At 45.5% G+C, this 71,772-nt stretch overlaps 3 protein-coding genes across 3 annotated transcripts; 2 read left to right on the forward strand and 1 right to left on the reverse strand.

Annotated features, from left to right (window-relative positions):
* The first annotated feature begins 1,890 nt into the window (after nucleotides 1-1,890).
* On the forward strand, nucleotides 1,891-2,345 carry LOC124651210 (centromere protein V-like). Its single transcript, XM_047190336.1, has one exon. The coding sequence runs from the start codon at nucleotides 1,891-1,893 to the stop codon at nucleotides 2,314-2,316; it is 426 nt and encodes a 141-aa protein (XP_047046292.1). The 3' UTR covers nucleotides 2,317-2,345.
* Nucleotides 2,346-24,703: 22,358 nt separating this feature from the next.
* LOC124653978 (protein trichome birefringence-like 14) lies at nucleotides 24,704-27,280 on the forward strand. The gene is made up of 4 exons (XM_047193025.1): nucleotides 24,704-24,883; nucleotides 25,369-25,485; nucleotides 25,656-25,851; nucleotides 25,919-27,280. Exons 1-4 carry the CDS (start codon nucleotides 24,754-24,756, stop codon nucleotides 26,745-26,747), a joined length of 1,272 nt encoding a protein of 423 aa, XP_047048981.1. The 5' UTR covers nucleotides 24,704-24,753; the 3' UTR covers nucleotides 26,748-27,280.
* A 3,234-nt stretch (nucleotides 27,281-30,514) lies between these two features.
* On the reverse strand, nucleotides 30,515-34,087 carry LOC124652069 (alpha,alpha-trehalose-phosphate synthase [UDP-forming] 6-like). The gene is made up of 3 exons (XM_047191087.1): nucleotides 31,692-34,087; nucleotides 31,292-31,565; nucleotides 30,515-31,180 (listed from the first exon to the last, which is right to left on the reverse strand). The coding sequence occupies exons 1-3, from the start codon at nucleotides 33,719-33,721 to the stop codon at nucleotides 30,848-30,850; spliced, it is 2,637 nt and encodes an 878-aa protein (XP_047047043.1). The 5' UTR covers nucleotides 33,722-34,087; the 3' UTR covers nucleotides 30,515-30,847.
* Between the last annotated feature and the right edge of the window lie 37,685 nt (nucleotides 34,088-71,772).

Here is a 71,772-nt window from a genome sequence, read left to right on the forward strand (position 1 = left end):
AATTTTGTACAAACTATCGCCAATCTATCTACGAGTAGTTTTTTAATCAAATTCAAATTTTAAAAATTCTTTTATGGAGGGCACTGCTGAGAGTCAACCTCCCCCATTTTCATTCTGGAGCTGGCGCCCCCATACGAACTAAAATACGGCTGGGCCGTAGGACGTATGGAAGCCCCAGTGAAGATGCTTTAATGATATGGTTAATGTTATCTATATTGTATGGGGATGGGTGGATATTTCTTCCATGCTTTTGAGGTTGAAACTTATGCGGGCGGGAAGCGGCGAGAGAAAATATGACATTGGCATTACAATGAGCAATTTTCTTGTTCTTCTTTATTCTGACTGTGAAGCTTTGGTTAACTCTCTAAAGGTGATCGCCCTAAGAAAAATGTTTATGCTAAACGAAAGAAAACTCCTATTACTAAGAGGAGAATATAATTGTATATAATAATCGATCTCGTAACAGCGTGGGTCATGATACGGTTCTTCTCGGTTTTGACGTGGTGGCATCGGTAGACGTGCTCAACGACTCCTTATCCTTTTTTTTTACTAGTAGACTCCTTATCCTTTATACGTGATTTGGTTGTCTTCGGTCCCGGTCCTCGGTGTTTGTAGGCAGGATCGACCCTCCACCATTAGGAGCTATAGGGTAAGCGGTCCTTTCCGGCGATAGTTTGGTGGGTCTATGGAGACGAAGTTCGATAGTTTCACAAGGAGTCATTGGTACACCTTTAGTCGAGTGTCTTTGGTGTGTTGTGAAGGGCGTGGTCTCTCCTGTTTTTGTAATCTTGTATCTTTGATATGCTTTGTAAGAGGTTTGCTTCGTCACCTTTTATCGGTTCTGACGTGTGGATTTATTTATAAAGCGACATGAAAACCTGTTTCTAGACCATATCATGACATAGCAAATTTAGCTAGAGTGTTATAATAGTTAATGCCTGATAGAATGCAACCATCCCACTGACCAGTAAATCTTTTCTCCCTGAAAAAACAAGGCGGGTGGAGCGGGTGCTGTTTTATGCTTCACATTTTAGGCCTTTTTGGTTCACATGATCCTTGAAACACGAAAATAAAACATGTAAATAGGAAAGACACAGGTTAGAGTGGCATGTTTCTTCGCATCCTATGAGGTTAATTAATTTTAGGAATTGCGGTAAAAAATTGAAACCACGAGAAAAAAAAATGACGAGAAGTTTCTGGATTATAGGAAATTGATAAAATCTTTGGATATTTTCCTATACATTGCCTTTGGATAAAAGGAATGGTGATATTTAGGTTCCTATGGATTGCCTTCGTATGTCTCAGTTTCATGGATTTTGAACATCCACTCCAACCTCTTTTTAAGTCACAATCGTCTATGTCTTTATTTTTTATGTAGACTACTCATGCAAATTATTTCTTTTGTTTTGCAATTCTCTGTTTTGTACTGGCAATTTTGTAAGTTTCATGCGTTTTTCTTATTCTGCATTTTCCAGTCCTCTGATCCAATTTCTAAAAAGATGCTTTCACTCCTGTGAATCAAACGACTAACTCAGTAAAAAATCATGAGGAACCAAATCCTCCAATTCATATGAAAATTATATATGCTCCGTATTTTGAATCAAATGAGCCCTGTATTCATCAGCATCCAAATTTAGCAAAAATAGATTGCCGAACGCGATCGCTCCCCGTTTTCTCCAGTCGTTTCCGTCGTCGTCACCGCTGACGAGTGTTTCGCTTTGTGAGGAGAGCGTGGCATCAGCCGAACGCGACAGCGCAGCTAAACACTCAGACGAGCGACAAGTTTCTACGCTTGTTCAGCATATCTTCCTCCTTCCGCAAAGCCGAGACAAATCATCTCCCATCGAGCACCCGAGCCGGAGTGGAGCAAGAAGCTAGTGAAATCGCACGATGACCTCGGACGTCGTCCACAACGGCGGGTGCCACTGCCGGCGCGTGCGGTGGCAGGTGGAGGCGCCGGCGAGCGTGGTGGCGTGGATCTGCAACTGCTCCGACTGCTCCATGCGGGGGAACACCCACTTCGTCGTGCCCGCCGACAAGTTCGCGCTCCAGCCCGGCGCCGACGATTCCCTCACCACCTACACCTTCGGCACCCACACGGCCAAGCACAAGTTCTGCAAGGTCTGCGGCATCACCTCGTTCTACATCCCGAGGTCCAACCCCGACGGCATCGCCGTCACCGCGGCCTGCGTCGACCCGGGCACCCTGGCGCACGTCGAGTACAGGAAAGCCGACGGGAAGAACTGGGAGAAGTGGTTCGAGAAGAGCGACATCTCCGAGTTCTCCAAGCCGGCTGCGGCCTCCGCCGCCGAGTAGGACCTGATCGGTGTTCACTTCAGGATTCATTTCAGGTCAGTTGGTTGGTGCCTTGGTGGTCGCTGGCTGAATTCCTCTCCTTGTTAATGAAAACCATGTGAAAATAAATGAATAATCGATACTTCGATGTGTATTTGCGTTCGGTTGGATGTTTAGACTCAATGTTTAATTCAATAGCTGCGCTTTGTCTAAAAAGGCAGAGATATGATACTGGTTTACCTGTAGTCCTGTCCTAATGAAGTGCTACTGAAATCTTGATTCAGAACTCAAGCCCTGCACTAGAAGCAGAGTTGTTCATTTGACTGAAAACAATCACACTAATAAGCTTCATATGCTGAACACACAAAGGGAAGAAAATGAGCATACAACAACTACTAGTTTAACTGTAAGCATCACTTTCCAACACAGAAATTTACATGAATAGACCAATTCAGGAGATGTTGTAGTATCTGTAACCGATCCACGGAGTCATGCGAAGACTCTGCCAAAGATGCTAGGTTGCCCTACGAGCTTGAGGCTTTTCAGCACGGTGTTCTGGCTATCATCCACGGCTTCTCCAACGAAAGATTTGACAGCAGCCGACGACCAAGAAGAAGGCCATGGCTAATGTATCCTAAGCTTAACTGCTACGAGGCTGGCTCTCGATGGTGATACCACAAGACATAATGGTATAATAGATCAGCGTGAGATTGAAAGGAAGCGTTAGTCTTTTTGTAGGCTTGCTGAATGGGATCTCCTTAGCATATTCTTTGAGCACAAACTTGTTGAGTCCTTTTGGGCTTTACCCCCTTTATGGTCCTGTCGTTTATGCTTCACAAAGCAAATGGTGATCTTGTGCAAGTTTTCTTGGTGTCCCTCAGTGTAGAACTTGTGGGTGACTGAAAAAGGAACTAATCTCCATTTCTTTAAGCAAAGTTAATGGCACTTGGTTCATAAGGCCCCCTATGTAGTTGATCCCAGTCATCAAAACACACTGTGTGGTTGTGCAAATACTAAGCATGTGGTCTACCGAGAAATAACATTTGACAAATTATTGATTCCAATAACAAAGAGTGATACTAGAGGCAGAAAATATTGAAGATTTTGTATAGCTTTTTTTCTTGCATAGTTTATTTCATGAATGATCAGAAGATCTCAGATGGCATGATAGTCTGGAATATGTCCAAGAACTGCATGGGATTCTGAATCTAAGCCTGAGAAATATTTTGTAGGTGAACCATGACAGGTTTCACTTGTTGCAAATGTTTTCCCATTTGTTCAGTCAAAAACGTTTTCCTGGTTGTCATGACTACCCGATTTTTTTCCATCATTAAGTTGATTAGTCTCGTATGAAATGATTGTAAAGCTAAATGCCTAACTCACAATGTGAAGATCGAGATTTTTTGTGGATAATCACTGTAAAGCTATCTTGACATAAACAAAATTCAGTTCAATCGTTAGTACAGTGGAAGCTTCTATAGTTTCAGTTCTTTGAACGGAACAGTTCTTTTTCAAGTGACCAGCGGCTAAATTTGTGTGGGATGCTATAAGCTTGAGCCTCTGTGTATCACTATCAACAAGTGTATTTTGTTTGGGCTGGTCAAATTCTGCGTCTGCATTATCTGGGGGCTATCTAGAAAACGATAACTACAATGCGTCCCAAGCCGCTGAGATTCCTAGATTCATAGTTGGGCTCCTGAAATTCTGATGATTTTCTACTTTCAGTCGTTTTCTGGAAGAAGCAAAAAGGTACAGGTTACACAGTTTTCCAACAGCCATCAAGTAAATCACCACTCCGGCTAAAGTGGACTTGCATGTTGCATTTCTAAATCACGAACACTGCAGCAGTTGATGCCATTTGATACTTAAAATTGAAAAACAGTTGATGCCACTTGCGACCTGAAGTTTCTCATGTCGGCTGCAATGATGCAACATCACGGTTAGTCGACAATAATGCAACATCCACTTTTTTCTAGAACCTGACACGAGGGGAGGGTGAGCCACCGATGACTGGCTAGTGATTGCTCATGATTTGGTTTGATCGAGCAATGAAGCAACAAAATCGAGCGAGTTGCTACTTCGGGAGCAGCACATATGACTTCGTTTTGATGGTGCTTTCTCGAGCACACGCTCTTGAGCTCCGGGATTAAAATCCTACTAGATGGACCCTGCGCACTTTGTTGCGCCCGTCTTTTGTTGTTGTTGGCATCCCTTTTTTATCTCCTCCTGTCCATGTGCCTCAAAGTTGGTCCTCAACTGAATAAGATGTAGAACAGGAGAGAACCAAGAGCTAGCTTGGTGGCGTGTTGAGCCAGCCCACCCAGGTTCGGTTCGAGTCGTAGCCAATGCCCCCTCGAACTAAACATGGTGTTATCTATGTGAAAACTTGCTGGAGAAGCCTCATATATCTAAACAACCTATAGCCTAACGGAGGGATCCTTTCCCTGATGGTCAACACTTCTAAGATGTAGAACAAAAAAGACATATAGGGGTAGCAAAAGAAAGCCTCACATTGGTCCTAAACTAAATAAGATGTAGAACAAAAAAAAGGCATCAAGGGCATCGAAAAAATCTCCACAACAATTATCAAAATCAACTCATTGAGGAGGCCGTAACAATCGCATGAGGTGCATCCAAAACCCTAGGTTAACCATCCACTGATGACTCGACTACCACAATCAAAACAAAAAAGGATGCCATGTTGCAGGCGCATGCAACCTAGAACACGAAGAATAACCTATGCAATGACATGTACACTACCATTGCATTTGCGACCACTACCTCAAGACCCCTAAACAAACGAAAAAATCACTTGAGCAGATGCACATGAAGAGAAAAAATGGAGTTTAGCACCGAAACTCAGCCCAAGCACAACCGGACAACAACAATACAGTAACAACCTTAGACTACCAATTAATAACAATAATCTCATGATAATAACAAAAAAACTGTCATTATCTCCAATCATAGAACATTATGTAGCAATGATTTTGACAAATGACTGTACGAGACTAAGGTAGAACCAACATCTGGAGGGTAGAAGATTGTGCATCACAATGAAGGGATAAATAAATAAATTATATACATGTAATATTCAGTAAAGTATTTCATTCAATAGTAGTACTTCCTGTGCATATTACAAAGTTCAATCTCAGAAGATAAACAAAAAGTTGGATAGAAGAAGCAATTTGTCTTCCAATTTCAGTTAAATGACTAAGATGAAGCTAAACAACAGTAATTCAAACACCTAACAAGAGAACAATCGCATGAACAATTGCACCTAAAATGTTCGTAGAAGCACCATTTAACACAGGATCATCATATCACAAATACAAAGACAGACGGTGTAAGGCCATCACAGAAATCACAATCGAGAATACCGAGGATCATACATAATGCCCATTTGAGTTCCATACATAAAATTTCATGGCAACAACCTGTGGGGAGAAACAAGTCTGAACCTTAGACCTTTTTAACTGAGAGGGAAAGCCAACATTGGGCTTGAGCTGAATCAAACATTCCACGCTGAAACATCAGATGAAACAAGTAGAGATATAAATTGAACTTTGTCTTCACATAAATAATGGGAATCAAATAGTGTCACCATTATAAATGTGACAGTCTGTGTACAAACATCAGTGAAATTAACCACTCAAATAGCACCGAGACTAGTGCATACAAATGCACATAGTATATGCAACATGGTGTTGTCCAACTTCATGTATTAATATGGAAGTTTAGGGGAATTAGAACTTGTATAAGGAAAAATTTATTCCAAATGGTAACTATACATCAAGAGAGGAAAATAAAATATAATGAAGCAAGTAATTGAATATATTTCAGGGCACACAAAACCGTTTGACTTAATGAGTTCACCTGTAGTTGGGTAAACCTGCTGAGATCCACAACAATTGTACCACAAGAGCATAAAATGTTTGCGCAGATTTACATATCACAATTCCTGGACCATCTAGTTTCACTGTTGGCTCGAGAAGACAATTTTTCATACCAGACTGGAGAATTTTCCAAAGCTATCTATTATACTTAACAGTGTATATAAATTGCAAAAAGGTTTGATAATTTTTCATATCCCAAGAACCATCAAGTCAACAACTCTAGTCATAAAAAAAAAAGGATAATTCATCCTTGCATGTATATCTGGTGAGTAACCATGCAAGATTTCCTGGCAGCTGTTCATGTATTCACCTTAAAAAACTTAGAAATTTGCAACAAAAATCCCTGGAACTGCAAGGCAGAAGCAAACTGTTGGTACTTTGTCTTATTATGACAACACTCACAAGTCACAACACAGAATAGAACGCACTGAACGTCTTAGAAAAAATAGATGCACATGATGAATCACATAAAATTACTACATTAAAGAAATATAAGCAAACTTTGGTAGATAAAGTAAGTCACATAAGAATCTTTTTCAACTCAGCTTTCAGAAGATGCAACATGCTCTTCCTAAGACGTTTAATTTCGGCATCCTAGTTCTTGTGAGTAATTAGTTAATACGTCTAACCAAATATACAAACTAAGTGTTTTACATGATAAATATTATAAAAGAAGTTGTCAACTTGAGCAATTCCTGAAAAAACTTTATTCAAGTTTCTTGGCATGGATTTTCCCTTCAAGCTTTTCTAAGAACTGATAAAAGGCACAACTATGCATGTTTAGTACAATGACATAAAAGCACGCGGATATATTAATTTACGCAATACGCCTCTATGCTTCTCAACACCCTCCAACTATAAATTAAAACCCTATGCAGTAGTACTCTTGCAGTGAGAACAGGTACCCTGCGCCACAACACCAAACGATAAAATTGGTCTGTATTTACACCATAGGACAACATGTAAAAACACAATAGGATAAAATATGTGAGCGACAATGAAATTGAAAATAATTTGGTGAATTGCAGATCATCCTCCATTTTCGCTAGAAGTAACTGCCTGAAAGGTTTAGTTTTATTATTCGCATTTGAACTGTTCAGCGATACAACCAATTTCAGTATGCAAACAACAGTTCCTGGAATATTTTATTTTATTTATTTGGAAGCAAAGCCTCAGGTTAGCTCGAAGGAGTGCATGGCCACCAGTGGAACAACTATGGGTATTTTTAATACGCTACGAAAGCCCTGAAGCGGCGATTGATATTTGTGGAAAATGTAATGTGTCGGGGTTTATTCCTCGGGCTCCATGGCTAGAAAGTGGAAAATAAAGCCATATTTTGCCCATAGCATATTTTTTCACATGAAGATATATAGCTGTTATATGAAACATAATGCAGACTTTGAGTTATACAGTCAGGAATAACAAGACATTTCATTGCAAGAACATAGCAGGAACATGTGCTCTTTTTACCATCCTAAATACTCTCGCTCAAATCTATAGCAGCCAGAACCTACCCATTAACCTTCTAGCCTGGGAGCCATCTTCAAACAATTCAAATTACCAGTCATCATTTTAGACATGTACTGTTATTGTTTGCTTAGCTCAATGGCTTGTAATACTACTATATCAGAACATTTTCTAGCAGCGTATGGCGTGAATTTGGATAAGGGAAACTATCAGTCTTGGTTGGACCCTTTCCCAGTTAATGTAAAATACTTGGTTACCACAAAAGCATATCATTCTCTCCTTGAAGGATCTTGTCTATAATGCCTGAAAAAAATAAAGTCGGAGATCAATTAGCACATCTCTGTTGGAAAACCATAGAGAAATAAGGAATGCGATGAATGTGACACCAGAAAACAGGATGTATATTCAGGCATGTTATAAGCAATACATAGTGAACATCACAAAGAGAATTCAAAAATATACCTGAAACAGTTTGACGCACATCTAAACCTTGTCAATAGTGTCACTGCACTACAGCTTAACATACCGTCACGGTTTGGTCGTTGTTGCTCCTAGCAGTATGTAGATTGTTGGTCTGCTCCCACTCAATAAGAGCTTCCTCAGTGTTCAAGTGCACGTCCTCACTATCCTTTCTCCACTCAAACTTGCCATCTTTAATATGTTTCTCGATTTGACCAAGACCCTCCAAGTTGATTTCCCTATCACCACTCATTATTGGACCTGCATTGCAAATGATTGAGAACTTACACTCGAATATGGTGACCGTTGGTTCAAATCTAACCAAGCACTTACAGGAAGGTGCACATTTGGCCAAAATAAACTTGAGCGAACCTAACCCACTAATGGCTGAGAGATCAAACCCTCAATCCTTCAATTTGACACTTCATATGAAGATAGACATTCTTTATCAGCCCAGGGTCACAATAAAGCGGTACATCTAAGCTACAAATTTCATCGAACACATTGTGAAACATCAGCAATGGGTTAAGCCCTCATTGACAGAGGACCCAAACTTGCCCCACCTGGCATCGACACACTGGCAGAAGAGGGCATCAACGCTCTCGTAGCCAACCCAGCTTACAGTTTAGATATATTTTTGGTTGGACAATGCAGCTTGTTTAAATGTTTTAAAAAAATACTAAACATAATACATCTACAAAGAAGATCCTGGTAGCAATTAGATTATTAAGTTGTGCCTAAGTGAAGACCGAAGATCACAGTTTTTTAACTAAACAAACTTGTGTTCGCCTTGCAAACTATAAGGTTATTATTGAGCCTCATTTAACGCAATTCAATCTTGTGTAACCTAAAAGGAATTTGAATCTAAATGTATGACTTCCGCAAAGAGAGGAAGCACGCCCGTTCATTTTCAGCTTGGGAACACCAAAAGAAAACCTGAGCTCATGAATCTACTGCTAATAGCGGTTCATACGATCATTTGTATATTCAGCATAATAGATAAATAGAAAATTTCAGCTATAAATAATAGTGCCATTTAAATAGATAATAATAACAGCTGCAGATGGACGACCATTATGTCAAATTAGCACTTCATATAACTGCAGATCAATAACCAGAGCAAATGAGAAGGCATGAAACGATTTCCCATTTATCCATCACAAGCTTCCCATAACGAAAACGCATAAAAGGATCAAGTTGTCCTATACTGACAAGTATGAATGAAGCGTTGCCAGGAAATGTACACTGAATAAGAGCACACAAACCTCACACAAGAGGGGCTCTCCGACCTGGCAGGGACCTCCATGATATATATTGTCAGCAAGAGAATCTCCACAAAGAGCCCATTCAGGCTGGACGCCGTTATCTGCAGTAGCGCACCCAATGGTCAGCTGATAGAGGAATTATATTCAGGGTATATACACTGATTGTTCAATACGGAGGAAAACGCAGCAATGGGAAACAAGTAGGTGGCACAGAAAAAATTGAAAACAAGCAGAGTTAGAAATCACTAATCAACAAATCAAGGAAGCCCATCTCTCCCCTATTGGAATAATCACGGATCAAGGAAGAACTCGCTCTGTCCGTATTCATGGAAGAAACCGCCCGAAATCTGAAATAGGTAAGCCGTTTTCCCGAACCAGTTCAGGCCCAAACCAAGAACCGGACGGACACAGCCGTGGAGACTGAAGGCAGACCCACCTCGTTATGCATGTGCTTCCACTGCCTAATTGACCTTGCTGCTCGCCTCGGTCTGCTTGCCGATTTGCCAGGGAGCCGTGGAGCCTGCCGCACCTCCCTATATGCAGATGATAAAGTTGTTTTCTTCAAACCAACACAACCTGACTGCGAAACAGTTAATGAACTTCTTCGCATCTTTGGGAAAGCCACTGGCCTTCACACAAATATCCTGAAGAGTGCTGCCACTCCCATAAGGTGTGGAGATAATGACAGGCAAATTGTGGCTGACCACCTTGTGTGGCCAATCAAGGAGTTCCCTATCAGGTACCTTGGTGTGCCACTATCCATCTTCAAGCTTCGTGCTCAAGGCAGCCCCTCATCGACAATTTGCACCACAAACTCTCAGGTTGGCATGCCAACTTGCTGTCAAAAGGAGACCGGCTAGTTCTTGTGAAAGTTGTGCTTGCTGCTGTCCCGATTCACGCCATGCTTGCAACTGAAATCTCCAAGCCTATCAGCGAGGCAATAATTAAATGCCAACAAAATTTCTTCTGGTCTTCTGGTCGTCATGATGGAGGTGGAAGCTGTGCCATTGCCTGGCGTGATGTCTGTCGTCCCATTGAGATGGGTGGCCTGGGTGTTCTTGATCTCAAACGCATGAGCTGGGCTTTCCGTGCACGTTGGTCCTGGCTTCAGCGTGTCGATCCTGGAAAACCTTAGACAATGTTCCCCATTAAGGTTAACCGCCACATCAACGCCCTGATCCATGCAGTCACTAGTATCAAGCTGGGAGATGGCACCAGGATTTACTTCTGGACTGATAGGTGGCTTGCTGGTCAGAGTATCTCTAGCCTTGCGCCGGCTGTGTTCGCTGCTGTCAGTGCACGTATCGCCAATGCCCGCACTGTCGCGGCTGGTGTTCATGAAAATTCTTGGATTAAAGATATCTCTGACCCCCTTTCGGTTGACGGCATAATGCAGTTTTTGCACCTGGTCGAAATTATTGACGCCCAAGAACTTTCCCCTGACAATGCGGATGAGCTTTCCTGGAACCTCACCAACTCGGGTTCCTACTCAAGTAAATCTGCATATAATGCCTTGTTTGAGGGTATGACTTTTTCTCCGCATTGCAAGGCTATCTGGGACTGTTGTGCTCCTCTCAAATGCAAGGTTTTTGCATGGCTAGCAGCTGCTGATCGCTGTTGGACTGCTGAGTGACGCATGTGACATGGTCTTGCTGATGATGACACTTGTGCTGTTTGTGACCAAGGCAGCGAGAGCATCACCCATCTTCTGCTGCAATGCCCCTTTGCCAAACAAATCTGGTTTGATACCCTCTCCAATGTTGCCTCTCAATCTCACTCACAGCTCGTGCTCGCAAGCTCAAGATGAAAAACAATGGAGGATGATCACAGAGAGAAGACGCTGAGATTTTGGTGCGGGTTCAACTGACCGCTTTTTTGTTTCTTCTTCTCCTTTTATTCAGCTCGCTAGGGAGCGATCGTGGTGACCAAGCCCACTTACCAGGTCGTGCCATCCCACGTCCAGGAACTGGTCCACGATGAGCTACAATCTAGGATCAACACCGCCTACGCACGGGATCAATCCGTTTACAGAAAACTGAAAGCAAAAAACGGCTAAGTGTCTAACTGACGAAACTGAAAGAGAAACACCTAACAGCTAGATGCAGGGTTTATTCCAACAAACTCCCCCTAATCCCTGCATCCCTATGCAATCTTGATGACACCGATCTTGCTGCGCATCTCCTGGAACTTGACTCGACCAAGAGACTTCGTCAGAATATCGGCGAGTTGCGTATCCGAACTTGTGAATTCGACATGGATCTTCCTGTCCTCCACGCACTCGCGAATGAAGTGGAAGCGGAGGTCGATGTGTTTGCTCCTGTCGTGGTCCACAGGATTCTTCATGAGCGATATGGCAGATTTGTTGTCCACCTTTAGCATCGCCGTCTTCGTCCCTTCCCCAACGAGATCGCCGAGCAGCCGTGCCAGCCACACGCCCTGGCATGCTGCAGTAGTGGCTGCGATGTACTCCGCTTCGCAGGAAGAGAGAGCCACCACCTTCTGCTTCTGGGACTGCCAGCTAACACGGCTGTCGCCGAGAAAGAAGATCACTCCACTTGTTCTCTTCCTTGTGTCGACGTCTCCAGCCATGTCGCTGTCGCTGAACCCGTTGAGCCCAGGCCGCTCACTAGCTCCCCGCTTGAGGAAGCATCCGTGATCGAGGGTGCCTGCGACGTAGCGGAGGATGTGCTTGACGGCGTTCCAGTGTTCCTCCGTGGGCTGCTCCATGAACCTGCTCACGTAGCCCACGGCGTAAGTGATGTCAGGACGCGTGTGCACGAGATACCGCAAGCTTCCCACGATGCTCCGGTAGAACGTGGCGTCGACGGGCGGTGCCGTACTCGCCTTGCTCAGCTTCAGTCTGGCCTCCATCGGTACATGACAGGCATTGCAACCTTTCATGCCTGCCTTCTCCAGGATCGACGAGGCATACGCGCCTTGTGCGATCGTGGTGCCGCTGCTTCCCTGGCGCACTTCGATTCCCAGGTAGTAGCTGAGCAACCCCAGGTCACTCATGCGAAAGGTGCCCTTCATCTCCTCCTTGAAGTGCTTGATGTCGTCGTCGATGGAGCCAGTGATCACGAGATCGTCGACGTACACACCGACGAGGAGCTTGCCGCGGACGTACACTGCGTGCTCCGAGCTACTCCGCTTGAACCCGAGCCCTGACATGGTCGAGTCCAACTTGGCGTTCCAGGCGCGTGGGGCTTGACGCAGGCCATACAGTGCCTTGCGGAGGCGCAGCACCTTGGACTCCTTCCCGGCGATGACGAATCCCGGTGGCTGGGCCGCGTACACCTCCTCCTCCAGCTCTCCGTTCAGAAAGGCGGATTTGACGTCCATATGATGAACATCCCATCCTTCCTGAGCAGCGAGAGCGAGCAGAAGCCGCACTAACTCGACACGAGCGACAGGCGCGAACACCTCCTCGAAATCGATTCCTGGCTTCTGCACGTAGCCCTTTGCCACGATGCGCGCCTTGTGCTTGACGATGGCGCCATGCTCGTCCCGCTTCACCTTGAAGACCCACTTTAGCCCGATGGCTTTGTGGCCGCGAGGAAGATCAGCGAGTTCCCACGTCGCGTTGTCCTCGATGGAGGTCATCTCCTCAAGCATCGCCGCGCGCCAGCACGGTTCACGCTCTGCCTCACCTACGTTTGCAGGTTCTTCAGAGGAGGTGAGGAAGAGGTGCTGCTTGCGCGTGGCGTCTGCCTCATCAGGGTCGAGCAGGTCCGTCATGCGACGGTAACGGTGAGTCGCCCCTGCATCGTCGTTGACGTCGAAGAGGTCAGGGTTGACCTCGCTTGGTGGCGTGGCGAACTCCACCTGCCCTGTGACAGGTGATGCAGCTGCTCCAGCTGCTGACGCTGCTGCAGACTCAGGTGCAGCAGGTTCTGGCGTCCTTGGCGAGGGAGTGTTGGGCGCGCGTGCGTGAGCGTCGGTGACCGGGGTGACGAAGTACTCCACGGTGAAGCTCTCGCCGTCCGATCCGGCCGTAGCAGCGGCCCCCTCCTCCCAGTTCCACGTCGTGCCCTCGTCGAACACGGCGTCGCGCGTGACATGAGCGCGCTTGTCGACAGGGTCGTAGACGCGGTAGTTGACGCCGTTCTCCTCGTAGCCGATGAACACCATCGGCTTAGAGCGATCTTCGAGCTTGCGCTGGTTCGGCTTGACGATCTTCACGTGAGCGAGGCAGCCGAAGGTGCGGAAGAAGTGCACGGGCGGCTTCTTACCGTGCCACGCCTCGTATGGGGTCTTGCCCGCGACAGCGCGTGTTGGAGCCCTGTTAAGGATGAAGACAGCTGTGGTGACAGCCTCCCCCCAAAACCGACCTGGCATACCTGCACTCTTCATCATGCTCCTCGCCATTGCCACCACAGTCTGGTTCCGGCGCTCCACCACCCCGTTCTGTTGCGGAGAGTATGGGGCGGTGAGCTACCGCTGCACGCCTTGCTCGGCGCAGTACTCGCCAAACTCAATGGAGGTGAACTCTCCTCCGCGATCTGTGCGGAGGGCACGGAGCTTGCGCCCAGTCTCCACCTCGACCCGTGCTTGGAAGCGCACGATCTCTTCTGCAACCTCGTCCTTGGAGCGCAGCAGCCTGATCCACATGTACCGCGACATGTCGTCGACGAGGAGGAGGAAGTAGCGGCGTCCTCCCGGCGTCGCCGGCGAGATCGGACCACAGAGGTCTCCGTGAACCAGGTCGAGGACGCTAGTTGCGCGGTACTTGGCCTCCGCCGGGAACGGGTGGCGGCGCTGCTTGCCCAGCAGACACCCGTCACAGAGTTGATCGACGTGATCGACGAGGGGCAGGCCGGTGACCATCTGCGTTGCACCCAACTTCCGCAACGCCTGGAAGTTCAGGTGTCCATATCTGGCGTGCCACCGCCACGCGTCGTCCGAGGCGCACCGTGCGGCAAGACACACCGGCTGCGCCAGCCTCAGCTCGTACGGGTACAGGCGATTGCTGGCGCGCTTGACCTTGGCGATGACGCGTTGTCGGCGATCGCTGAGGATGAAGAAGCCGCCCTTGATCCTGGACTCGCAGCCGTGCTCGTCCAGCTGCCCGACGCTGATGATGGAGCTCTTGAGGCGTGGGATGAAATAGACGCCATTGAGGACGCGGTGGCCGCCGTCCTGGTCGAGGAAGATCACTTGGCCGCGCCCGTGGATGTCGACGACGGAGTTGTCGCTGAACTTCACCGTACCGCCAACGCGCCGATCCAGGTTGGTGAAGCAGCCCTCGATGCCGCTCATGTGGTTGCTGGCGCCCGTGTCAAGGAACCAGAGCGAGTCGTGGTCTCCGTCGACACGGTTCAGGTGCGCCTCGGCCCGTTCCTCCACGAGCTCGACGTGGACGTATCCATCGTCGACAGGTGCGGTGACCTCACATACGCGCGCCATGAGCATGTGTGGGTCATCGTCGGCACCGGCGTCTGCCTGCGCGAGGTTCGCGCGGCCTTCCTCATCTCGCTTCTTCTTACGGCATTCTCGGGCCCAATGGCCCTTTTTACCGCAGTACCTGCAGCGCTCACGATCGGTCTCGTCTGCGCCACGCCCACCGTTCACCTTCTGCTTGCCGCCGCCCTTGTCATGTCGTGGCGGTCCCTTTGCGGTGGGCGCGCCGCTGCCAGACGCGCCGCCGCCACCGAAGCGCGGCTGCTTACGACGCTCCTCCCATTCCTCTTCTGTGAGGAGGAGCTTGTTGACGCCGCCCACGGCGCCGTCGAGGTCGTAGCCCTCCTCAGCGATCATGAGACGTCCGCAGAGGTCCTCGATCGATAGCTGTTTCAAGTCAACAGTTTGTTCGATAGCCATGACCATTGGTCTGTACTTACGAGGGACGACGCGCAGGAACTTCAGTACCGCCTTGTACTCATCCACAGGATCTCCGAGGAGCTCGAGGTCGCTGAGGATGTTCGTGAGGCGGATGGAGAAGTCCTCGATCGACTCACCGGAGCGGAACGCGAGGTTCTCGTACTCACGGTGCCGATTCTGCGCCTTCGCCTCGCGGATCCGTTCGCACCCCAGATGCATGGTCTTCAGGGTCTCCCACGCCGCTTGGGCGCTGTCCTTCGCCGCCAGGGTCCGCACCAACTCCGGTGGGACGGCGCGGAGAAGTGCGGCGAGTGCGGATCGATCGTCGCTCCCCTCGTCCGGGCCGAGCTCGATCGCATCCCACAGGTGTGCCGCCTGCAACTGGATGCGCATCACAGTTGCCCACTCCGCGTAGTTGGACCGCGTGAGGATCGGGTATTGGGCAGAGCCTGTGCTCTCCCTCACGACACGCTCACGGATCACCATCTCGCCGCCGCCGCGCCTCACAAGGCTGCGGCCTCGCTAGCGAGCAGGGGATACCGAGGTCCGCTTGGGCAGCGATTCATCGCCTGCCGCTGCGTCAGCCTTCATGTTGTCCGCCTTTTCCTTCCCAGGTGCCTTCGACATCGCTCTGATACCACGTGTTGCCTCTCAATCTCACTCACAGCTCGTGCTCGCAAGCTCAAGATGAAAAACAATGGAGGATGATCACAGAGAGAAGACGCTGAGATTTTGGTGCGGGTTCAACTGACCGCTTTTCTGTTTCTTCTTCTCCTTTTATTCAGCTCGCTAGGGAGCGATCGTGGTGACCAAGCCCACTTACCAGGTCGTGCCATCCCACGTCCAGGAACTGGTCCACGATGAGCTACAATCTAGGATCAACACCGCCTACGCACGGGATCAATCCGTTTACAGAAAACTGAAAGCAAAAAACGGCTAAGTGTCTAACTGACGAAACTGAAAGAGAAACACCTAACAGCTAGATGCAGGGTTTATTCCAACATCCAAGCTTGGCCTCCAAGCATGTATCCCAGGGCCTGATGAGGAATTCGACTCTTGGTTCGAATCTGCTGCCATGAGAGCTGCCTCGCATCTCCAGAAAGCCTCAAGATCTATCATCATCATCTTACTTTGGAGACTCTGGAAATCACGCAACGATGTCGTCTTCAACAACACCACACCCAACCACCTTGACTTATCGCTCTCCATTCTTGATGAAGCCGGGTTGTGGCTGTTGGCTGGGGCCAATGAGCTTAGTCGTCTACCTCTCCATGCTCGGCCTCCAGATGCTACCTGAGCAATCTTTGCAGGCTAACAGAATGTTAGCCTTGTATATATTTTGTTTTGTTCTCTCTTGTTTCTTTGTTTTTTTTCTTTTGCCTTCTTCTGTAGCCTTCTACCAACACTGTATCTTTCCCGTCATCTTGACGGTCTTCTTCTAATATACAAAGACACATGTGTTGGCGTGTGTTCGAGAAAAGAAAAGGTAACGCTTGTGGGAGAGGAGAGGTTGTCCCCGTACTCTCCCTCTACCGGATCCCTACTGCCGCCACCACCGCTACCGGGGGATAAGGCAGGCGACGACATTGCGGCCCCCTCGCTGCTGCCACCCCACTATCCGCGCAGCACATCGACGCGAGGTGGTGCTGGGATGGGATTGGATGGGAGACGGGGGAGCTGGGGAAGAGTCGAAGGGGAAGTGAGGAGGGGTGAATCATTTTGTTAGCGAGCTCTCCTATTGCACCTACTGGGCTGGGGTTGGGCTGCCACTACTGGGCTTGGGCTACGGGAAGAGATGGTGGCAGAGACTACAAGTATCGACAGGTTGGGATACAAACAGGCTGGCTTGGAACGGAATGGCTTCGGCCTCCTTTGCTTTATGTCTTCTCTTTCCTCCTGTATTCCTCTTCCTTCCTCTAATGGCTAGAACCTGCTAAAATCCATGGCTGTAACCTCCAATTAACGAGTGATAGACATCTAAACTAGTGTGGTGTTAACATTTGGTATTCAGAGCCAATTGATTTCTCCCACGCAAAATCCCCAAAATTCCACCCAATTCCCCCCCCCACAAATTTCAACTTCGATCTGTTGAGAGGATCAGCTTGGGCTGCCCGCCAAGATCGTGCGTTGGCGTTGATTGAGGAATCCCAGTAGGGCCTTGTTTTTTTTTTGAGATTAGCAACGCCTTGTTGACTGGGAGGAAAAGAGGGCACGACGTCGCGCCGAGTTTGCTGCCCGCATTCCGGTCATAGCGGCGGAGGTGGCGGCGGAGGTGAAGGCGGCAGTTATAGTGGCGGTAACGACGGAGGTAACAGCAACCATAACATCAGCGCTAGACGCTGCATTTGAGAGGCGCCAGGAGGCCATCCGGGAAGCGCTCGCCAACGCCTTGGCTCGTCCACGGGCTTCATTGGCGATGACTCCGGCCTCCTCGACATCCGATCTCCATGCCCCTGTTCAGGATGCGTAAACCTCATATAGTGACAAACAGAGAATAATAAATGGAGTGCACTTGTGTAAACCTCATATGCATCTCATGTCTATGTTTGTGCATTTATGTTTTGTAATTGTGCTTATGGTGCAATGTCGGATTGTAGATTGTGATTGTGCTGCTTGCAACGGTTGTACTTGTGAAGATTGTACCAACTCTCCACCTTATCCAGGCAAGTGACACACACCAAAAATTCCAGTTTTTATCTATGCACAGTAGAGATTTTTGTAGTATACATATGTAGGGTCTTATGCTTTCTATGCAATCCCAGTAGTCATTAAATTTAGTTGGTGCTCAGCTATGCTATGAAATGATTTTGTTAGTGAGTTATGGAAAAAAAACAAGTAATTTTAATGAACTACCCGGGTGGAATTGGTATTGCTTGGTTTATGTTGAGTGGTTACACCGGAGTCATGTCTATGGCGGTCGTGTGTATCGTGGACGGCCACCCAGGAACAAAGAGATTGTAGACAACTTTTCTCATTAGCTACCGTACAGCCACATGCTAATATGGGCTCTGACTTGATGGAGTATGTTGTGAGAACCCGGATCCTACGTGACAGATGATGTAGGAGGTTGTAGGTTGGTACGGGTCCGTAGAAAATGGTATGTGGGATTACTTCGGAAAAGTCTTGTCCTAGTCAACATCTGTCCATTTAAACAAAATGTGCATTATGGAAGAAGAGCAGACTAGGTCATGTGGGTAAATTTGTACAAGCTCTGCAGAGTATTAAAACCAAGTACTTACCGCATCCCCGATTACGGACAATTTGAGCGAACTGACAAGGATCCTGTTCGAAGATCTCCTCATTCCAATTTCTGAAATAAAACTTGATGGGTGAACAGGGAATATGACAATTGGTGCAAGTGACTATCGGCTAGCAGGTCCCGTGCCATGTCTATGGTCTGTGTCTGCAGGAGTAGGTCGCCCAAACCAAGTTGATCATATGCAATAGGAAGGCTCAGTGATGTCTATCGCTGGTGTCTAGGTTCATTGATGTCCATCAATGGTACCGCTTAATTAGTATGAAAGAAAATTGATTTGTCAAATGAAAGGATAAAATTGACTTTATGCAAATATTTCTGAGCTCTACCAGCCAAATGATCACGTATGTGTTAGGTTGTCACGTGTGTCCACCATACTGTCATCTTACCAATACGATTCCAAATGTTGACCTTCAGGCTGTAACGTTTTATGTTGCATGCTACTTCTCTAGCTGAAGATTTATTGTTTAGGTTCACGAGTCCTTGCCCAACATGTCTGCCTGTGGTTTCATGAAAGAAGATAGCTCCATGCTTTATGATTTCCTTGCTGCTTTAAACTCTGAAATTGTGCTAGCATGAGAGCTATGCAACATGTATCAAACCATTTTACTTCCGCTGGATCTTAAGTTGTAATGAAGATCTTTGCTACTTGGTATTTTATCTTAATCTGTGTTGCACAGAGACTCTCACTTTTCAGGTGAGGTCACTACATTCCGGTCGTGTCGGGCGGAAGTTCCGGTGAGAGCAGTTGTGCTTCTTCAGCGTTTCCTTCAGTCCAGGGAGGCATCTGGGTGGAAGTTCTAGCTGGAGCGCTGTTGCATCTTCTTCCTCTTCTTCTTCTCTTTCTCCACTGGCTTGGTCATCGCGGCTTGTATCTTGTTCGATGTACCTGATTAAACACAAGGTATTCGCATGAAGTAGCATGCCATCCAATGAGGTATCAAATGTATACGTGGAAAGGAGCGAATTGACCTCTTGGTGTATGGCTTTGGCCCGAGCTCGTGTCCTTGGGTCACAAGGAGGGCTTGTTGGTTTTAAGGAGGAGGTGTCCAAAAGCCGCCCCGTATCATATAGGGAACACTGACAGTGCATCATCTATTTGGGGACGCTGTTTCCACATCGGTGCCTCCCAAATAGTCACCTGCAAGGTCGCCGACACTGCTTTATAGGGGATGCCGGCAGTGCATCCCCTATTTGGGGACGCTGTTCCCACACCGGCGCCTCCCATACGGCGGCCCCCAAAACTTTTTTTTCTTTTTACAATATTTTGAAACAACATATCAATCACATTTTATTCATACTATATTCAATTATTCATACAATCACACAAATAGTACTTAATTATTCATACAATCAAACAAATAGTACTTAAATTATTCGTACAATTAAACAAATGGAAAATTATTCATACAATCAAACAAATAGAAATAAAATCATGCATTGTTGGCGGCTCCTCTCCTCGCCCACAAATGCGCAGCTAGATCCGCCTAAAGTTGAGCATTGATACCTGCATCTCGAATTTCATTATGCATGTGAAAAAAGCGGCAAATTCTTGGGGTACATGCTTTACCTCAATAAGATGCCCTTGATAATCAAATGGTTGATCATCATGCACAAGTTCGTTGCGCTCGCTCTAAATGATCATGTTGTGTATGATCACAAAGATGTTCATCACCTCCCACATTTGAGACTCAGACCAAGTGAGAGCAGGGTACCTGACAACGGCGAAACGCTGCTGAAGCACCCCAAAAACACGCTCAACATCCTTGCGTGTTGCTTCATGGCATGTTGCAAAATAAGCGTCCATCTCCGAAGATGGAGTCGGAATTGTCTTCACAAATGTAGCATACGTCAGGTAGATACCATCAGCTAGATAGTACCCCTTGTTGTATGCGTGGCCGTTTACCTCAAAGTTTACGGCAAGAGCTTGTCCCTCAGCTAGCCTAGAAAACACCGGAGAGCGCTGCAGCACGTTGATATCATTGTTTGTTTCTGCCATGCCAAAAAATGCATGCCAACTCCAAAGGTCATGGTCTGCCACCACCTCAAGAATGACACTGTACTCACCAGTATGCCCCTTGTAGATTCCATGCCAAGCAAAAGGGCAAATTTTTAGCCCCAATGCATACAATCAATGTTCCTAGTATCCCACGAAACCCTCTTGATGCATTTTTTTCTAGGATCCGAGTTGTATCATCTGTCCTTGGTGCTCTCAAATATTCTTTAGCAAACACCGCTATGACGGCTCAGCAAAATCTGCAGAGTCTCTGTAAGATGTCTACTCCGTCATCCGTAGGTAGTTATTGGTTGTATCTGGAGGAGCTTTGTATGCAAGATAACGCATTGCAGCAGTGCACTTCTGAATTGAGGTGAAACCCCACAAATCTGTGCAATCTTGCTTAGCCATGAAGTAAGTAGTCGTTGTACTCCCTAACGCCATAGATTCTACGAAGAGGCCGGCACGGGGTTGCCGACGATTCTATTGAGCTCGAAAATTAGCCGACGCATTTTGAGACGCACCGGTGCGAGCTCAAAATCCACGCCGACCCCAAAACTCTATCGGGGAGCGGCCCGTGGAGATGCTCTATTAGAAACTGCATTAGAAAATGTAAATGAAACTCTCATAAGATTAACGCCGACCCCAAAACTCTATCGGGGAGCGGCCCGTGGAGATGCTCTATTAGAAACTGCATTAGAAAATGTAAATGAAACTCTCATAAGATTACTCAGGCACCTGCATTTTAGCGACTCGATTTCAAAATTCTGCTCAACTTTTTGACACGTTCGATTAAAAAACCTGTCGCTAAACAGGACCGAATTAATCGCCCGATCGATCCTGTGCCGTGCTCCCCCTTTCCCCTCCTCACCCACCGGCTCTCGATCTCGCCGGCCACCGGAACCGCTGTATTCCTCACCCTTCGCCGCATCTCGGCGCCACCGTTTCCTCATCGCCGCCGCCATCTCCTCTTCGCCTCACCCTCGGCCCACGCACACTCCTCGCCCCAAGGCGCCGCGGCCTCCCCGCTCTACCACGCCGCCTCTGCGGCCATATATCTCGTGGGAAAAGGGGGGCAGGGAAGGGGCGGGCGGACTGGCTTCGCCGGCTTCACATCTGACGTGTTCTGCTGCTTCTGCGCTGCTGGTACCTCGTCGCCGAACCAGTGGTAAGCAGTTTGTTTCAATTTTTTGCTGGCGCTGGATTTGAGCTCGGAGAATTTCTGGTTATTCTAGGCGTTTTAGGTTCTGGATGCTAAACTTAGTCGTGGGCTAACTATCAAGGTACTAGACGTTTAAAGGTTGACGAAAGGGGGACGGATCCCTCCCTTGGCCGTCCGTTGTTAGGTAGAAGATGAGACCTCTCCAGCGGCGGTTTAATACGCGCTAGATAGCACCCCGTTTAATTCAGTCGCACCTGCGACTTGAACCTGGTGGGCGAGCTCACCACCGTGAGCTCAAGCCAATACTAGATGTTTGTATAGTGATTGTCTATCAGATTGTAATGAAATTCCCTGCAGGTGTTGATGTTGTAGGAAGCTGCAGAGAACTTTAATTCCACACTTATGGATTGGAACTAAGTCACTAACAGATTAATAAACAATACTTTCATTTCTTAAATTACTCTATGTATGCTATACTGAAAGTATCCAGAGAATCCTGATTGTGAACTAAACTTTATCCGCTTGGTGTGTTTCTCTTTCTGAGGACAAATATAGTTGAGGTCAGAATATTTGGCTGACAAAAACCAGTGTGTTGGTATGTTGAAAAATAAGAACTGATATGTGGCCCGTATTCAGATGCAAGCAACTTGCCATCTGTCTTCTTTTAGATATTGATGTATTTTGCTTGACTATTTGTCCTCACTAAAGTTGTTCCTAAAGAAAACTGGGGTATTCTCTTAGGAAAGAGCAAAAAATATGATTTCTTGTTCTTAGTAGGTGACAGTTTTAAGTATGTAAACATTCCTTCTTAGGTTTCTCCCATCAATAAGGTGTATGGATTTAGGCTGGATCAGAAAAAAAATAAGGTCTTATTTTGCAGATGCATCAGTATGTTTGGTTGTGAGCTGAGATTTTTATTTCATCAACTTGGATCTGAACTATGTACTAACCTATGCTTCTCAAGTTCTCAACTCGTTTTTGTTAGCTAGGATGTGATGTGGGACTTATATAGTTATATGTGCCTGTCCATGCATTCTACTCCATATAGGAGATACTCCCTCTGTTCTTAATTAATTGACGCGGGGTCACGCCAGAAGTAAACAATGGCTAGGCACAGTGCGCGTCGATTAATTCAGACCAGAGGTAGTATATGTTTGTATATACGTGAAGACTAGTTAAATTTATAGATAAATGTCTAGGTAGAATTAGAAAATGAGCAAGGTGAACAGATGTTAGGGCTAGGATCAAACAGTCCTCTCGCAACATTTTAACTGTGATCATTCTCTGGCTTCTCCAACCATGAATCCATGATGCATGCAACAAATAGGCCACAATGATAATTTGTTAGTATTGATCAACAACAACAACAACATCATCAAAGCCTTTTTCCCAAGCAAGTTAGTATTGATCACTTAACATATTAATTAAGATCTTTCTATACACGACTCCAAGATACAATCCACTGGGATGATTGTATCTACATATCTACTTTTGGTTTCCTTTCAAGCACATTTCTTTCCCCCATGATGTAATTTTTAGTCTTTACCCTTCTGGGTTGTATAGTGTCTCCATTTTAATACAAAATCTACTTAATCCAGCTAGAAAATATAACTTAAGATACAATACATAAAGAATGCCCTTCCAGAACACGCTCTGCTGCTGGCGACCTGGCGTTACATGGAACCAACACTCTCACCTTTCTTCACAATGGCATCTTACCCTGCAGACGTCCTGATCATTACCTGTGTGTGTGTGTGTGTCTCTCTCTCTCTACTGAGCCGCTTTGTCACACTGGCTTCTTTCAGTCAAGTGGACTCCCTATTTCTCCATCTATCTCCGTCCTCGTGAGTGGAAACTGCCTTGTTGGACCGTCTCCTTGACGAGCAGGTGACGAGTCAGGCACCATGCGGAACTTGTAACATTGTTTTATCATGTGCTCGATCTTTTTCCATTTTTTGGGGAAGAGCTAGCAGTTTGGTTCAGATTTTTGTTAGTATTGATCACTTAACATATTAAATAAGATCTTTGTACACGACTCCAAGATACAATCTACTGGGATAATTTATCTACATATCTACTGAATCCAGCTAGAAAATATACTTAAGATACAATGCATAGAGGGTGCCCTTGCAGAACACTCTGCTGCTGGCGACCTGGCGTTACATGGAACCGACTCTCATATTTCTTCTCAATGACATCTTACCCTGCAGATGTCGTGATCATTGTCTCTCTCTTTCTCTAATGAGCAGCTTTGTTACACGTGCTTCTTTCAGTCACACGCACTCCCTATCTCTCCATCTATCCTGCGTTGCATCTATCTGCTTCCTCGTGAGTGGCAACTGCCTGTTAGACCGGCTCCTCAACGAGCAGGTGATGAGTCAGGCACCATGCGGAACTTGTGACTTTGTTTTATCATGTGCTCGATCTTTTCCAGTTTTGGGGGAAGAGTTAGCAGGTAAGTTCAGAATTTTTGTTTGCTGGCAAGGTCTGGGGATATCCTGGTGGACTCTGCCCTTCTCCCTTCTTGGTTGTGGCACTAGATCTCCTTGATTGTGCAGGAAACTGGGATTTTTAGATCCAACAGAAGCGACTAGACACATGCACCATTTATATAGAGCAAAAGTTAGTACTGCACTTTGATTGGTGGTGCAGTTAGGGGCTAACTTCTGTTTGGCGAAATTAGAAAGATTTGATTGATCCTCGTGTTACAATTGCTCACTGTCCAATTTTTTTTATTAACAGAAGTGGTTGTCCTGTCTAGTTTCAGTACTCCAAATTGGTCGTGGAAGTTAATTTCAGTACTCGAAGTAGTTTCTAGCTCAGTCCTAACTCCTTATCTTGGTCGTCCTCGTCTTGTTTCATGTGTCTTACATAGCCCATCATCTATGATGCAGTGTAGAAATTGACATCAGCATTTGTGTGCTGCAATCTGATTATTTATGCTAGTATTGATCACCAGTTACTGCTTAAATTGGTTTGCCTCATACTGTTATCATGAATTGGACACAGCCAATCATGTATTAAATGTTTTGAGTAGCAGACCTGCCTGACCGTTCTCATTTGCAGGGTATGTTCTGGTCTGGACGATTTTGAGCAATATCTGAGTCCCGAGGAGCCTCGTATGCTGCCTTCCTGGGATGAAAGGCGGTGTTCTACATAGGCTTCTGGTCAACAAGCTATGCCTCGTCCTTTTGGTTCTCCTCATTGTGCCGATTATTCTTTTGTTACTGGGCACAACGTCAGAGCAACTGAAAGTTTTTTCCCAAGGTATATACCCTATTAAATATATTGTTGCTACTTTGCTTGTTTACTCCCTCCGTCCCCAAACAGGTGGCGTATAAATTGACTTAAAATTTCAATGTTTGCTAAGTTTGATCAAGTATATATACAAAAACATGAAAATTTACAATACCAACTCAAATGTAAATAGACCCAACATAAGATAGACTTCATAATATGTTTATTCAATATTGTAGTTGTCGATATTTTCTTCTATATATTTGGTCAAACTTAGAAATGATTGACTTTTTTACTCCCTCTGTCCATAAATAGATGTTTTAGATTTGTCTAAATTCGGATGTATCCGTACACTAAATAGTGTCTATGTACATCCAAATTTTAAAAAATCGAAGACATCTAAATTTATACGCCACCTGTTTGGGGATGGAGGGAGTATTACTTTGATTGTCGATTCAGAATCTACTCTATTGTTCTTTTGCTGAATTTTGTCTGAATCCTCCTTCTGCCATTAGGTTTCCTACAGCAGCAGGGACTGGCACATCTTGGTGATAATGTATCAGCTCTAGTTGGGCCTGCAACTCCAGCTTATAACAACCACAATCACACAAGTATAACCAGACGGAACAAAGGTAATCTTATGTGATATGCTACTTTGTGCTTGTTTGTTCACCTAGACCATTGGAAGGCTGTTTCTGATGAGTTGTTTCGAAGCATGGAATTAATCATCCATAAATGTTCAAAGCTTGAAGTCTGAAAATTATTTTCTTGTGCCTAATTTAATGTTGCTGTTACTTTGTAGACTGTAATTATGCTAAGGGAAAGTGGGTAGCAGATGAAACACGGCCACTCTATTCCGGTAACGAGTGCAAGCAATGGCTGTCAAAAATGTGGGCTTGTCGAATGATGCAACGCACAGATTTCTTCTATGAGAGTTACCGGTGGCAGCCACATGGCTGTGAGATGCCTGAATTTTCAGGGCCAAACTTTTTGAAAAGGTATTGTGCTATTTTTAACTGTGCATCACCTTTCATGCTGGACTTCTTCTAATGTATTCGCCTACAGGATGAGGCATAGAACTCTTGCTTTTGTGGGTGATTCACTCGGTAGACAGCAATTCCAGTCCATGATGTGTATGGCGACAGGTGGTAAATACAGCCCTGAGGTCGAAGATGTTGGATGGAAATACGGCCTTGTCAAAGCTCCAGGTGCTTTAAGACCTGATGGGTGGGCTTATCGATTTCCAGGGACAAACACCACTATCCTTTACTACTGGTCTGCTACTCTATCTGAACTGGAACCTCTGAACACAACAAATCCGGCGACTAGCTATGCATTGCATCTTGACCGGCCAGTAACATTCCTGAAGAAGTATCTCCCCAGTTTTGACGTTCTAGTACTGAACACAGGCCATCACTGGAACAGAGGGAAATTCAATGGAAACCACTGGGAGATGTATGCTGATGGGAAGCCTGTAGGGGAAGGCAGACTTGCAGACCTCAACCGCGCGAAGAATCTCACGCTGCACAGCATTGCCAGATGGGTGGATTCAGAGCTCGCAAGCCTTCCTCACCTGAAGGCGTTCCTGAGGACGATGTCGCCGAGGCATTTTGTAAATGGCGACTGGAACACTGGGGGCAGTTGTGGTAATGCTATCCCCTTTTCTAATGGAAGCGAGGTCTTGCAGGACCATTCGAGCGACTTGCCTGCGGAGCGTGCTGTAAACGGAACTCGTGTTAAGCTTCTGGATATTACTGCCATCTCGCAGCTACGGGACGAGGGGCATATGTCGAATCGTACCCTGAGAGCTCCGACGGGCATTAATGACTGCTTGCACTGGTGCCTTCCTGGCATACCAGATATGTGGAATGAGGTCCTGTTTGCACAGATTTAGCACATATACTGCACTTCAGTAATGGCAAGGGCATATTTTTTTTCTCAAAGAAAGGGTAAGGGCAATTTTCTTCCAGAGCCCCCAAGGATCTGTTCTGTTCCTGCTGGTGGTCTGTACAGGGTGAAGTGCTTTGTACCAGTATATTACGGATTTTGGTCAAGCCAAGCCTAGGCGTTTTGACAGTGCCAGGATGATAGCCTTATTTCCAGAGTCTGAATTGCAGCTTCGTTTGAGGCCAGACACGGAGTTAGCTGCTGCTGCAGAGCCATTCCCCAGGCACGTCGATTCTTTTTCATTTTCTTTACTGTAAAATGCTACTCCATATATACTCCCCAGTTTACCCGTGTGCAGAAGCATATATTCCGTAGAGATGTTCATACAAGTAGAACAAAGCGCCATATGCTCTTTTAGATTAAAAAAAAAGCGCAACTTTTGGTTGATGTCTGTATCTTACTAAAAACTATTATATCTGTGTAACATTTCAGTTTGGGATAGCTAATATTATATGAAAGTGTAACTGACATTTTGACCACCGTGAACATTTTCAAAAAGGACGTCTCCGGCCATTCCTGCTTTATTATTTAGTTGGTAGTTTGGCACAATGCTATATACAAAGTACACCGAGCCTTGTGTGCTGGATTTTTCGTTCCATTTTCTGCAACTAGTAGTACTGGAAGAATTTAACCTAGCGCCATGATGAGGATTAGCAGGCAAAAGGCTAGCCAGAGGTTTTGCTGTACTACCCATCGCTGTTATCTTAATAGACAAATTATTGGTGTCCCGGTTGATGGCATCCGTCCCGCAAAGAAGGGGTCAACCCGTCAACCGGACGGACGCGCGAGCTGATCTCGCGCTTATCCACTCATCATCATTCATCATCATCCGAACAAGCAAGAAGGATAGATTTGGACAAGCAGCTGACGTGCTCGCGGCAGCATCACGCAGCTGTAGGCGAACAGCGACAAGCCGCGGTTCCTCGGAAACGCCGGCCTGCCTGATCCGTGTTCCATCCACGGCCACCTGGAAACGCCAGGTCGTCGGCGTCCGTCATCGACCTCGCCGGACGAGATCTTTATCTATCCCCAAGCAGCCTGCCGGGGCGGCGACTTGTCTGCAGGCGATGTGGTGGAAACCACCGGCCGCCCACTAGTCCTGACGTGCCGTCGCCGTCGCCGAGGATGGAGACCAGACGATCCAAAATTTGATGATGATATTTGTCAAAATAATTTTGATGTCTCTACGTTAGAAGAGTTGCTACTGAGCGCTAAAATAGGTGCATAAGAGCATCTCCAGTCGCGTCCACAAGCCAGCTCACGAGGGATTTGGGGCGCGCGGACGAGAAAATGCGTTCCAGCCGCGTCCTCCAAGCCCTTTTTTGTCCGGCGCGCCCTATACGGTGTCCGGCGCCCGAGCCCGTCCCCGTCCCACGGGGGACGCTCCGGGGACGCCGGACACAACGACAAGCGAGGCGGGGAGTGGCGGGGCCAACCCGTCGGCGGCACAATTAATTTAAACCTAACCGTCGCCTACCTCGCGACGGAAGTTGGTGGCGCGCGGCGACGGTGCAGTTCCCGCGGAGGGCGCGGCGGCGCGCGTCCCGTCGCGCCTAGTTCTGCGTGCCGGCGTTAATGAGCGCCACCGCTCCTCCGCCTCCCTCCGGCCTATAAAAGGGGCGCCTCTCATCGTCCCTCTCACACACAAACCCTAGCGCCTCTCTCCCCAAACCCTAGCCGCCACCATCTCTCAACAAGACTCGACGCTATGTCCGGTAGAGGCGGAGGCCGACCTCGCGGCCGCGGCCGTGGTCGTGGTCGTGGTCGTGGCCGCGGCATAGGCTGAACGCTCGCCGTCGCCTCCCACGCCGTCGTCTTCATCGTCGGAGATGGACGTGGAGCCGGACGTCTGTTCGAGTTCGTCCACGTCCTCAAGGGCGACCCGCGCGGCATCCGAGAGGCTGCCGGACTCCTTCGCCGAGTACGTCGGCGGCGTACGCCCGCGCACGATGCATCTGCGGGAGCATTCGTGCGGCTACTGCCGGTGGATCGTCAAGGCGATCTACGACGCGCGCGGCAAGATGTACCTCAACATCGGGCCGGGAGAAGTTCGCGCACCACCACGGCCTCGAAGCCGGCTTCATCCTCGTGTTCTCCTACTTCGGCAACGGGGACATGAGCGTCAAGGTCTTCGACGAGAGGCGCTGCCTCCGGGACTACCACGTCGACGGGGACTCCCACGACGACGGCACCGACGAGGAGGACGGCCGAATGAGTGTTGTTTCTTCGCAGCGAATACGTGCACGGAGGTTTACGCTGTTCGCCTCATCGGTAGAACCAACAAGGGCACCATCCTCCCGCTGGATTTTCCGAGTTTAGGTGACTGGGTGTGCCCTCGAGTGTTCTTTCTTAGCGGCGAACACACGAAACCTTCGATGCACGGCCTAGTTAGGTTTAGTTTCTTTGCAATATTTTATATTTGTGTCCACCATGGTTCAAACTATGTATTAGTTTGTGGAAAACCATGTTCCAAACTATGTCTTCGTGTAAACCACGTTCCCAATTATGTATTAGTTTGTGAAAATTGAAATAAAAATGCCAGAAAAATTATTTTAAATGTTTGGGGGCGGCGTTTGGGGGACGCGGCTGGGGAGCGACGTCCCCCAAACGCGGCACGAACGAAACACGTCCCACAAACGCTCAATCCGGCGCGGTTTGGGGGACGGTTTGGGGGACGCGACTGGAGATGCTCTAAAGGATGCTGAGTGAGCATTTAGTGTGCTTGAGTCTTGATTTGCATTTGTTCGGTAGCCGGCTTTTACCGAGATTTGCATTTGTTCGATACCTTGCTTTTACTTGGTCTCAAGACCAAATATTGGAGGTGGTGCATGCTTATGTGACCGTAAAACTGGAACTAGGCATTTTTTATCCCTATGAGTGTGAGGACTATCTTGCGGACGTCGATCACCGCCTATAGATTTTGCAGATTTTGCTAATTACATCGTTATGCATATAGAAAAAATCCGTGACTCAGATGTTAATGCTCAACTACAAAATACTTCCGTAGAGCATATGTGGAGGGTTAAAGACGAATCATCAATTATCAATTCTGCCTCAATCTAGTTGAAGTTCTGTTTGTTTGGTTTGTTGTTCATTCTGTTTCCATTTGAAGTAATATTGTAAAATATATTTATTCGTGTTTCGCGTGTTTAAATTAGTTACGTGTTTAAATATTGAAATTTTCAAAAAATAAAACTGAGGAACGCAGCTAGCAACGGATACATCAAAGAGGCGGGAACACGCGGCGATGTCCTCCAAACACTCAATCCGGTAAAAGGAGGTGACTTGAGAGCTTTGATTTAATCCAAGCATATAGAATAGAGAGGATTTCTTGCCACTTGTAGTGCTAAACATAGCAATACTATCAGGCTCGTTTGATCACTAGCTAGTAGCTAGCGAGGACGATGATTATCCCTGGAGTGTAGTGGAGGCTTTGTTATTACCCCATATGGCATCAGACCATAAGCCCGGCCAACCACATCTCACACCCCACCATTCTCATTTGTCATCCATCATTCGGCCGCAACGCTACAACACTATCCAAAGACCTAATCGACTTATCTGAAACCCCACACAAGCGGCAGCACTATGGATGGACGCACGGCGCACAGTAGAGCACGAGCCGAAACGGAAGAGGAAATGTGAGGTGAAATTATTGGCGCCACCACTACCACCAGCCCGGCGGCGTCAAAGGTAAGGAAGACCCACCAGACATGAAACACGAAATGCAGATTGAAAAGCAGCGGCTCCAAAGATGGCCGTGTTTTCACTCTTGGCGATCTTTGAAGGAGCGGCCGGCGGTGGTGGCGAAATTCCATCCAGAAAAGCAAGTTCGACAGGGTCTATGTACACATCGGCTACTGAAAGACAAGTCACAAGCCATGCGATGGTGCGGTCCAGCGCTCCTAGACCTAGAGAATGTACACCCGGGGACGATGCTGCAGGCGACGATGACGATCCTCCTCCTTGTTCATCTTCTTCCTCTTCCCGAGATGCTTGTCTTATTGATGCCGGAGCTGGGACAGCCATGGCTGGCTTTGCCTTGCTTCAGCTCAACGCGGTATCTATGTCCGCAGACGAGGATGAGGAGGGGGGAGCGCCCTGCGACTGGTCGGAGACGTTGGCGAGGGCCTGGATCAGCCGCACGATGTCGGCGGGGTCGTCCAGGTAGTACTTGGCCTTGCTGGGCTTGCGCCCGACCGTGCAGGCGAAGACGGTCGCCTCAGGGCTCAGGCACGGCCCGTCCACCGCCGTGGTGATCACCTCGAACATGTCCTCGTCCGACCGGTCGTCCCCGATGCAGAGGACGAAGTCGGGCAGGGCGCCCCTCTCCTGCATCGCCGACAGCAGCCGCTTCGCCACCAGGCCCTTGTTCACGCCCTGCAATGCAAGATCAGTGTTTCAGTACGCAGGTGCAAAGGTGCAGTGACAGTGTGACAAACACTAACTAGCAAGGAAAACAAAGATGCTGTTCTGTGTCAGCTGACTCACCTGCGGCTTCACCTCGACATGGTTCACGTCTGCTTTGACCGAGACTGGCTCGTTCGAAAGGACGCTCTCCAGGTGGTCATGGAGCTCCTTGGCTTGGCACGACCCAAAATCAGGGTCGGCGTCCTCGTAGCACCAAACGATCGCGGTCTCCTTGTCCTCGATGGTTGACCCGTCGGTTGTCTCCGTGTAGGTTCTCATCACAGGCTCCACAATCTGCTTCCAGCTAGAGTCGGGTGCAGGAGCGCACGTCTCCCACTCTGCATCTCCTCTCATCCTACAGCAAAAACACACACATTACTTAGATGTTCAGCACACAAAATTCACAGCATTTTTTCATGATGAAACTAGAATGCGTTTCATTGCTTCACAGTTCTCAGAAAAAGAACAATTGGGATTTTACCTGAGGAAGTAGCCATGCTCAGCAGCCAGCCCAAGGTTCTCACATGGCGAGAACCATTCGCTTAAGGTCGCCCGAGTCTTCGTGCTGGCGAGCAGGACCATGTTGTTCTTGTCGCGGCAGAGGCTGTTCAGCATGTCTATTGTTTTGGAGCTCGGGTTCTTGCCGAACGACGTCTGAGGCATCAGCGTGCCATCATAGTCCAGGAGAATGGCGCGCGTGGTCGTCCTCCGGTAGGCCGAGACAAGCTGCTCAACCGCGAGCTTCTTGAAGCTCGTATCAAGGGCCACAACCCTGAACCTGAGCCCAAACCCTATGCCCCAGCAGCGCCTCTTGTTATGATCCTGGCAGGTCCTCTCCAGATCCTGTAGGAAGCTGTTTGCCCAGTATCCAACATCATGCGTGCTCACAAATTTGTGATGCTTCTCATGTCTCAGCACCTTCTCGCCTTCAGGTATCTCCAGGGCAGAGTCCATAGCGTCAGCCACTGAATCAATGTTCCAAGGGTTCACCCGGATGGCGCCGCTGAGGGAGGGTGAGCAGCCGATGAACTCCGACACAACAAGCATGCTCTTCTTCCTGGTGGAAGGGCTGAGGCCCAGGATCCTGTCAATGTTCTCGTTCCCTTGCCTCGCGATTATGTATTCGTACGGTATGAGGTTCATGCCATCCCTCACCGCTGTCACCAGGCAGCACTCGGCTACGACATAGTACGCCATCCTCTCGTAGAACTGCAGCGGCCTGTCGATCAGTATAACTGGCTCGTAATCTGGCTGCCCGAACGCGTCGTTGATGCGCTTCACCATCGCATAGCTCTCATCCTGCACCTCCTGCACATCCTTCCCCCGCCCCCTCGCCGGATTGGCGATCTGGACCAGCACCACTTTTCCCCGCCACTCCGGATGCTGTATCAAGAGCTGCTCAAACGCCAGAAGCTTCAAGCTGATACCTTTGAAGATGTCCATATCATCCACGCCGAGCATGAGGATCCGGTCCCGATAGCAGAACTGCTTGAGAAGCTCGGCAACCTTGACCCCGGTCTCCGGGAGGTTGAGCACCGACTGCAGCTGCACCAGATGCACTCCCACCGGCAATATCTTGATGGTAACAGTCCGGCCGTAGTACTCCAGCGCAATGTATCCCCTCTGCGACTCGTATTTGAGGCCGAGCATCCTGCTGCAGCAGGACAGGAAATGCCTTGCGTAGTCGAAGGTGTGGAACCCGATCAAGTCGGCGTTGAGCAACGCCCGGAGCAGCTCCTCGCGGACCGGCAGCGTCTTGTAGATCTCCGAGGACGGGAAGGGGCTGTGGAGGAAGAAGCCGAGCCTGACCCGGTTGAAGCGCTTGCGGAGGAAGGTGGGCAGCACCATGAGGTGGTAGTCGTGCACCCACACGAAGTCCTCGTCCGGGTTGATGACCTCGAGGATCTTGTCGGCGAAGATCTTGTTGGCGGAGACGTAGGCCTGCCAGAGCGCGCGGTCGAAGCGGCCGCCGAGGTCCGGCGACAGGGGGAGCATGTAATGGAACAGTGGCCAGAGCTGCTGCTTGCAGAAGCCGTGGTAGAAGCGGGAGCGCAGGTCGGGCGGCAGGAAGGTGGGCACGCAGCGGAAGCCCTCGAAGAGGTCGTGCGCCACCCTGTCCTGGTCGGCGGGCGGGACGTCGTCGCGGAGGCCGCCCACGTAGACGAAGTCCATGTCGGCGCGGCCGTGGTGCGCGCGCAGGCTCTCCTTGAGCTGCCGCAGCAGGCTGTCCTCGTCCCACGAGAACTCCCAGCCGCCGCCCGCCAGGTGGGTGGCGCGCACGGGCAGCTGGTTCGCCACGATGATGGTGCGCTCCCTCGGCGCGTGCGGGGAGTGGTCGGACGCGGCCGAGGCGGCGTCGTCGTCGGAGCAGTCGAGGTCCGGCACAATGCCGGACGCCGTCACCACGCGGGGTAACCGGCGCCGGCCGAGCGACGGCAGCGACGAGGGCTCCTCGGCGCTGCCGCTGCCGGAGGCGAGCTCCACGAGGTCGGAGTAGGATCTCGACGCCATGCCGTCCACCGTCAGAGCAAGATCCTCTTCCCCACCAGATGTGTGATCCTCCACTGACAGAGTCCGTCACACACCAGCAGCCTCTCACCGAAAAACTGGAAAGACTTTGCAGAGAGCTAGCTAGGAAGCAGAGGAAGCGAGCAAGAATGGGCGGGCAGAGAGGAAAAGGATCTGCCGAGTCCAAGGCGAAGAAGAAGAAGAAATCGTGGGGAGATTTAGGCGAGGCAAAGAATCGAATCGCGCAAAGGAAGTGTCCAGAAACACAGAAACAAATCCCCGCTTTCCGAAAAGGAGCGGCAGCTTTCGGTCAAAGAGAAGTCGGCGGCAACAACAACAAGAGCATCTCAGCTCAGGTGCTGCTCCTCCCGCCGCTTATACCGCCGCTATGTCGACAGGTCGCCGCCGGGGGGCAAGAGAAGAAGAAGGCAGCCATGTCTTGGACCAGCATTAGCAGCAAGAAAAGCTCGAAAGATAAAACAGATATCTTCTTCTTCTTCCGAAAGAAGAACTCGGCGGGGGAGTGAGCGAGTGCAGGTAGCAGCGAGCAGTGGGCAGAGGAGGAGGTGGGGGATGGATCCTCGGTTGGCGCGCGCGCGGCGGTGGCTCTTGAGGATGGCAAGGGCTGGAGCTTCGGGGCGCGGATCTAATGGCTATATAGTAATGGAGGAGGAAACCAGCTCGGCAGGCCGCTGCTTTTCTTTTCTCCCCGCTTCCGAGCTGGCGGGCGGGCGAGCGGCGAGCGGAGCAGAGCAGAGCGGTGAGCTTGCAATGGCAGGACGCGGCCTCCGCCCCGACACACACATGGACTATAATACTCGGAGTTTTACGGCAAACACCCTGGACAAATTCGTCGTTTCCGGGGCTCTGCCGCCCTAAGCGCATGCCACCTAACAAGCGCCAAGATATTCAAGATAAACCTGGTGACGGAAAAATTAGTATATTGTTTGTTTGGTTCGGCTTTGGTGACGCCAATGGATCAGCGTTATCCAGTTGCTAGTTTGAACTGTACACACTACTATCTCCTCTGTCTCTCCCATGCTGCAAAAAGAAGACATTTTTTTCCGAGCCTAAAGTGGAGTACTTTTGCATAATTGTTTTATTGCCTCGTTTTAAATTATAAAATATTGCAATTGCAATGTGGATTACATATGAGCTGAAATAATTAAACAAATACACTGAAATATGTTTAGATAGACACAATTCAAATAAAACTACAATGCATTTTATAACTCAAAACGAAATGATTTGATGGGCAGAGATTTGGTGCACATAAAAAGGAAAAGGATTTGAAACCCGCTCCCGTCGCCCCTCCCCGAGGGCGACCGGGGCGCCCCAGCCCACACCAGTCGCCTCCCCTCCCCTCCTCCCTTCCCCCGTGGTCGCCACCAACGGGAGCCGCCGGGCAAAGCCCAGACGGTGCCGACGGCGGCGCTCTTCCTCTCTCTCTCTCTCTCTCTCTCTCTCTCTCTCTCTCTCTCTCTCTCTCTCTCTCCCTCTCTCTCTCTCTCTCTCTCTCTCTCTCTCTCTCTCTCTCTCTCTCTCTCGTGGGTCGGATTCCGTCGGGGCTGTTTCGATCTATGGCGAGGGAAGGCTTCAGCTCTGGCTCCGAATCTGGGCCTACAAGCCTAGGTTTGGGCCTGGAGGGGCCGGCCGCCCCCACAACTCTGCCCGTTCCCTTCGTGGCATCTGTGCCGTCCGGCCTGGACGTGCGGCTGCCGCGGATGGTTGCGTCTGAGCTGTGGGAATCTTGTGGCCGGCGGACTTCCGCCCGCTCAGATCTGTCAGAATCTTGTGGGATTTTGACAGTTTGGTGTTGTCTTGGTTGACGTCCCTGCCGACTACCTAGGAATGGGTTCCTAAGTCGGCATGTGCTCGCCGGGGATGGCAGCACGCTCAGTATTGCAGCTGTTGCCGTGCTGCAGTCTGTTTCTTCCTGCCAACCAGTTTGGTCGCGCTAGTGCAGTAGTCTTGCGCTCAACCTGCGGATGAATCTAGTCGGGGCTAGGTCTAGTGCGACTTGGGTTGGTGGTGTGGTAGTGATTTCTATTTTGTCCGCTCTGCGACCTCGCGTCGGCGTCCAGATTTTTGATCGGGTTGGCTCTCGGCGAAAGTCGCACATGGTGTTGGCTTGTGCCGGTAACGGCGTCACCTGCGGGTGTCGGTCCCTTGTTGAAGGCGTCCCGTTGTTGTCCCTCCCGTTCGAAATGATGGATTTCGTCCCTCCGCCTCAACCTGCTCTCCTTGGGGGCCTCGCTTCGTGCATACCTCTCTGGTAGTTTCTTGTGGATCACCCTGCGACCTCTCGCTGGTGTTGCATCCCTCACGCAACGTCTGTCTGGCTGATTTTACACGGTCTGTTGCGGTAGCTGATGTCCTCCCTAGCGCCTGGGGGGCTTTGCTAGGTCGATGTCTAGTCATAGCCCTTACCGGTGTGCCTATCCCAACGCTAGGGGAAGATGTTGTGTTTTTGGTCTAAACCTAGCCCGAGCTCCACGGGTGGTGGATCTTGGGTGTGGGTGAAAACTTTGCAGGACTTATGTTTCTGCCGACGACGATGACACATTGTTGCGCCATTCACCTTCTTGGAGGCGTTGCCGCAAGACCCCCCTCCTTTGGTTCCTCAAGCTCTACTAGGTGGTCGGCCCGTCGATGAGTTTCCCCTTGGGTTGCAGGCTTGGTGCGGTGGAGGTTTGTTGGTGTGGACACGGTCATGATGGGCTCCGGTGCAACAGAAGACAAGGCTCCCTCTTCATGGTTCAAGCTAGCGCTTCAGCTTGACCTTTTTCTGTGTTGTCCTCTCTTGTGGATTTCGGTGTGCGTTTGGCGTTTGTGCGGGTTGTAACTCTTGGTGTAACTCCTAGCCGGTTGATGGCTTCGTTAATTCAAAGCCGGGCTCATTTCGAGCCTTCCGTCTAAAAAAAGATTTGGTGCACATGAGCACCAGTGATCTCATTATTTTTAAAAAATTAAAATCATATTTTCAAGTTTATAAAAAATTATGAAACAAAATTGTGATGTAGCCAGTAATGTATCTAAAAAAATGTGCAAATTTTCAAATGGAAAATATGCGTAGTTTGGGCTACAAAAAAATGGCAAAATGTAAATCAGAGCATAGTGGTTTCAAATCTTTAAAAAAAGGCAGACTTTGTCATTTTTGTTTAGAATACAAAATATTTGAAACTAAAATATTGCACGTTAGTGGGATATGACTTTTCGCTGATCTACTGATCCGGTTTAATATTCACCCCGTTTTTCTTGCCCCTTAATGGAGGGCTGCCCAAGGTTGCTTGGAGAACGAAAACTCCCGTAGTTCCCAAATCAAACTTTTACCTGCACAATATATTTGTATGGACCCATGCTAATTTCTGCGAGGATGGCGACCTCCTGGCGTGGCTTGAGAATATCAGCATCCACGGCTACTCTTAGAAAAACAATGACGCGCAGCCTCATCCATAGACCCCATCACATCGCAGCCAGTACCATCAAAAACAGAAATTCCACACTCTTAATAATAAAACAAAAGTCTTGCTAGGACAAGAGCCTGGCACCCTCCCCGTCCGCCTCCGCAATTCGTCCGAACTCCAGGGTGCTACAGGAAAGAAAACCGGGACGGGTACCGCGCGCGGGCGGCGGCAGCCGCGATCTTATCTGCGACCGCTCCCGATCCGTATTCCGGTGTGCTGCCGGCCGCTCGATCGGGATCGGACGGCTGGCGATCGGCCGCAGTGGGAGGCGGCGGCGCAGAGGATCCGGGGCCTGTTCCTAGGAGATATATCCGGCCGCACTGGATGAGATCGGCGGGAGCAGGTGGGGCCCGCCGGGAGCGGCACGTGCGAGCGCGTACGTGTCGGACGCTGAGGGCGCCTCGGCGCGTGCCTGTCGCTTCCGACAGGAGGGATGCATACATACACGGCAGCGCGTTCACGTCGGCAGAAAAAAGTCCACTGGAAAAAAAGGTCGGGGGAAAAATAGAAATTGGCATTGAGGCATACGGTATTTGAAAAGGAGAAGGAAAATCGGTACGACGGCCGGCCGACGTGGGTTCGCGCAGTTGATTTGGCGATCTGTTTCGGAGTATAAATGATGCTATACTTCATATCCTAACCAACGGCTCATTCCCACCTTTTCTTTTTCTCTCCTAGCTACACTAGCTGAGAGCTCCACCGAGAGTGCCGGGCCGACCTGATGCCGATCTCACCGGCGTCGCCGGTCGAGATGGGTGGAGGGGAGGCGCCGGAGTAGATATGTTAGGTAGGTGTAGTGGCAGTTTGCCAGTAGGGGGCCTGGTGCCCGGTAGTTGGAGCGGAGGACGAGATCTGGCCGCCTGGCTCTCTGCCGAACTAGGGTCTCTGCTTCTTGCTCTTCTTCTCTGGTGGTCGGAGGGGAGAGTGGAGAAGGAAACTGGCGCTCTGAGCAATAAAGGAGTGGCGGTGATCCACCTGCTGTAGTGCGACCGTGGCGGGCGGCGACTTTCCCTAGCCGGCCTTGGAGGCGAGGGGGAAAAGCGCACCTGGCGAGTAATGGCGTGGAGGAGCTCCTGGCCGGTCGTGGAGGCGAGAAGGAGAACAGCTGCGTCTTTACTACCTCGACTGCTTCTTCGTGGTCTTATCTGTGCCGCTTCTGGTAGTTGCAGTGCGCCGAAGCTGTTCCTCTCGGTCGGTCGTGGAGGCGAGAGCGAGGACAGCGACGGGGGTGCTGCTTCTCTGCACTGGAGACGTTGCCACAAATATCTCTGGTGGTTCTTCTACAAGCGCAACTACGCAGCTGGCACCATGGCCGCTGCGATCTACATCCGGCAAGGTGGCTGTTACTCAACCTCCGTGACAGAGGCTTCTCCCTGTCCCTGTTGGAGCTTGACATCTCCTCGCAGCCAAGTGATTCGTTCCCGGTAGCTTGGAGGTAGCCAGCGGGGGTGGGTTCTCGCCGGAAGGAAGAGTTCGAGCATCTTCTCTCCGTTCCTTGGCGGTGACGCTTCGAGGAAGCCGGCGAGCGGTGGCGGTGAAGCTCCAGGACCTGATTGCTTTTTCATGTTCTGGGGGGTGTGTTTCGTAAATTTGCAGGCCCTATCCTCAAATACTAGTTTCTGTACCCGTCACGTGTCACTTTAATAAAATACCACCTTCTGTTTCAAAAAAAAAAATACTACATATACTAGCACTATAGTTTATCCTACCTAAAAAAAAGGCATTATAGTTTATCCTAGTCATTAAGTTTGTGCTGGTTGCAGAAATTCAATTCGACACCTGGATGTATATGCTCCCTCTACTAAAAAAATTATATTTGTAGGTATCATGCAGTGATCTGAACTACCGTGAAATTTTTTCACTCGCAATGAGATTTGACAAATTTGACCACCCTCAAAAATTTCAGCAAGAAATGACACCCCCACAATTTTTTTTTTCAAAATCTAACCCTTTTTCCATGCAATCCTCTAAGGCAATGAATTTCTATGTCAACGCCACGTACCATAGCAATAGTTATTGTAATCGCGAGCAAAACAAATATTTAAGTGTTAGGGCCACAGTCTTTGGTATTGAACAACACAACACCATCGAATTGTGGCGTGACCGGACGGGTTTTCAGCGGAGATTTACCAAACCTTTTGGATAATTATTAAGCAAGACTTTATGTTTTGTTCGTGAGTTTTCAGCAATACAGATCGATATGCTTGCTGAATGTAAGCTTTAAAGTTTTCACTAAGGTTGGTACAAACCGTGTTACTAAGGTCGCACATGTTGTGATTAGACCAACGTAAACGGCCTTTATGTCGGGCCGCATAACGTGGAAGGGGTGATGATCGTCCACGAGACTATCAATGAAATTCATAGCAAGAAAATGGATGGGGTGTTGCTCAACATAGCTTTTTAAAAAGTGTGCGACAAGGTCAGGTGATCTTTTTTACAACAAGTAAAGCGTATGAAAGATTTTGATCCTATATGGTGCAAATGGATTGATCAATTTGTTAGTTAAGGTAGTGTAGATATTAAAGTAAACAATAACAATGACATAGGTCATTTTTTCAGACGCAGAAGGGTTTAAGACAAGGTGATCCGCGCCTATGCTTTTTAATATTGTTACAGATATGCTGGCTACTTTAATTGCGCGGGAAAAGGAACATAGTTAAGTTAATTGTTTAATAGCTTATCTAGTTGATGGTGGTATGTCTATCTTATAATATGCGGGCGATACTATTATCTTTTTAGAAGATGGTCTAGAAAAAAACGCTCAATATGAAGTTGATTTGATGTATCTTAGAGGAGTTATTGCGATTGAAAGTTAAGTCCCATAAGAGTAAGGGTGTGTTCGGTTCTAGAATGAGGAGGGATGGAATGGAATGGTTCCATTCCGATGTCATGGGATGGTTCCGATCCTGTGTTCGGTTTAGAAAAAAGTCGAGGAACGGAGGTTCTATTTTCTGTTCGGTTCTAGAATCGCACCGCGGAACGGAACAGCTTAAACATGATTCTTTGTCCAGGTTAAAATCAACACAGGCCTAAACATGATTTTGTATGTCCAAATCAAAATTAAAATAAAAAATGAAAATCCCTACATGCGGGCGTGTGTTGCCGCCGCGCGTGCTGGCGCGCATGGTGCCCGTCCAGAGCCGCCGCGGGCCGTGCTGGCCGTGCTGGCCGTTCTGCGCCGCCGGGGGCGTGCGCCGCCGCGCGTGCTGGCCATGCTCGGCTGCCGCAGGCGCCGCCGCACTGAGCCGCCGCGAGCGGGCGCCAACGCCGCTGGCCGTGCTGGCCGTTCTGCGCCGCCGCGCGTGCTGGCCATGCTCGGCTGCCGCAGGCGCCACCGCACTGAGCCGCTGTGAGCGGGCGCCAATGCCGCTGGCCGTGCTGGGCCGCCGTCGCGGGCGTGTTTGGCCGATGCTGCTGGCCGTGCTGGCCGTCGTCGCGGGCGTGCGCCGCCGCCGCGCGTGCTGGGCCGCCGTCGCGGGCGTGCTTGGCCGATGCCGCTGGCCGCCGCCGCGGGCGTGCGCCGCCGCGCGTGCTGGGCCGACGCCGCTAGCCGTGCCGGGCCGCCATCGGGGGCGTGCGCCGCCGCCGGTGGCCGTGCTGGGCCGCTGCCGCGCGTGATGGCTGTCTTCGCCGCCGCGCATGCTTGGCCGCCATCGCGGACGTACGCCGCCGTCGCTGGCTGTGCCGTGCGCCGTCGATGCCGCTGGCCGTGCTGGTCGCTGCCGCGGGCGTGCGCTGCCGCGCGTGCTGGCCGTACTAGGTGGTTAACGTGATGTTTTCTTTTTTTTCTTTTCATCTGCTCCGTGGTTAGTGTCTCGTTCCTCCGCATTCTGCCAAATCGGCCGGACGAGTGCATTCCGCATCTACGCGGTATATTCCATTCCGAGAAACTAGTTGGTTCCGTTCCTTCTACCCAACCGAACACGAGAATGAGTGTTGGGTGCGGAACCGTCCCGTTCTATTCCTCCTAATTCCAGAACCGAACACACCCTAAAGTTTTCTGTTTCAGAACCGCTAAATATGTTGAGGGTGATTACACTACTTTATTTGGTTGTGAGGCCGGATCTCTTTCGTTTAGATATTTGGGAATCCCTATTTATTACCGTAGGCTTAGAAATAGTGAATGAAAGCCTACAGAATATTATTTTTAGAGAATGTTAGCAAGTTGGCTTGGAAAATTGGTTTCTTATGGTGATCGGTTAGTGCTAATTAATTTCTTTTTAACTAGCCTACTAATGTTTATGCTCCTTCTTTGAAATACCAAAGGGGTAAGAAAAAGATTAGATTTCTTTAGATCGAGATTTTTTTGATGAAATGATGGCCATAAGAGGAAGTATAGACTTACTCGATGAAACATATTTGCAGACCCAGAATTCAGGGAGGACTTGGCGTTGAAGTATTATAAATTAAGAATACGTGTCTATTGAGTAGGTGGCTATTTAAACTCTTAACTGAACGAAGTGTATGGCAAGCTATTGGAATAGCAGGGGTAGATTGATTCATCTTTGTACTCGTTTAATGAATATTCATCTAAACAATCAGCCGGAAAACTTTGTTTTGAAGTTAACAAAATCTAGGGCATTCAAGTCATCGTATCTAGATTATATGAATGACCACACGAAATTCCTTCACAAATACATTTGGAAAATGAAAGTGCCACTTAAGATTGGGATTTTATGTGGTTCTTACATCGTAAAGTTTTACTTACGAAGGATAATCTTGTTAAAATAAATTGGCAAGGAAATAAAAGATGTTGTTTTTGTGATCAAGATGAATCAATACATGATATCTTTATTTCTTGTCCCTTTGCGAAAATAGTCTGGCGAACTGTTCATGTAGTGTTCAGTATCATACCTCCTAGTGTCATAATTTTTTTTTCAGAATTTGTTGGCAGGGGTTAGGAAGAAAGATAAATTGCAAATCGTAGTTGGTGTATGTGTTTTACTTTAGGCCATAACTATAACAATGCAAAATCAACTTATTTTGTGCAAGTGATCGATTCAATCCATATGTGGTCCTTTCTACAACTAATAGAGAAATAAGAGGATTTGGATACTAGGTGCATCCACGTAGAGAAGGCTGCACATGATTTATTCAGCCCGTGCAGTTGATGTTTTGATCATAGATAATATGTTAGTCAATAGTTACTCCATTGTTGTCGGAGATCATCTTTGGCTCTTAGGTGTAGATGCACCCGTTGTCTAAAAAGTATATTTCAAAATGTATAATTTTTTTAGAAAAATTGTAGGTGTATGTCTTGAAATTATATGTTCACACACTAAGTTTTGCAAGGAAATGACATTTTTATAGACTGTAAAAAAGACACTTCTCGGTGATTCAAAATAATGTTTTACGTGACATGTTTTTATATTTTTTACGTAGGCCACAAAAAATGTCTTTTTTCCTCCAACTTTTTTGAGTCAACATAGAATGTCCAAATGTACATCTGGGATTTTTGTTCATATTTTTTCAACATTTTAGAATAAACTTAAAATGCAGCCAAAACACCATGTTCCATGTTGTCTCTCTTGTTTCGATGGTTGATACATGTATCGGCCCTATGCAACCCGGGGTGTAATACTCAAACTATCATAAAGTAATAAAAATCAGTATATATCAATTGATGCAAAGACTGAGGCAATTAATGTCTCCATTTTGAAAAATAAATAAATTGTGGCTGAGTTTTAAACTTCTTCTCACTTGTGAAAGCACAAAGATTGTTTCCAATGCCGAGGTAGGATTTGTGGCGGCGGTGGTGGAGCCAGACCTTGAAGTTTCTGTTCTCATTTTAAATCGGTGATGTCAAATATATGTATTTTCACCTTTTTAATTTTTTTTCATGATTTATACCAACATGCAAAGGATTTGCAAGAAACCTGTGTGGTCAATTGACCAGATTGGTAACAATGTGGCTAAGCCAATGGTGCTGACATAGGCACTTACAATGCCGTAGAAGATGACTTCGAGAAAAGAAATCACAGCAGGTTAAACTTTTGGAAGTCATTTCTGGCGCTTTATCAGATCTTACCACTTGGCACATGTTGTCCTAAAATATAAGACGTTTTGTTCTAAAATATAGGATCTTTGGCAAGCTAAAAATTTACATTTGCCACTCTTTCACAAGTTGTACCATTGAATATTTTCCCGGTGACACTTAGACCATTGTATTGATTGTGATTTTACTTGCTAGTGCTTCGTATGGGTATACATACTTCGTCAACAGGTGCGGCTAACCGCAATGACATACGACAATTCAAGTTGGATAAGCTAAAGATGAGAATTAATTATAAGCATTCAATAAAAATAATCAACAAATTTTTGATTGTTCTGGTTAGAACTTTGCGTGGCTGGCTTTGCTATCTCCACGCCTTTTCTCAGTTTCTATGGAGTAGCCGTAGTACTATTAGCAGGATGTAGCTAAGAGCAAACTGTGTTATCCAGTTTTATTTAAGTGCGTGCACATATGGATCTAATATAGTTTTAGATTATTGTACACATCAGCGGAACAAACAAGCAATCGTCCCTTGTCCCTGTTTTGACAACGACATCTTCTCGTTCATGAGTTATCTTCTTTGCATTTTTAAACAGTGCGCTTATATCTGAACTTTTTTTTAGCTGCACACCCGCACACTCTATGTCCGCAGATAAATTTTCGAGAAGGTGGTATTTTTTTGGAAATTTGCTACAAGACACTGTTATTTTTAGCATTTGCTGAAACACACCGCTCGATTGTGTCTTTGCCAGGTACCATTACAATTTTGTGACATATTTGCCAGAACACACCACCTGGCTGAAAATGAAAAGTTTTGCACTTTGTCTTCAAAATCAGCCATCCCACGTAAAAGTGCAAAACTTTCCGTTTTTAGTCAGGTGGTGTGTTCTGGCAAATGTGTCACAAAATTATAATGGTACCTAGCAAAGACACAATCGAACAGTGTGTTTGAGAAAATGCCAAAAAATAACGGTATCATGCAGCAATTTTTCTAATTTTCAATGTTCCGCAATGGCTTCTCACGAGACATTTATATGTTATTTTTACACAGCCCAGAAAAAATGTCTTTTCATGACAAAATTTTATGTACGAGCATAGTATGTCCGGATGTACTCCTAGGATTTTTTTTTTCCGAATTTTTTGACATACTAAAATATATTTAAAATGCAATTTTGATAATAGGTGCAATTTGGACCTATGAGCCAGAACACCATGTCCATGTCATGTCATGAAAGGAATAGCTACCCACGGGCCTATAAATCCTTATTGGTGGCAACAAATCGCAAAGAAAATCCATGTCAAATATACAACATGAAAGCCAACCCTTGCAGCCCCGAAATTTTGCAATGTGAACGCAACATTTAAATTAAATATCAAAAGTCATTGTGGCATGCCGTCCATGTTCTGTAATAATTGCGTTGTTGCAGAGGCTGTGTGTAATTAGTATCTCTCGATATTAATATATTCTCTTTAGTTGCGCTTCCATCATGTCAAAATAACATATGCAACAGTGGAAATCCTCATGTCACTAGCCTGCATTCGATTAGAGACCTAGTGGTCCCATGACCGACAACGGTGAATTTGACTCGCCGGAACCCGGCCTCCTCTGGATTGGGCAACCATATATGAACCCATCCACCTTCCGTGCACTATCTTCCCTAAGTCCAATGGTTTAGAGAATGGCACCTTATTTTCCACTTCGAGAATGACCATGATCCAGCTTATGGATGGTAGTGAGCCCACATCCGCTATGAACATAGTAGAAACATCAACGATGGTGAGGATGGGGAGTGTCATATGAGGAATACAAGGTACAACTTTTGGAAAGGGGACATGATCAATGGAACCTGGATGGATCCAGGATGGGATAGTGGCGCTCATTTCCTAACCTGTTCTGAAAAGGTTCGCTCATGCTGGAGGTACTAACCACTTAGTGATCGGTCCGCTAGTTCACGCAAATCCGAAGAAGTTATCACGGACGAGCCACATGCAGGGAAACTTGCACGTGTGGTTCTGGCCGGGCTTTCCTTCGGTATCTAATAACCTTGCTTCTGCTCGCCGCTGGCGCACCTCTCCTAACTATTGCCCATTTATTCTGGAATCATTTTTTTAGGAGGGACAATTTTACATATTTCTGCCAAATCCTTCTATTATTAAGTACGGCTGGTACCATTTCGATGTGTTTCGATTTTTTTTTTCAAAAAGGAGAGGTGGAAAGAGCAAGGAAGAAAGGGTTGTTACATTACTTGCTTGTCGTAGCCCGGGAGGGAAGGTAAGTATGGTGTGCTCTCTGAACACGAAGAAAAGTCGGAACAGTTGCGCGTCTCTTGCGGACTCACGTGTTCAGAGACCCAATCCATGAATCAGACTACCGAATTATTACTCTTAGTTTTTTGAGCCTTTATCATTAAATAATAATATATTAATATCAAGAAGGTATCAGGTATACCTGACCTCTGTATTATTTTCTTGAGATAGTTCAAATCTAACAAAACAACCATCGCATGCACCTTAATTCGTTCTGTTATGCTACCATATGTTTTCTCGTATTTATATGGCAGGGCTTCCACTAGTAGAAAAAGACTCATCAGTGGCGCACCGTTTTGGAATCCTATGGCGCACGGAAGGTGTGCCATAGAATCCACGCCACAAAAATGTGAATTATGTGGCGCACGAACCCATGCACCACAGAAAGTAACATTTCTGTGACGCACCAGGCAGGCATGCGCCACAAAAAACTTTCTGTGGCGGGACCCAGCTGTGGTGCGCCACGAAATTTTTTATGAACTTTTAAAAAATGGCTGCTAGATCCAGATCTGGGGCCGCCAGAATTTCGCTGGAATTTTTTTGAAATTTGCTGGAGGTCGCCGGAGGTGGGTGGGGTGGGGTGGGGTGGGGTGGAGGAGGAGGAGGCTGGCCGGAGGTGGTGGGTAGGTGGTGGAGGAGGAGGAGGCCGACTGAAGGGGGTGGGTGGGTGGTGGAGGAGGAGGAGGCCGACCAAAGGGGGCCGCCGGAGGTGGGGGAGGAGGGCGTCTCCGAAGGAGGAGGAGGAGGTCACCGGGTGTGGAGGAGGAGGTCGCTAGGTGGTGGAGGAGAGGAGGGAGGAGAAGGAGAAGTGGAAGTGGAGGAGAAGGTGAAGTGGAGGAGAAGTGGAGGAGGGGAGGAGGAGGAGGAGAAAAGAGAGAGGGAGAAGGGTGCCTCCGGATTTCAAATTCCAGCCTAACAATTTTTGGTGCGCCACATTTTTTTCGATTTTGTTATTTTTGCAAGAAAAAATCTTAACTTTGCTGTAACTTTTTACTCTTTTTGAATTTTCTGATTATGTAAATTTCAGAACAGCCAAAGACAATAGTTCCAGGTGTATGTAAATTTTCGAATGTAGAATTTTCTCCCAGTCATTTTGATATATTCTGCGTATTATTCTAACTTTATATGCAACCAGAAAAGCCATTTGAAAAATCCATGATCTTTTTTGCAAAATACATCGAAATTCATGTTTTCCAATTTTTCATACAAGTATACCACTTAATATAAGTACAGTCTAAAGGAATTTTTAAGTTTTTATAATTTTCTGTGATTTTTTAAACACTAAAAAGGCGATCCAAGGGGGGGGGGGGTGCGTGGACGGTTGAAAAAACTTCTGTGGCGCATATAGCTCCATGCGCCACAGAGATGCTTCTTTCTGTGGCGCATTTGGTCACATGTGCCACCACAGAAAGGTGACATTTCTGTGGCGCATCTAGCTTCATGCGCCACAATAAAACTCAAAATTGGTTAACCCAATAATTGGCCGTGAGCCCCACCATATTTCTGTGACGCATGAAGAGTTGGTGTGCCACAGAAATGTCAAATTTTGTAGCGCATGCAGAGTTGGTACGCCACAGAGATGCCATTATTTAGTAGCACACGTACCTAGGTGTGCCACATAATTTTTTAGTGGCGCATGGTTATTTGGTGCAACACAAAAAGGCATTCCACCTATAGCTAGTTTCCTAATAGTGTTTGGCACATGCTTATGTTGGAGATAGAAAGATCATCACAACCCAAGTAATGGTTGGCACTAGGGCACTCGCATTTTAGTGGACACCTTTATATACAACATATGAGAAGATATAAATTAAATAAAAAATCAAAATAAACTCATATCATGGTTCTTATTGCATCTGCATCTCAATACCCGAACAAAACATTACATATAATATGTATCAATCATACGCGTTCGCTCCATGTTTTGCCCACACAATTGTAGAACATCATTATCTTCTTATCCATTTGCATGCAAAATCAAAATAGAGGGATGAAACACAAACAAAAACAATAGTTCCAGGTGTATGTAAAAACATATTTTGGAAATAAAATTGTTCTGTACCTCCCGAATCGCAATCCGTTTTCCCTATTGGCTTTTGAGAAGACAAACCTCAGTTCTTCAAAATAATTCTACATATATACTCTTTTTGACAAGTCATTAACATGCCTATTTCTTATTTTGAATGCAAATACATATCTAAATAATAATAAATTCTTTGTTGACATCAATCTATGCTTCACAGTAGTATATATTTGTATATTGAAGTTCTAGATAGGAAGTAGAGTAGACACAGGTTCTCCAGAAAAAGAAAAAAATGTCCATGAAAAACGATCACAAGTATTACAAAATTATAGTAGGGGATCTCGGCAAGTTACATAGAGAACTTGGCCATATGATCAATCTAGTATTTTAGGATATATGGTGGAATGCAATGATGGATATGTGTACATCTTCTGTCGTGGTCTTTGTCAATATATAGGTGTCGGTCTTCCGAGTCCTCTTGGTGTGCACGAGGAGCTTAATGTCTTGCAATTCAAGTATTCAAGGGATATTGCATATCATGAAGTTTGGGGGATGGTACCTTGGGCATAGTATGTGTGTAGCATGGTTGATTAGGTCAGTGGAGTCCTAAGGTAGGCCCAGGTGAGCTTAGACGTCGTGGGATGGACAAGATACATGTTTGTGTACAATAGATATGCGAGTTGACCCCATATATCCTCAACAACAATGGATTTTGTTTTAGAACCACATGGGTATATTTTGGCAGTAAAACTGTGTCTCTTTTGTTACTTGGTAATAGCATTTTAGTTTTTTTTGAAAGGAATACGTTAGGGGAAGCCCCTACAGTGGTTTTTTTTAAATAAAAAGAACTCAATTATGAGTCCGTGGGGACTTGAACCTGGTTGGCTGGGTTGTACATCCACTTCCCTAACCGATTGAGCTAGGCTCACTTCTTAATAATAATAGCATTTTAGTTGCCAAACTATTTTGCAAAGTTGCCATGTTGTTACTTCAGTACCAACTAGCTGACAACTTCATAAATCGTCTACTTGTAACTTTGAAAATGAAAATTAATTATCCAAACATACTTACAAGAGGTCTAGATTCGAAAATCTCATTAAGAAAAGTTAGACAATGAAAAAGAAATGTAAATCAGGTTCACGCTTGAAAGATAAACCCTTAATATTATTTCTACGGTAGAAGCTTCGTTTGTTACAAGTAGTATGTGTGTGTGCCAGGCGTGCGTGTGTGCGTGTGCATATGTGTGCACTTTCTGTTCTTTATGATTTACTGTTGCATGTACTATCCGACGAGATTAGGGTCTGTAGGGTTTGCGGGCAGAATGACGACTTTCCTTTGCAATTTGGTCATGCGGCCTCCTCTCTACCATGTTGCTGCGGCCTAGGTGTTGATGTCAGGAATGTGAGTTCTTTTTGGAGGTTGGGGATCGGTTGATCTTTCAGCGCTGATGACTTTGACAAATTTTTTTTGGAGGACGTAGGTCCAAGAAGACCGTGGACGTTGGTGACTCCCCGTTTGCCATCAACAACGACAGTCTGGCTCCAGCAATGGAGGGGTGGTAGTGCTGCGCTATTGTCCTGTTTTCGCCCCCAAGGACCTCGATGTATTTTATTTATCTTTCAAGGATCTATGTACTGTTGGTTTAATCTTCACAAAAAAGGGTCATACTAACACAAAAAAAAGGAGCACACAAGCAAATTAAAGTTTTGTATGTATGTTCGCAAAATAAGAAAAAATGCATGCCATTCAAAAAAAATGCATGCAGTTGATCACGATATGGATGTATGTTATCAGTGAGATGGATAAACTCAATTGATTTATTATTGAACAAATGGACACACCGAATGAAACGGTGTGATCACGATAAGGATATCGGTTACCAGTGAGATGGATAAACTCAATTTTATTATTGAAGAAACGGACGCACCGAATGAAACAGTGTGATCACGATATGGATGTTCGTTACTAGTGCGATGGATAAACTCAATTGATTTATTATTTAACAAATGGACGCACCGGATGAAACGGTGTGATCACCATATGGATGTCCGTTACTAGTGAGATGGATAAACTCAATTAATTTATTATTGAACAAATGAACACACCGAATGAAATGGTGTGATCACGATATGGATGTTCGTTACAAGTGAGATGGATTAACTCAATTGATTTAATATCAAACAAACGGACGCACCGAACGAAACATTTGCTCAGTATACTCTGTCCATCTGAGAGCTGAACTGCATTTCCCATGCATGTCTGCAAAGCGAAGCAACCGGCCAAACAAAACTGTCTACTTTTTGCACAGTGGAAAAGCGGACGAGGATTACATGCACGCACCAAATTAGCTTGCACAATTTGAGGGTTTGTTTGTCCGTAACTTTCACGACGAGGAGTGCGAGTGGGAGAGAATCGAAGAAAGATCGGACCTGACGCTGATCGGGGAGACGACGTGGCGGGATGCCTCTGGATATCGGTCGATTTTGATAAAATTAACCTAAATTTAGAAAGTTCTCATAAAATAACCTTCTCCTAAAAAGATTTCATAAAATAACCTTTTGCTTAGCTCCGCATCAGGTAGAGAGCCAAACTCAATAGCACGGCTCCGTTCTAGGTGGAGCCAAACTCAATAGCATGACTTCGTTCCGGGTGGAGCCATGGTCAATACAACGCCGTCCCTGGTGGAGCCAAGCTCAGTAGGACAGCTCTGTCCCAGGCGGAGCCAAGCTTAGTAACACGGCCCCATCTGAGGTGGAGCCAAGGTCCTTAGCCGTTTTCCAACAATAATTGGAAGTACATGGTTAATGCAACTAACGAGGACCAAGGTTATTTAGCCCAGCGGAGAGGTTTGCATCATCTCTAACCGTCACCAAAAGAGATTCAACACAATTATTTTCTATTTTATGTTAATTTTCAATTAGGTGGTTATGTGTGCAAAATTAGAAGATGTACCATATTAAAGTTGTATTCTTCTCAATTTGTTATTAATTGTTCCTTGACATTACTCTTTTGAACCGGGGTGACATGTCAACATAGAGTGTGATCTCGGTGTGGTTCGTACCTTCGAGTATATGTATTTTATAGGTTTTTATCAGTTTGTTAACATATAAACTACCTTTTATAATGAAATATAACTTGTCATAGATTTTTTCATCTATCCTTGATATATCTTCTACTTATCATTGCAATGTGCTTCCTCAACAGCTTGAGATGTTTTTTTATGATGAAATATAATTTGGCATATATTTTGTCATCCATCCTTGCTATATTTATCTTTGCAATGTGCTTCCTCAGCAGTTTGAGATGTTTTTTTTATCATGACGTATAACTTGTCATAGATTTTGTCATCTATCTTTGCTATATTATTCTATTTATCTTTGCAATGTGCTTCCTCAGCAGCTTGACATCTTTTTTTTATCATGAAGTATAACTTGTTATAGATTTTATCATCTATCCTTGCTATATTAGTCTACTTCTCTTTGCAATGTGCTTCCTCAATAGTTTGGGTTCCTGGGTGCGATCTTGTACCAACAAGCATCAAGTTGTAGCTCACAACCTCGAACAGAAAGATGTCCAGACTCTCTAGAAAATCAGAACAAACTGAGGGAGACGCTTATTAACCAACCGGCGGTATAATAACTTAGAGAGTATCCGAAGGCACGACAAAATTTCTCACATGCGCCTAATAACTACTGCCTGCAGAGCGCCTTACTTCTGACGAGTTTCGCGCGCATAAGTGACTCAAAGTCTTCTCTGACAAGGTTAGGTTGTAGGGCGACTTTCTATCGCAACAGGGGTTTAAGCGCCCGCTGGTGATAATTTTGCACACATAACCATTTAAATGGAAACAAGGTTAAGCGCCAAACCAACAACATAAATACTTATTTAGTGAGTTTGATCATATGCACGTCATATTTTGGTAAAAACATGTCTTAAGTCAGTATCACCTGGTAAGATTTAGCACTGAACCAAGAGCAGATTTACCGATTTAGTGAGTTTGACTATAATCACAACATACCTTTGTAAACACTCGTCTAAATCAAACGGTGGCAGCATAATAAACTACTCCTATGTTCCCTAATATAAGACATTTTGGTAAGCTAATTTAGCTTGCCAAAACGTCTAATATTAGAGAACGGAGGAGGTACATCATTAGCCGCTTGAACTATGAGGAAAGCATGTATTAAGTGGCATGTGTATCTCAGTCCAATTAAGAGGGAAATGCTGCAGAATGTACACAAAATAGAAAATAACTATCTTGAGTATCTCTTGGTGGTGGTCCGAGATGATGCAAACCTCGCTGTTGTGATCAATAAATTTGGTCTTCACTAGGTGCATGAACCACTCTCAATTGTTGTTAGAAAACGGGCGGCTAAGGACCTTGGCTCCACCTGGGACGGAGCCGTGCTACTGAGCTTGGCTCCACCGGGAACGGAGCCGTGCTACTGAGCTTGGCTCTGCCTGGGACGGCGTTGTGCTTATGAGCTTAGCTCCACCTGGACGGAGCCGTGCTATTGAGTTTGGCTCCACCTGCAACGGCGTCGTGCTTCTCAGCTTGGCTCCACATGGGATGGAGTCGTGCTACTGAGCTTGACTCCATCTTGTGCGGAGCCGAGCAAAAGATTATTTTGTGAAATCTTTTTGAAACCAGATTATTTTGTGAGATCTTTCTAGATTTAGATTAATTTTGTCAAAATCAACGGACATCGCCATGCAGACGCGACGGCATGGCCGCCAACTAACACTCGTGGTAACACTGCTCGCAACAGCACCTATGACAGTTATCTCGCGCCGACGCACCTCGCAATCGCATCCATGCTCTGCCTTTTGGAGGGAAGGATAAAACGGCCGGTTTGAAATCCAGGCACCTAGTTTTTCACTTTTCCTCCTCTATGGATTTGGTTCTATACTTCTATCTCAAAGCCAAAGGTGTAGCTTTTGCGTGTGGTGGGATTTCAGTTGGTTGAGAAACTTTTACCACCTCAGACGTCTTATCAGATAGATGCGATCGTCGATCATGTTATTAGCGTAGCGTGTAATCACGTCGATTATATGTATCGTATCATTGTGAACTGTGTTGTGCATGGGGCTACTGTTTGGGAAGTATAGTGTACATGATAGCTACTCCTTCTTTAGTAAGCGCTCGATTTCGTAGGTTTTTAAAGTATAAGTTTGACCACAAAATACTCTTTTGAGTTTTCAAAGTAAACAAAATTATGGACATGTAAGAATAGTACACTTGTATTTGATTCCAAAAATGCTTTTATTTATGTCTTTGTAGTTTGTATTAATATTATTTACATGTAATAAGTTTAAGTCATAAACCGGTACGAGAAAATAGCAAAACACCAAGGCGATTAGGAGGCGGCTCTAAAACCCATCTAGGGTTTCGTCCCTTTTGCCGGCGACGGTGCTGGTCCGCTCCGCCTCCGGTGGCCTTGGGGCCTTGGAGGTGTGGCGGACCGCGGCCTCTCGCCGGCAGGAAGGTTTCAGTTCTTCGTTTAGTTCGTTTTCGATGTCTTCTTCGGGATGGTGAGGCGGCGGCTACTTCCTGAAGTCAGAATAAGGTCCTCCCCGTCCTATCCTCGCTCCAGTGGTGCATCTAACGCCGGCGGAGGGTGCGTGGAGTTGTGTGTCCGGCGGATCTCCCATGATCCGGTCGTCTTTCGTGTTCGATTGTGTGTTTTCAGATCAGTCTCTTCCGATCTACGGTTATCATCATTGGCGATGGTTGCTGCTCTGGTGCGCTGGTCCTTTGGGGCCTTAGCACGACGACTTCCTGTCAACACCCAGATTTTTAAGTCCAGATGACTATTTTGCCGTACATCGCAATCCCAGGAATATTATTTTTGTGAGACATAATAGATTGATATCACAACACATCATTCATTACATACCATAATCGTCTTACAAATAGAGGATCACATGATCCAGTCTTACAACATAGTGGATCTAGAGATCCAAGTACAAAACACATAGCGTAAGCGAAGTAGCGGTTGTGGTCCATCTGTTTCACAGGCAACTTTTGACGTCAGGAGTAGTCCTAGTTATCGTAGACGTCTTGCTGTCCATCATCCTGGTACTAGTTTCTTCATAGTCTGGCCATTTGAATAGCTAGGGACAAAGCCATGAGTACTTTAAAGTACTCGCAAACTAATACTAATGTAAGTACTATCAACTATGGTAAGGGGGTGCTAAGCTCTAGGTTCATTTGCATAAAGCCAGTTTTATTTCATAAGCATTTAGTAGTAAAAGACTCTTCACTTAACTCAAGTGGGAACATTAGTGTCATTCCCACAACTCTGTTGTGATCAATTCAAATTCACCTTTCAAGTTCAAGTCACCAGTCACATGTAACATTTTTGAAAAGTTCTGATGACGGAACAGTATGGCCTTTCTAACCGTCCATAACCGTGGACACGGCTATTCGAATAGTTTTACACTCTGCAGAGGTTGTACACTTGTGCCACAACTTTTGATTACATCCATCAGGGATAACCCTGAATAATCGTAACTCAGTACGCGGATCATCAACCATAATCTTTCACTTACATACCCTAGTATAGGCACCTCTCCCCATGAGCTTGGCCTCCCAGTGAAGACAAACCGTCAGCCTGGGAACTACACAGGGCTTGGGCCGGACATTCACCTCATTTCACGTCATTACACATCATTTCACTTTCAACGGAGGCAGCCTCGGCATAACCCTATGACGCTTATTTAGAGGGAACCCATACTAAGATACATAAATTTCAAGTTAAGCCCTACCCATAATCAGGTATTGTGGGGGTACTAAATAATTGGAATGGTATCGCATCCGAACCCAACCATCAGTTTTTATCAAATTCATCATGTCATTCAAGTCACATTCACTTTCAAAATCTTTCAAAGTTATTTCATTTCACATGTTCCCATCTAGAGTAGTCAATTTTATTTGTTAGCACTAGCAACTAGTCATGAGGGGTGCTAACTAGCTTATAGCTTTCTAGGCTAAGTGTGATGCTCTTGTACTACTCCATAGCTAGACCAAGTGAATCATGAATCAAAAAGTAAACTTTGATAAACCAAAGTCAAAAATTTGTAAGGTAAAAACTTGGGATAGGATCATTAAGCATAAAGTAATATGTAATGGTGCCTTGCTCTTATAGAGCTTTGCATTAGGGTAGCTTGCAAGAATTCTAGCTTGCCTTGGTTGGGTTACTGATCAAAGTTCTCTTCATCTTCTTCAAAGTAGACCTCCTCCTCTTGGTAGTCTCCGGTACTAGCGTCTATAATGAATACGAGGATAACAATCACCAATCAATACTTAAGGGACTACTTAGCCTTAATGGCTCACTCAAAATGATCTATCATCATCACAATTACTTAGCAACAACTAGGGTTTTCTATTTAGGGGTAGGAAAATAATTTCCTCTCATTGAGATATTTCTTAGGGTTTCTATTTATTATTCTTGAGAAATAATTTCCTTTGTTAAGATTTAATCTCCTCAAATAATAATGTATGAAGCCATGTTTACCAAGGTCAACACTTCATAATCATAATTTGGGAAAATGATTTAAATGAGGTGCTACACCTCATGCAATTTAATACTAACATAGTAGTGATTTAATGTCACCAAATAATTCAATATGAGATTATATAGACCATGGTCACTACCTCATGTTGAGTTACTTGAGACAAGATTTAAATGAGAGAATATCTCCCATATCATTTAATAAATATTTTTGGATAATTTAAATGGACTAGAAATAGCCATAGAGCCATTATTTAATCTAGACCATGATCATACAAACAACTATGTCATATTTTTACATATTCAGATAGACAATATGAAATGTGATTTTTGAGAGTTGGAATCAACTCAAAAGCATTTTTGGTTGATTTTTAATAAATGTTTGAAGTTTGAAAAGTCTCTGCTTGTTATTTTTATCACATTAATTCTACAACGAATCTAGGGTTGAGACCAGTGTAGTTGTTTAGATAATTTTCTAAACTTTTCAAATATATAAAATTTGTTAAATTTGGCTTAGTAGATTTAATTCTATTCAAATTTGAATATGGCATCAGTGAGCAGATTGAATAATTCGAAAAATTTGAATTTAAACGTATGGGCTTAGGCGGGAAACGAACTGGGCTAAATAGAGAAAATAAAATGGGACGGCCCAGCTACACGCTGGTACGCAGTGGGCTGCCTGACAGGGTGGGCTCCACCTGTCAGTGGGTTATTTAACCCGAAACGGTACACAGACGTGTGAGACGTTGGATTAAGAAGAGATCCAACGGCTGCAGGTTGTCGTATATGTCGACGAGAGGCAGCACTGGCACAGCGAGGGTTTGGTCCCGCGGCTCACCTGAGCTCCGGCGAGGGGCGGCGACGAGGTAGGACGGGGTTGTTGACGACGGCGAGGTCAGCGGTGGTCGTGGGAGCGCCTGAGGTGGACGAAATCGACGGCGTCGTCGAGCTACTGTCGCGGCGGACTCCGGCGAAATTAGGGCTAGCTAGGGCACAATGTGGAGGAGGAAGGGGTCGAGGAGGCTCACAGGAGGGAGGTGAGTGAGGTGGTGTTCTCTGAGGATGAAGGGGAGGCTCTATTTATAGGGGGCGAGCGAGTCTGAGGCGCACGGCGAGGTTGAGCATGGCGACGTCGATTGGAGCGGCGAAGGGTCAAGGTGAGGTAGGCGTGGGCTTGCTGGCATCATGGCGGTCCTAGGGAGCGTGCTGGTGCAGCGAATGGAGGACGGGGTAGCTTGGGCATCGTCATCGTCCTTGCAGTACCCGGTAGCAGACGTCGACGAGGGCGTCGGCTACAACGCTTGGGGTATCCAATGGTGGTGTCTGGTAGCGTCCTGGTGCGTAGGCGAGTCGGTAGGTGAGAGGAGAGAGGAAGATGAGGACGTCAGTGACGAGGCGCAGTGGTGTACTGGCGCGTCCAAGGACGTGCCAGTGCATGCTCTGGCGTGCCTGGGAGTGGTGACCATGTCGTGGCCAGGGCGTTGTCTTCTTCTCCTTGACTCAAAATGATGTCTAGCCTGCTCAGCAAGAATAGGGGAGGCTTCAGGACATGGTGAAAGGGACCAGAGAGAGCAAGGGCAGGTGGTGTCATGGTGGTGAGCATGATGGCTGGCATGGTGTGGCATGGGGTGTGCAGGGCTTCTCCTGAGGTCAACTCTTGTATGGTGCTGCTCAGTAGAGTGAGGTGGGTCTATTTGACAAGGTGAGGTGACTAGAGGAGGAGGAGGACAAGGGTTGGCATGATGATGTCAATGGCAATGGCATGGGCTTGGCATGATCCTTGGTGCAATAATTTTCTTGGTCTTGGAGTGCTGCAAGCTCAAGTGGGGTGAGACCAAGGTATGTGGCATGGTGAGCATGGTTGGAGAGGGCTATGGTGTGCACATTGGATTAAATCAAAAATGTGTATGTGGCACATGCAATGATGGTGGCATGCTTGGGCATGGTGATCATGGTAATGTTAGGTCACTTCATTGGTGCACTTTAGGGTAAAAGGTGTACTATCAAGAAGGACACGAGAGAGAGGGTGGAAAAGTGAAAAGTGGTTGAAAAAGTGATTTGTACTTCTAAATTAAACTATGTGTACTTCATATGTGACAAGCAATGGTCTCTCTTGTGTGTAATTTTGGCCAAAATTCTTCATGAATGTTCTCTATATAATGTTGGGTAACAATGGGTGGGATTAGTTTGAATTTTGGAAAGGTTTGATGGAATTTCTAAAAAGTGTGGGAATCTAGAATCTGTTTCAACATGTCATCTTGGCTTGACTATTTTGAGCAATAGAAAAGGATCTGGTCAAAGTGGTCAACACCAAAAGTGTTCATCTTGATGAGGTCTTGGATGAGGTGCAAAGAGTTGAGAGGGTTTGGTTTGAAAATTTCTTAATACAAGGGCTCAAAGTGGGTAACATTTTATTATGGGCAGATTTGACCATTATCACATGTCTCTTGTTTTTGAATTTTCCTTTGATTTGATTTGTGTTTCTTTGAGTCAAAAGTGTTTGTTATTAGTTTAGGAACATTTCAAAACCATTGAAACAATTCAAAATGGCCTAGTTTAAAGATTTGCAAAAATGGCCATAAACACATATGTGGTGCTATTTGCATTTTTCTTATTCTTCTATTTTGTTTCACTTGATTCCTTTGGGCATGGTCTAGGGTCCATTTAGGGTTAGATTAGGTTTAGTGATGGTTTCAAACCATTTGGGTAGAGTATGAGGGCATAGGGCAAGATTTGCCATTATGGCTATGTGCCACATATGCCTCTATGCATATTTTTATTTTCTTTTTATTTCACAGTGGATTGAGTTGGTAAATGATAGGTTGGGTTTGTTTAGGTTTTTCAAATCATCCAATAAGGTAGAACATGGCCTAGTTCATTATTTGCAATAATAGCCATAGGTTTACATAGGCCTTTTTCTTTTATTTATTTTAATTTCTTTTCTTTGTTTTAATCTTGGATGGTGACAAGAAAGGTGAGGTTTAGGGTTTAGAAAACATGTTCCAACATATCAAGCAACTATCATGGCAAAGATCACACCTACATGCTTAAATACTATGCATATTACTTAGTTTAATAAAAGTTTTTGTTGGTTCTCATTTTTGGAAAAAGGGAAATTCATTTTCTCTTTGTTTTAAAATTTGGGATGTTACAAACCCTTCCCCCTTAAACAAATCTCGTCCCGAGATTTTAAGAAAATTTAGGTTCCTAAGAGAGATTGGGAAATTGGGTTAACAGGAGACATACTTGGCATGGCATTGGGTGCTTCGTGAGCTTCGGTGACACTCATGTGGTAGAGACGACTGTTGCGGTTGTTCGGGTTCCTTCTAGCTGCAAAGCGGCGCTGTTGCTGGGCTGGTGCAGCGGTATTGGGGGCAGTCTTGGCTAACCTTTTGGGGCACTCATTGGAGTAGTGACCCACAATTCCACATTCATAACAAGTGATGGTTGACTTGTCCTTGGGGGTGACGGGAACAGCGTTGCTTCCAGTCCTTGGGGCAGTATTGGGGTTGTTGTTGTTACCATTGGGGTGGTTGTTGCTGCTGTTGTGGTTGCTGTTGTTGTTGTTGTTGTTGTTGTTGTTGTTGTTGTTGTTGTTGTTGTTGTTGTTGTTGTTGTTGTTGTTGTTGTTGTTGTTGTTGTTGTTGTTGTTGTTGTTGTTGTTGTTGTTGTTGTTGTTGTTGTTGTTCTTGCTGCTGTTGCTGCTTGCTGCTGCTTGCTCTTCTGCTGCTTCTTCTTCTGCTGCTTCTGCTGCTGCTGCTGCTTCTGTCTTCTTGCTGCTGCTGCTGCTTCTGCTGTCTTGAGTCTTCTTCTTGTGATCTGCTGCTTGACAGTATCTTCGCTGGTCTTCTGCTGTCTTCTGCTGCTCATTGCTGCTGCTGTCTTGGTGTTGTTGTTGTTGTTGTTGTTGTTGTTGTTGTGGGCGGTATGTCTGAGCAGGTGACTTGTTGTGTCTTGGGGCAAATCCTCCCGATGAATTATTGCGGTACTTCTATGTATGGCTGGGTCCACTCTGATTCATCATACGACGCTTGCGGTTCTTGTTGGCTTGGTGAAGCTTCCCTTCCATCTGGATGGCGGAGTCCACCAGGGCTTCGAGGTCAGCAAACAGGATGTTCACTAACACAGTCTGCATCTCATCGTGCAGTCCGTTCAGAAATCTCTCCTTCCGCTTCTCGTTGGTGTCGGTCTCATCCGGGGTGTACCTTGACAGAGTAAGAAACCTGTCGCGGTATTCCACCACGGACATTCTTCCTTGTTTGAGTTCCCGGAACTCGTCTCTCATCTTCTTGATCAGTCCTTGGGGCACATGGTATTTACCGAACTTGAGCTTGAAGTCTTCCCAAGTCATCATTTGTCCGTCATTCATTGCACGGGCACTTGTCCACCAGGCTCTGGCAGGTCCTGATAGGTAATGTGGCGAACAATACTTTCTATGCGGCTTCTACTCCCGCAACTTCTAGGTTGTTCTCCATTGTCTGGAGCCAGTCATCTGCATCTAACGGCTCTTCTGTCTTGTTGAACATTGGAGGGTTTGTGTTCTGAAAGTTCTTCAACTTAGATCCAGGGTGATCGTGGTTTCCATGGCCTTGATTGTTCTGGGCTATCTGCTGCAGTGCAGCAATATTGGCTTGTCGTTCAGCTCTCTCGGTTTCTCGATCTGTCATCATCATTTGCAGCATCTGCAGTATCGCATCTTGGTTGGTGCTACGGGTTGGTGGGGTCATCTGAATATTGAGGTAGATCATGAGATAAGAGGGGAATTTCTATGGTTTTTTTGGTTTAAGGTTCAAAAAGTTTCAAAACTTGAGTAGTGTTGAGGGGGTAAAACCAACAACACTTTTTCATTCATACCAAACGTCACACATTACAAAGCTAACACACCGTTGGTTTTAAGAACCATTCATTCGTTCTACGATACAAGGGGACCGATACAAACTCATACTAGCGCTCTCTTGTGTAGGTGTGAGTTCTACTAAAGTGATCAAGTGTACAAAATTTTAGGTAGAATTTCAAGGAAAAGTAGAGCATGGACTTCTTATTTTGAAAAGATCTCAAGGATAAGAGTGAGAATAAGTTTTCATAAATATTTACTTGATTTATTTTGAAACTAAGTTTTTCAGACGTCCATTCTAACTAGGGTCTCCTAAGGTCAAACAATGGCTCTGATACCAACTTGTCAACACCCGGATTTTTAAGTCCAGATGCCTATTATGCCGTACATGGCAATCCCAGGAATATTGTTTTTGCGAGACATAATAGATTGATATCACAACACATCATTCATTACATACCATAATCGTCTTACAAATAGAGGATCACATGATCCAGTCTTACAACATAGTGGATCTAGAGATCCAAGTACAAAACACATAGCGGATGCGAAGTAGCGGTTGTGGTGCATCTGTTCCACATGTAACTTTTGACGTCAGGAGTAGTCCTAGTTATCGTAGACGTCTTGCTGTCCATCATCCTGGTACTGGTTCTCCTCTTCATAGTATGGCCATTTGAATAGCCAGGGACAAAGCCATAAGTACTTTAAAGTACTCGCAAACTAATACTAATGTAAGTACTATCAACTATGGTAAGGGGGTGCTAAGCTCTAGGTTCATTTGCATAAAGCCAGTTTTATTTCATAAGCATTTAGTAGTAAAAGACTCTTCATTTGCCTAACTTAACTCAAGTGGGAACATTAGTGTCATTCCCACAACTCTGTTGTGATCAATTCAAATTCACCTTTCAAGTTCAAGTCACCAGTCACATGTAACATTTTTGAAAAGTTCTGATGACGGAACAGTATGGCCTTTCCAACCGTCCATAATCGTGGACACGACTATTCGAATAGTTTTACACTCTGCAGAGGTTGTACACTTGTGCCACAACTTTTGATTACATCCATCAGGGATAACCCTGAATAATCGTAACTCAGTACGCGGATCATCAACCATAACCTTTCACTTACATACCCTAGTATAGGCACCTCTCCCCATGAGCTTGGCCTCCTAGTGAAGACAAACCGTCAGCCTGGGAACTACACATGGCTTGGGCCGGACATTCACCTCATTTCACGTCATTACACATCATTTCACTTTCAACGGAGGCAGCCTCGGCATAACCCCTATGACGCTTGTTTAGAGGGAACCCATACTAAGATGCATAAATTTCCAGTTAAGCCCTACCCATAATCATGTATTGTGGGGGTACTAAATAATTGGAATGGTATCGCATCCGAACCCAACCATCAGTTTTTATCAAATTCGTCATATCATTCAAGTCACATTCACTTTCAAAATCTTTCAAAGTAATTTCATTTCACATGTTCCCATCTAGAGTAGTCAATTTTATTTGTTAGCACTAGCAACTAGTCATGAGGGGTGCTAACTAGCTTATAGCTTTCTAGGCTAAGTGTGATACTCTTGTACTACTCCATAGCTAGACCAAGTGAATCATGAATCAAAAAGTAAACTTTGATAAACCAAAGTCAAAAACTTGTAAGGTAAAAACTTGGGATAGGATCATTAATTAAGAATAAAGTAATATGTAATGGTGCCTTGCTCTTGTAGAGCTTTGCATTAGGGTAGCTTGCAAGAATACTAGCTTGCCTTGGTTGGGGTACTGATCAAAGTTTTGTTCTTCTTCTTCGAAGTAGACCTCCTCCTCTTGGTAGTCTCCGGTACTAGCGTCTATAACGAATACGAGGATAACAATCACCAATCAATACTTAAGGGACTACTTAGCCTTAATGGTTCACTCAAAATGATCTATCATCATCACAATTACTGAGCAACAACTAGGGTTTTCTATTTAGGGGTAGGAAAATAATTTCCTCTCATTGAGATATTTATTAGGGTTTCTATTTATTATTCTTGAGAAATAATTTCCTCTCATTGAATCTTGTTAAGATTTAATCTCCTCAAATAATAATGTATGAACCCATGTTGACCAAGGTCAACACTTCATAATCATCATTTGGGAAAATGATTTAAATGAGGTGCTACACCTCATGCAATTTAATACTAACATAGTAGTGATTTAATGTCACCAAATAATTCAATATGAGATTATATAGACCATGGTCACTACCTCATGTTGAGTTACTTGAGATAAGATTTAAATTAGAGGATATCTCCCATATGATTTAATAAATATTTTTGGATAATTTAAATGGACTAGAAATAGCCATAGAGCCATTATTTAATCTAGACCATGATCATACAAACAGCTATTTCATATTTTTACATATTCAGATAGACAATATGAAATGTGATTTTTGAGAGTTGGAATCAACTCAAAAGCATTTTTGGTTGATTTTTAATAAATGTTTGAAGTTTGAAAAGTCTCTGCCTTTTTATTTTTATCACATTAATTCTACAACGAATCTAGGGAGACTAGTGTAGTTGTTCAGATAATTTTCTAAGCTTCCCAGATATATAAAATTTGTTAAATTTGGCTTAGTAGATTTAATTCTATTCAAATTTGAATATGGTATCAGTGAGCAAATTGAATAATTCGAAAATTTTGAATTTAAACGTATGGGCTTAGGCGGGAAATGAACTGGCCTAAACAGAGAAAATAAAATGGGCCGGCCGAGCTACGCGCTGGTGCACAGTGGGCTGCCTGACAGGGTGGGCTCCACCTGTCAGTGGGTTATTTAACCCGAAACGGTACGCATACGTGTGAGACGTTGGATTAAGAAGAGATCCAACGGTACGCAGAGTTGATGGCGTGTATTTCACACGTTCGTTGGGCAACCCCAAGAGGAAGGTATGATGCGCACAGCAGCAAGTTTTCCCTCAGAAAGAAACCAAGGTTTATCGAACCAGGGAGGAGCCAAGAAGCACGTTGAAGGTTGATGGCGGCGGGATGTAGTGCGGCGCAACACCGGAGATTCCGGCGCCAACGTGGAACCTGCACAACACAACCAAAGTACTTTGCCCCAACGAAATAGTGAGGTTGTCAATCTCACCGGCTTGCTGTAACAAAGGATTAACCGTATTGTGTGGAAGATGATTGTTTGCAAGAAAACAGTAAAAACAAGTATTGCAGCCGATTTGTATTTCAGGTATTAAAGAATGGACCGGGGTCCACAGTTCACTAGAGGTGTCTCTCCCATAAGATAAAAGCATGTTGGGTGAACAAATTACCGTCGGGCAATTGACAAATAGAGAGGGCATAACAAAGCACATACATGACATGATAAGTATAGTGAGATTTAATTGGGCATCACGACAAAGTACATAGACCGCCATCCAACTGCATCAATGCCTAAAAAGTCCACCTTCGAGTTATCATCCGAACCCCTTCCGGTATTAAGTTGCTAACAACGGACAATTGCATTAAGTATGGTGCGTAATGTAATCAATAACTACATCCTCGGACATAGCATCAATGTTTTATCCCTAGTGGCAACGAGCACAACACAACCTTAGGGGTTTACGTCACTCCCCCGAGTGTCAATGCAGGCATGAACCCACTATCGAGCATAAATACTCCCTCTTGGAGTTACTAGCATCAACTTGGCCAGAGCCTCTACTAATAACGGAGAGCATGCAAGATCATAAACAACACATATGCAATAACTTGATAATTAACATGACATGGTATTCTCTATCCATCGAATCCCGACAAACACAACATATAGAATTACAGATAGATGATCTTGATCATGTTAGGCAGCTCACAAGATCCGACAATGAAGCACAATGAGGAGAAGACAACCATCTAGCTACTCGCTATGGACCCATAGTCCAGGGGTGAACTACTCACTCATCACTCCGGAGGCGACCATGGCGGTGTAGAGTCCTCCGGGAGATGAATCCCCTCCCGGCAGGGTGCCGGAGGAGATCTCCGAGAATCCCCGAGATGGGATCGGCGGCGGCGGCGTCTCGGTAGGTTTTCCGTATCGTGGTTTTTCGCATCAGGGGTTTCGCGACGGAGGCTTTAAGTAGGCGGAAGGGCAGAGTCGGGGGCCAGACGAGGGGGCCACACCATAGGGCGGCGCGGGCCCCCCTGGGCCGCGGCGCCTTGTGGTGTCGCCACCTCGTGGCCCCACTTTGTATGTTCTTCGGTCTTCTGGAAGCTCCGTGGAAAAATAGGCCCCTGGGTCTTTGTTTCGTCCAATTCGAGAATATTTCGTTACTAGGATTTCGAAACCAAAAACAGCAGAAAACGAGAAGCGGCACTTCGGCATCTTGTTAATAGGTTAGTTCCGGAAAATGCACGAATATGACATAAAGTATGCATAAAACATGTAGGTATCATTAATAATATGGCATAGAACATAAGAAATTATCGATACGTCGGAGACGTATCAAGCATCCCCAAGCTTAGTTCTGCTTCGTCCCGAGCGAGTAAAACGATAACAAAGATAATTTACGAAGTGATATGCCATCATAACCTTGATCATACTATTTGTAAACATATGTAGTGGATGCAGCGATCAAAACAATGGTAATGATATGAGTAAACAAGTGAATCATATAACAAAGACTTTTCATGAATAGTACTTCAAGACAAGTATTAATAAGTCTTGCATAAGAGTTAACTCATAAAGCAATCAATCAAAGTAAAGGTATTGAAGCAACACAAAGGAAGATTAAGTTTCAGCGGTTGCTTTCAACTTGTAACATGTATATCTCATGGATAATTGTCAACATAGAGTAATATAACAAGTACAATATGCAAGTATGTAAGAATCAATGCACAGTTCACACAAGTGTTTGCTTCTTGAGGTGGCGAGAGATAGGTGAACTGACTCAACATAAAAGTAAAGAGAATGGTCCTTCAAAGAGGAAAGCATCGATTGCTATATTTGTGCTAGAGCTTTTATTTTGAAAACATGAAACAATTTTGTCAACGGTAGTAATAAAGCATATGAGTTATGTACATTATATCTTACAAGTTGCAAGTCTCATGCATAGTATACTAATAGTGCCCGCACCTTGTCCTAATTAGCTTGGACTACTCGGATCTTTGCAATGCACATGTTTTGACCAAGTGTCACAATGGGGTACCTCCATGCCGCCTGTACAAAGGTCTAAGGAGAAAGCTCGCATTTTGGATTTCTCGCTTTTGATTATTCTCAACTTAGACATCCATACCGGGACAACATGGACAACGGATAATGGACTCCTCTTTAATGCATAAGCATGTGGCAACAATTATTATTCTCATATGAGATTGAGGATATGTGTCCAAAACTGAAACTTCCACCATGAATCATGGCTTTAGTTAGCGGCCCAAAGTTCTTCTCTAACAATATACATGCTCCAACCATGAAGGTGGTAGATCTCTCTTACTTCAGACAAGACGGACATGCATAGCAACTCACATGATATTCAACAAAGAATAGTTGATGGCGTCCCCAGAAGCATGGTTATCGCACAACAAGCAACTTAATAAGAGATAAAATGCATAAGTACATATTCAATACCACAATAGTTTTTAAAGCTATTTGTCCCATGAGCTATATATTGCAAAGGTGAATGATGGAATTTTAAAGGTAGCACTCAAGCAATTTACTTTGGAATGGCGGATAAATACCATGTAGTAGGTAGGTATGGTGGACACAAATGGCATAGTGGTTGGCTCAAGTATTTTGGATGCATGAGAAGTATTCCCTCTCGATACAAGGTTTAGGCTAGCAAGGTTATTTGAAACAAACACAAGGATGAACAGTACAGCAAAACTCACATAAAAGACATATGGTAAACATTATAAGACTCCATACCGTCTTCCTTGTTGTTCAAAACTCAATACTAGATGTTATCTAGACTCTAGAGAAACCAAATATGCAAACCAAATTAGCAAGCTCTAAGTATTTCTTCATTAATGGGTGCAAAGTATATGATGCAAGAGCTTAAACATGATCACAACAATTGCCAAGTATCAAATTATCCAAGACATTTTAGAATTACTACATGTATCATTTTCCAATTCCAACCATATAACAATTTAACGAAGAAGAAACTTCGCCATGAATACTATGAGTAGAGCCTAAGGACATATTTGTCCATATGCTACAGCGGAGCGTGTCTCTCTCCCATAAAGTGAATGCTAGGATCCATTTTATTCAAACAAAACAAAAACAAAAACAAACCGACGCTCCAAGCAAAGTGCATAAGATGTGACGGAATAAAAATATAGTTTCAGGGGAGGAACCAGATAATGTTGTCGATGAAGAAGGGGATGCCTTGGGCATCCCCAAGCTTAGACGCTTGAGTCTTCTTAGAATATGCAGGGGTGAACCACCGGGACATCCCCAAGCTTAGAGCTTTCACTCTCCTTGATCATATTGCATCATACTCCTCTCTTGATCCTTGAGAACTTCCTCCACACCAAACTCGAAACAACTCATTAGAGGGTTAGTGCATAATAAAAATTCACATGTTCAGAGGTGACACAATCATTCTTAACACTTCTGGACATTGCATAAAGCTACTCGGACATTAATGGATCAAAGAAATTCATCCAACATAGCAAAAGAGGCAATGCGAAATAAAAGACAGAATCTGTCAAAACAGAACGATCCGTAAAGATGAATTTTATTAGGCCACCAGACTTGCTCAAACGAAAATGCTCAAATTGAATGAAAGTTGCGTACATATCTGAGGATCAAGCTCGTAAATTGGCTTAATTTTCTGAGCTACCTACAGGGAGATAGACCCAGATTCATTACAGCAAAGAAATCTGGAACTGCGCAGTAATCCAAATCTAGTACTTACTTTTCTATCAAAGACTTTACTTGGCACAACAAAACATAGAACTAAGATAAGGAGAGGTTTCTACAGTAGTAAAAAACTTCCAAGACACAAATATAAAACAAAAATATTGTAGTAAAAACATGGGTTGTCTCCCATAAGCGCTTTTCTTTAACGCCTTTCGACTAGGCGCGAAAGTGTATATCAAGTAACATCAAGAGATGAAGCATCAACATCATAATTTGTTCTAATAATAGAATCATAAAGTAACTTCATTCTCTTTCTAGGGAAGTGTTCCATACCTTTCTTGAGAGGAAATTGATATTTAATGTTACCTTCCTTCATATCAATAGTAGCACCAACGGTTCGAAGAAAAGGTCTTCCCAATATAATGGGGCAAGATGCATTGCATTCAATATCCAAGACAACAAAATCAACGGGGACAAGGTTATTGTTAACCACAATATCAACATTATCAACTTTCCCCAAAGGTTTCTTTTTAGCATTATCAGCGAGATTAACATCCAGATAACAGTTTTTCAATGGTGGCAAGTCAAGCATATCATAGACTTTTTTAGGCATAACGAAATACTTGCACCAAGATCACATAAAGCATTACAATCAAAATCTTTGACTCTCATTTTAATGATGGGCTCGATGTCTACGGGAGCTTCTATTCTTGTAGACAGGTGTTGGGCCTCCAAGAGCGGAGGTTTGTAGAACGGTAGCAAGTTTCCCTTAAGTGGATACCCAAGGTTTACCAACCCGTCAACACCCGAATTTTTAAGTCCGGATGCCCTATTACATCATACATCGCAATCCCAGGAAGATTGTTTTTGCGAGACATAATAGTAAGTAGTTCAGAGTCATCATTTATTACAACACATAGAGTCTTACAACAAGGGATCACATGACCCAATATTACACAAATAGATTGTTCAACAACACAAATAAGTAGCGGAAACATAGTAGTAGTGGACTATCTATTCCACAGGCAACGCTTGACGTTAGAAGACGATCCTAGTTATCGTAGACGTCCCGTCGTCCGTCATCCCGATATCGTTGCTCCTCTTCAAAGTCCGGCATTTGAATAGCCAGGGCAAAGCCATGAGTACTTTTAAAGTACTCGCAAACTAACTCTAAGATAAATACTCATTAAGTGTAAGGGGGTGCTAAGCTCTAGGTTTATTTGCATAAAGCCAAGTTTTAGTTTCATAAATCTTTGGTAAAAGCCTAAATCATGTGCTAGACTAACTCAAGTGGGAACATTAGTGTCATTCCCACAACTCATTATGGTTCACCATAATGTCACCTTTCAATCCACCATCAAAACAGTTTAATGATAACGGAGATAGTATGGCCTTTCCAATTGTCCGTAACCGTGGACACGGCTATTCGAATAGGTTTAACACTCTGCAGAGGTTGTACTCTTGTGCCACAACTTTTGATTACATCCGTCGAGGATAACCCCGAATCATCGTAACACGATGACGCGGATCATCAACCATAACCTTTCACTTATATATGCTAGTATGAGCACCTCTCCCCATGAGCTTGGCCTCCCGGTGAAAAACCGCGGTCAACCCGGAACCGCACAGGGCTTGGGCCGTACATTCACCTCATTTCAACATCAAACCACACTTAACCGAGGCAGCCGCAGCAGTAACCCCTATGATGTTTGTTCAGAGGGAACCCATACTAAAATACACAAGTTTCTAGTTAAGCCCTACCCATAATCAGGTATTGTGGGGGTACTTGTATAATTGGAAGGGTATCGCATTCAAACTCAATCATCAATTTTCAAAAATCACCATCTTCTCTTGTTCAAATCCACCTCCACTTTACTTTCTTTCAAAGTCATTTCACTTCACCATGTTCCCATCTAGAGTAGTCAATTTTAATTGATTAGCACTAGCATCTACATGAGGGGTGCTATCTAGCTTTGAGTGGTGATAATCTATTCCAAGTATTTTTCTACTCTAGACCAAGTGAATCATAAATCAAAAAGTACTTTGAAATAAATAAGCAAAAGTCAATATAAGTAAAGACATGGGATAGGTAATACATAAAAGTAAAGTGTGATGGTGCCTTTGCTCTTGTAGAGCTAAGCACTTGTGTTTAGCAAGGGTTAGCTTGCCTTGAGTTGAGTAGTTCTCAAAGGTTTCTTCTTCTTCTGGCAAGTAGTCCTCCTCCTCTTGATATTCCTCGTTACTAGCGTCTATATACGAATACGAGGTATAAATACTAAACCAAACTCACATACCTAACTAGAAACACTCAAAATAGTTCACACTCTAGTCCTATTATCAATCAAACATGGCATGGTGAGTTATGTGATGAATTCTTATTTAGAAGAAAATAATTTCCTCTCATTATTCTTATTTCTTAAGTTTTGGTATGTAGATCCTTAGAGCAATGCATTTCTTCTTATTACATCTTATTAAGATTTAATCTCTGCATATAATAATAAGGTATGAAATATGGGTTGACCCAAGTCAACATTTCATATCTATTATATGAGAGTATAATTTAATTGAAGTGCTACACTTCACATAGTTTTAGTTCCTAACTTATAATGAATTAAAATCTCTAAGTAGTAATTCTCAAGGGTTCATTAGCCTAAGTTATTTCCCCTGGTTATTAGTACTTAGGATCGAAATTTAAATGAGGGATAACTCTCATATGAGGGTTGAGTTTAAATTCCACTTAAAAGTGCTCTAGAAATGACTACATAGCCATTTTATTTGATCTAGTCCATGATCATACAAACAACATATCTATATTAGTGTATAATCAATTAGAGGACATCATCTGTGATTTATTAGAGTTGGAAACAATTCAAAATCTATTTTGGTTGAAATTTAAATAAGGTTTGAATGTTCAAAAGTCCCTGTCTTGTCTTTTTTATCAGATTAAATCTATTTCGAAAATGGAGGTGAGGCCAGTGGCATGAGCTAGATAATTTTATGAGCTTTCCAACGGTATAAAGTTTGCTAGATTTGGTTTGGCAGTTTTCAAATTATTCAAAAATTACTAAAGCATCTGCAGAACAATTTGATTTCAGATTTAAACTAAATTCGAAATTTGGGCTTGGGCGGGAAAGGCTAATGGGCCGAAACGAAATTCGGCAGCACTTCGCAGCCCAACACGCGGCTGGCGCGCTCGGGCCGCGCCCGACAGGGTGGGGGCCACCTGTCGGCCGCCTCTTAACTCAGCGAAACGGTACGCTAAAGAATGGCCGTAGGATTAGAACTGAGATCTACGGCTGGGGAGCGTCGTCGTCACCGACGGGATTCCGACGAGGTCACGGCGGCAGTATGGGGTCGGAGAGCCTACCTGGCCGATGCAGGACTCACGCAGTATGCGCGGTGAAGGTGTAGTAGATGGGGAAGAGGTTGGAAGCAGCGGCGGCGCTTGGGGTGGCGCCAATCGTCGACGGTGATGTCGTGGCTCCGGCGGCTCCGATCTTGAAATTGCGGCGTCTCCGGCAAGTAATCGATCGAGCTAAGGTGGTGAGGATGATCCGTGGTGAGAGGGGAGTCGAATGGTGTGAAGATAGCGTCCGGGAGGGCCTCTATTTATAGCGTCGAGGGGTGCCGCGGGGTGCCGCAAGGGCGCGGCCATGGCGTGGCGTTTCCGGCGAGCGAAGGGGCAAGTGAAGGACGGCATCTCGTAGGCGTCGTCTTGGAGATGCTCAACGGCTAGCTAGCGCAGGGATAGGGCTACGGAAACGCTCGAGTTTTGGCGGTGATCATCGCAGTACCCGCGGTACGTCGGCGACGAGGACGACGGTGACAAGGCCTCCGCGCGTATTCGAGTATGTCTAGCGTGTAGAGGGCAAGGAGTAGCGTCTCTTCGCGGTGGTAGGGATGCAGGGCGAGGACGGCAGCGATCGAGTGAGCGACGTACTGGCGCGGCCAGTGCGCGCTCACCGCGTGCCTGGGTGTGTGCTGGCAAGGTTCTGGGCATGGGCGTTCTGGGCAATTCCGTGCAGTGGCGATCGAGTGAGAGGTACCAGCTTGGTCCTTGTGCTGCAGGGATGCTCGAGGACATGGAGAAACGACGAGGGAGAGGCCAGGGAGAGGGGTGCACCAAGGTGGCCGGCATGGCCACGGCATGAATAGATTAGGGTTTTCTTCTCCCTCTCTCTCACTTTGATCGATCTAGGAGGTACTGGGATGATGTAGGGGATGTAGTAGAGGGTAATGATCAATGTTTAAAAGTGGTTTAGTGAAGAAACCGAAAGATAATAGTGTGTGTCTCAAATCTGGATTACTGCCTGCCATCTGCTCGACACAATGCCCGCATGAACATTTTTGTCGAATTTTGGAATTCTTTTTGGTACATCTCAAAGATATAATTAATGAGAGGTTTTGGTGGTGGTGGCACTCAATTTGGAAAAGAAATGCAGAGTTTTGAATTTGAGGTGATCTAGTTTTTCTTCTCAGATCTCATTTTGTCAATTTTATTCTGGTCAACCTAGTCAACTTTAGGGAGGGTGGTCAACATGAAAAGTACTCACCTTGACATGGTCTTGGATGACCTGGCTTTAGTTGACCTTGCTTAGTTTAAGAATTGAGAATTACAGAGAGGTAAAGAGGTGAAGAAAATATTTTTGTGTTAAGTGGCCATTATCATATGTATGATGAAATCTTGATTTCTTTTGATTTGATTCGTGGTTCAAGGGTGCAATTGTGTTAGTTTATCACCTTGAAGCATTTTAGAAGCAAGGGGGCAAGTAATCTTGGCCTTGGTTGAGGATTTGCCAAAATGCATAAGGTGTATGTAAGTGGAAAATGAGTTTTTTCTTATTTTCCTTATTTCTTCTCCATCTAGGGTTTGGTGATCTTGGTTAGTGTTTATATAACAATCTTTAATCATGCTAACACTCATCATGGCAATTGCACAAAAAGAAAAATCACTCAAATGCATATATCTATATGTGGCACTATATGCATAGAAAAAGTTTTTGTTAATTGCAAATTTTGAGTAATTGAAATTCTCTCTTGATCTTTATTATTGTTAAAACTTGGGATGTTACAAACCCTTCCC

The sequence above is a fragment of the Lolium rigidum genome, chromosome 5 (assembly GCF_022539505.1).
Source record: "Lolium rigidum isolate FL_2022 chromosome 5, APGP_CSIRO_Lrig_0.1, whole genome shotgun sequence".
Classification (NCBI taxonomy): Eukaryota; Viridiplantae; Streptophyta; class Magnoliopsida; order Poales; family Poaceae; genus Lolium; species Lolium rigidum.

What these genes read in the sequence shown, in the direction of transcription:
- LOC124652069 (XM_047191087.1), bottom strand. Translation starts at nt 33,721, where the DNA reads ATGGCGTCGAGATCCTACTCCGACCTCGTGGAGCTCGCCTCCGGCAGC. An exon ending in GAGCATGGCTACTTCCTCAG is followed by an intron (nt 31,566 to 31,691) that starts GTAAAATCCCAA and finishes TTTTTGCTGTAG; the next exon opens with GATGAGAGGAGATGCAGAGT. An exon ending in ATGTCGAGGTGAAGCCGCAG is followed by an intron (nt 31,181 to 31,291) that starts GTGAGTCAGCTG and finishes CTTGCATTGCAG; the next exon opens with GGCGTGAACAAGGGCCTGGT.
- LOC124653978 (XM_047193025.1), top strand. Translation starts at nt 24,754, where the DNA reads ATGAAAGGCGGTGTTCTACATAGGCTTCTGGTCAACAAGCTATGCCTC. An exon ending in ACTGAAAGTTTTTTCCCAAG is followed by an intron (nt 24,884 to 25,368) that starts GTATATACCCTA and finishes TTCTGCCATTAG; the next exon opens with GTTTCCTACAGCAGCAGGGA. An exon ending in TATAACCAGACGGAACAAAG is followed by an intron (nt 25,486 to 25,655) that starts GTAATCTTATGT and finishes GTTACTTTGTAG; the next exon opens with ACTGTAATTATGCTAAGGGA.
- LOC124651210 (XM_047190336.1), top strand. Translation starts at nt 1,891, where the DNA reads ATGACCTCGGACGTCGTCCACAACGGCGGGTGCCACTGCCGGCGCGTG.